This window comes from Pseudophryne corroboree, unplaced genomic scaffold, assembly GCF_028390025.1.
Source record: "Pseudophryne corroboree isolate aPseCor3 unplaced genomic scaffold, aPseCor3.hap2 scaffold_2487, whole genome shotgun sequence".
Taxonomy (NCBI): domain Eukaryota; kingdom Metazoa; phylum Chordata; class Amphibia; order Anura; family Myobatrachidae; genus Pseudophryne; species Pseudophryne corroboree.
This window is the reverse complement of record NW_026969143.1, coordinates 1-53,148: the sequence shown is the minus strand read 5'-3', so window position 1 is coordinate 53,148 and position 53,148 is coordinate 1. Positions and strand designations below refer to the sequence as shown.

Genomic DNA, 53,148 nt, shown 5'->3' with positions numbered 1-53,148 from the left:
TGTTTTTTGGAAGGGCCATCCTGCGTGACACTGCAGTGCCACTCCTAGATGGGCCCGGTGTTTGTGTCGGCCACTAGGGTCGCTAATCTTACTCACACAGCTACCTCATTGCGCCTCTTTTTTTCTTTGCGTCATGTGCTGTTTGGGGAGTGTTTTTTGGAAGGGCCATCCTGCGTGACACTGCAGTGCCACTCCTAGATGGGCCCGGTGTTTGTGTCGGCCACTAGGGTCGCTAATCTTACTCACACAGCTACCTCATTGCGCCTCTTTTTTTCTTTGCGTCATGTGCTGTTTGGGGAGTGTTTTTTGGAAGGGCCATCCTGCGTGACACTGCAGTGCCACTCCTAGATGGGCCCGGTGTTTGTGTCGGCCACTAGGGTCGCTTAGCTTAGTCATCCAGCGACCTCGGTGCAAATTTTAGGACTAAAAATAATATTGTGAGGTGTGAGGTATTCAGAATAGACTGAAAATGAGTGGAAATTATGGTTTTTGAGGTTAATAATACTTTGGGATCAAAATGACCCCCAAATTCTATGATTTAAGCTGTTTTTTAGTGTTTTTTGAAAAAAAAACACCCGAATCCAAAACACACCCGAATCCGACAAAAAAAATTCGGTGAGGTTTTGCCAAAACGCGGTCGAACCCAAAACACGGCCGCGGAACCGAACCCAAAACCAAAACACAAAACCCGAAAAATTTCAAGTGCACATCTCTAGAGATAACAAGTCTTTGGGGACTTCCTCAAATAGACATGATGGCGTCACGCCTCAACAAGAAGCTTTGGAGGTATTGTGCCAGGTCAAGGGACCCTCAGGCAGTAGCAGTAGACGCGCTGGTGACACAATGGGTGTTTCAGTCGTTCTATGTGTTCCTTCCTCTCATCTCAAAAATATTGAGAATCATAAGACAAAAAAAGAGTGCAGACAATACTCATTGTTCCAGATTGGCCGCGAAGTGCCTGGTATTCAGATCTTCATGAGATGCTCACAGAAGATCCATGGGCCTCTTCCTCTCATAGAGGACCTGTTGCAGCAGGGGCCCTGCGTGTTCCAAGACTTACCGCGGTTACGTTTGACGGCATGGCGGTTGAACACCGAATCCTAACTGGCAAAGGTATTCCGGAGGAAGTCATCCCTACTCTGATAAAGGCTAGGAAGGAGGTGAGGCAAAACATTATCACCGTATCTGGAGGAAGTATGTATCTTGGTGTGAAGCCAAGAATGCTCCTACGGAGGATTTCCATCTGGGCCGTTTTCTCCATTTTCTGCAGACAGAAGTGGATATGGGCCTAAATTTCGGCCCTATCTATATTCTTCCAGAAGGAATTGGCTTCTCTCCCAAAAGTGCAGACTTTTGTAAAGGGAGTGCTACACATCCAGCCTCCTTTTGTGCCCCCAGTGGCACCATGGAACCTTAACGTGGTGTTACAGTTCCTAAAATCACACTTGTTTGAACCTCTTGAAACGGTTGAATTAAAATTTCTCACTTGGAAGGTGGTCATGTTGTTGGCCTTTGCAAGGCGGGTGTCCGAATTGGCAGCCTTGTCTCACAAGAGCCCCTATTTGATTTTCCATGTGGATAGAGCAGAGTTGAGGACTCGTCCTCAATTTTTGCCTAAGGTGGTTTCTTAATTTCATATGAACCAACCTATTGTGGTGCCTGTGGCTACGGGTGACTTGGAGGATTCCAAGTCCCTGGATGTAGTCAGGGCCTTAAACATTTATGTAGCCAGGACGGCTCGGGTTAGGAAAACAGAGGCACTGTTTGTCCTGTATGCAGCCAATAAGGTTGGCGCTCCTGCTTCTAAGCAGACTATTGTTCGCTGGATCTGTAACACGATTCAGCAGGCTCATTCTACGTCTGGATTGCCGTAACCAAATTCGGTAAAGGCCCATTCCACTAGGAATGTGTGCTCTTCTTGGGCGGCTGCCCGAGGCGTCTCGGCTTTACAGCTATGCCGAGCGGCTACTTGGTCGGGTTCAAAGATTTTTTCAAAATTCTACAAGTTTGATACCCTGGCTGATGAGGACCTCTTGTTTGCTCAATCGGTGCTGCAGAGTCATCCGCACTCTCCCGCCCGTTTTGGAGCTTTGGTATAATCCCCATGGTCCTTACGGAGTCCCCAGCATCCTCTAGGACGCAAGAGAAAATAAGATCTTAAACCTACCTTTAAATCTTTTTCTCCTAGTCCGTAGAGGATGCTGGTCGCCTGTCCCAGTGCGGACATATTTCTTCATGACTTTTATATAGTTGTTGCTTACATAAGGGTCATGTTACAGTTAAGATCAGTCGTTTGCTGATACTGTTTTGTTCATACTGTTAACTGGTTGCGTAACTGGTTGGTTAACTGTGTCCTTCTGACGACGGATGCCAGTCTGAGAGGTTGGGGCGCGATGTTGGAACAATACTCTCTTCAGGGTCGGTAGACCAAGGAGGAGTCTCTGCTCCCAATCAATATTCTTGAACTGCGGGCAGTGTTAAACGCGTTGACAATGGCCCAGCATCTAATTCAGAACAGACCTGTTCAAGTACAGTCGGACAACGCCACCACGGTGGTGTACATAAATCATCAAGGCGGCACTCGAAGGCGCATGGCAATGAGGCAAGTATCAAGGATTCTTCAGTGGGCAGAACACCATCTGCCTCCCATATCAGCAGTGTTCATTCCGGGCGTTCTGAACTGGGAGGCGGACTATCTCAGTCGTCAGGATGTGCACACCGGAGAATGGAGCCTACATCCAGAGGTGTTTCAAATTCTTGTGGACAAGTGGGGCCTCCCAGATGTGGACCTGATTGCGTCTCGACACAATCACAAGGTTCTGGTCTTTGGAGCAAGGACAAGGGATCCTCAAGCTGCGTTCGTGGATGCTCTGTCAATCCCATGGAACTTTCGGCTGCCGTACGTGTTCCCTCAAGTGTCACTCCTGCCCAGAGTAATACGGAAGTTCAAGCAAGAAGGAGGAAAACTACTTCTGCTAGCTCCAGCGTGGCCCAGACGGCACTGGTTCTCTGATCTGCAGGGCTTCTCGCTAGATTGTCCCCTTCTACTTCCACAACGACCAGACCTCCTCGTTCAGGGCCCTTTTATTTACCAGGACTTGGCCCGTCTGGCTTTGACGGCATGGCTCTTGAAGCTTCCGTCCTTAGGGCCAAGGGTTTTTATGATGTGGTCACTCAAACTATGTTGAAGGCCCGTAAGCCGGCTTCTGCTCGGATTTACCATCGGGTCTGGAATGCTTACTTTACTTGGTTTGCGTCTCACAATCATGACGTATTGGCCGTGCTAAACTGTTTGCCTTCCTACAACAGGGCCTGTACTTAGGCTTTCCTCAAGGTTCACATTTCTGCCTCGTCAGTTTGGTTTCAGAGAAAGATTGCCACCCTTCCTGATGTCCATACATTCACTCAGGGTGTGTTGTGGATTCAGCCTCCTTATGTGCAACCTGTGGCCCCTTGGTACTTGTCGTTGATTTTGGAGGCCTTGCAAGTGTCTCCGTTTGAGCTTCTTGCCTCTGCTGACCTTAAGTGGCTTTCCCTTAAGGTCCTTTTCTTGCTGGCTATTCCTTCAGCTTGAAGGCTTTCGGACTTGGGTGCCTTGTCCTGCAAGTCTCCCTATATGATTTTTCACCGTGACCGGGCTGTTCTTAGAACGCGGCCAGGTTATTTTTCTAAGGTTGTGTCTTTCCACCTTAACCAGTAGATTGTTGTTTCGCCCTTTAATTCTACTGATTTGTCTCCCAAAGAGCGGTCTTTGGATGTGGTACGGGCTCTCCGTATATATGTGAAGAGAACGTGGCTGGCCTGCTTCCAAGCAGACTCTTGCCAGATGGATTAGAATGGTGATTGTACATGCTTATGTACAGGCTGGTCGTCTGGCTCCTGCTACTATCAAAGCCCATTCTACTCGGTCGGTTGGACCTTCCTGGGTGGCACAACGTGTTGCGACCCTTGAACAATTGTTCAAGGAGGCTACGTGGTCCTCAGGGAACACGTTTATTAGGTTCTATGGCTTCGATACCACCGCTTCCCAGGATGCTTCCTTTGGACGCCGAGTTCTTGTGCCCGCTACAGTGTGTCCCCTCCCGTGAGGAACTGCTTTTGGACATCCCCGATATTATTCCCTGTGGAGCCCAGCAGGGTACCTGCAGCAGAAAACGAGATTTATGGTAAGAACTTACACTGGGCTCTACAAGGCGCCCACCCTGACGCACTTAGCTTTTTTGGGTTGGTATTGACATAGCTGCTGACACCCTCTCCTGCGATGAGTGTGTGGTGTATTTGGCTACGATTGGTTGTCGTGTCTGGTACCTGCTACTGCATTGGGCTGGCTAACAAAACTGAGCTCCCTGGCCTGGAGGCGGGGTTATAGAGGAGGCGGCGCTGTGCTCTCACTGTGTTTATGAAGGTCACAGGATGGCCCTACTTCAAACGCAGGGAGTGAGGTTTGTTCCCTAACTGGACAATCTACTGCGGGAATCCCACTCTGCAGAATAGGTTGCTTCTGAATACCCGGAGAATCCAGGATCTTATGATCCGACACGGGTCCCATTTATGCTCCTCGCACTGTTTTTTTGTGTTTAGAGATGGCTCCAAACTCGGTCCGTCAGATGATTTTTACCTTCCTCGGGACCAGTTCCCCTCTCTCTCTCTCTCTCTCTCTCTCTCTCTCTCTCTCTCTCTCTCTTCAGCCAGGTTGCAGCACTGAGAGAGGTCGCCTACATTGAGAGAGGTCGCCTACATTCTCCTCTTGGCGGAGAATTCGGATCGACCTCTTGGTGTTCAGACTTACTCTTCAACCCTTTATTACTGTCGGATGTGAGCTCTGGCGGCAGTAGCCGAGGATGCCCTCACGGCTCCTTGGAGCTTCTCGTTGGTCCTCCCAGTGTCTCCAGTTTGACCGCTCATGACTTGAAAATCCACCCTGCACCTATTGTCAGTAGAGGAGTCTTGGCTCCTACCTCTGCGGGAATGTCTACTTCAACAAGGTCCTTTTCTTTGTTCGGTCTTACACAGGTTTTGTTTAACGGAATGGCTGTTCACGAGACCTTCTCAGAAGGAAGGAGTTCCCTAGTTTGGTTATACCGACTGGGCCCCAATTTTGGACGTCGGTTACCTTGTCTCGCTTTTGCCACTTTAGGAAACTTTAGGTGGCCTGGTGTGGATGACGAGTGTTTTTCGCTTCGTTTTTTAATTTTAGCCGCCGCCTTTGGTTTATCCAGGTGGTTGGCTCGGCTGCGCTTCAACTAGGTTGACCTGAGTTTCAGGTCTCTGCTATTTCAGTTTTCTTCCAAAGGAAATTAGCCTGGCTGCCGGAAGTTCGGGCGCTCTTGTAGGGAGTACTCTACCGGCAACCCACCTTTCGAATACGGTTACGGCTGGGGTTCATACTCAGCTGTCGTTTCTTCCTGGGGTGATGTCCGCTTTTCATATAAATCTGACACTTGTGTTTTCGGCCTTTTTTGGAGGTTGTCAGGGTTCGCCGACTTTACAGCGGTCCTCGGCTATTCGACAACTTTATTTCTACTTGTTCTGTACGATGCTCCCGTCCTAAATGACCGGGGTCAGAGTCGACATTGGGCCATTGGAATACGTCTGACCATCAGACAATCTTATCTGGCGGTTGCTCGGTAGCCTCCGTTTTCCATGACGGCATGCTCTGGGGGACCTTCGGGGGCGGACGCCCACGGGGTTTCCATGAATGCTTTATGTTGCGATGCCGCTTAGTCGGGACGTCATACGTTTGTCAGTTTTACGGATTTACATTTTTGGGGCGTCTGCATCACAGTTTGGCCGAGCGGTGTTGCAGGACTCTAAGCGCTCTCCCTCCCGTTTTGGGAGCTCTGGGACGTCCCCATTGTATCTGCACTCCAGTGGTCCCTAGTGGATGAAGGAGAAATCAGGATTTTGGTACTTACCGATAAATCCCTTTCTCCGATTCCACAGGGGCCACTGGACGCCCACCAAGCGCTGTTTCCTCCTTCTACACTTATCGGGTTGCATGTCACTGTGTGACTGCGCGTTTTGTTCCTATTACCCTATCACTATGTTTCCAGGTTTCCTGGGGATTATCTTGCTTTAGTTAGCTTAGCGAACCTCCTCTATTTTGAGGTTGGTTTTTTCCAGCTCTCGGGCACAGTTTTAACTGGACTGGCTTGGAGGGGGAACATAGTAGGGGAGGAGCTAGTCACATGGTTATAAATTTAAAGTGCCAGCTCCCAGTTACTGCCTACTATTTCCCCATTGTATTTGCACTCCAGTGGCCCCTGTGGAATCTGAGAAAGGGATTTATCGGTAAGTACCAAAATCCTGATTTTTCCACAAGTCGATGAATTCGACTTGTCGAAAAGCACGTGGATCGGTGGAATAGCTGCCGATCCACGTGCTTATGTCGAAAAACGAGGCCAAAACAGACCGGTTTTGGCCCCCTTTTCGACCATCTCAGTCCGACAAAAAAATGTCAGACCGAGATGAGGGATTAGAGCAGGAGAGGGGGGCGAGCCGCAGGGAGACGGGGGACAGACGCGAGCATGTAGAGATCAGCGCTACAGCAGGATGTCACACAGACGTGCTGCTCACGGCAGCTTCCACCCAGCTCCAGCAAGTGAGGTCACGCTTGCTGGAGCCAGGGGGACACTGCCATGAGGTCGGGCAGCTGTGTGACATGCTACTGTAGCGCTGATCTCCGTCTGCCGGCGGATGTCCCCACAGGTCTCCCCTCCTCCTCTGGGTCCCTCATCTCAATTCGACTTGAAAAAGTCGAATTGAGATAAGATTTGAATAGGGGTTGTTGGATCCATTCCGACCATCGACGCTAATTGAATATACCCATATAGATGTTTATTAATAGTCATTGTTTATAAAAAAAAAAACTGTTTTTATGTTTTTGATAAAATGTCACCTTGTCACAATAAATGTTAAACTACCATGTAATTTTAATTCATATGAAACATTTTCATGGTTAGTAAAATTGATTGAAAATAAAATACATTTTCGAGCACTTGTCCTTGTATTTTATCAATTATAATTACTGAAACAAAAAAAAAAACACTTCAGGAATATTTCTCAAATACAAGATGAATATTGCCAATCTGTCAGGTCTGTAATTGTGTCTGTTCACGGAGGGGGCACTAGTGGGTCAGTGGGTGCGGTGGAGGAAACAAGGAGGCTGTAGAAGATTCCTGCGCATGTGCGCAATTATATTTATTTAGCACAGGGATATGAACAGTCAATGAAGCACAATACAATACTGATAGTTTGAGCAAAGAAGATGATGGAGATATAACAGTCAGTGCAGTCAAGAGCTGCATGGGCCTAGGTACTTTTCAAGGGGCGTGGCCTAATCACATGAGGTGTGGTCATGTACCTCTAGAAAAAAATACTTGAAAAAAATTGTATTTTAAGCACCTCCATGGCCATGCTGCAACCCAGTACACAGCAGCATGTGCTGGGCTGAGGAAAAGGGCTGCAGCTACTGTTGCTAGGTAAGAGGGAGAGGGCCTGGGCCCCTACTGGACAATCACTGGGCCACTCCATCTCACCTGGGCCCGGGTAATTTGTACCCCCCCCCCCCCCCTCTCTTGGCACCAATGACGAGATTCACAGGTGATGATATGTAAACCAAAAAACTGATAGTCAAATTGAAGACACTGTTGAAGTACACCAGGATGAGGATATGGGTGTTGCTGGCGCTGGGGAGGAAATTGACCAGGAGGATTCTGATGGTGAGGTGGTTTGTTTAAGTCAGGCACCCGGGGAGACACCTGTTGTCCGTGGGAGGAATATGGCCATTGGTCAAAATACAAAAAAAATCAGCTCTTCGGTGTGGAATTATTTCAACACAAATGCGGACAACAGGTGTCAAGCCGTGTGTTGCCTTTGTCAAGCTGTAATAAGTAGGGGTAAGGACGTTAATCACCTCGGAACATCCTCCCTTATACGTCACCTGCAGCGCATTCATCATAAGTCATTGACAAGTTCAAAAACTTTGGGCGACAGCGGAAGCAGTCCACTGACCAGTAAATCCCTTCCTCTTGTAACCAAGCTCCTGCAAACCACACCACCAACTCCCTCAGTGTCAATTTCCTCCTTACCCAGGAAAGCCAAAAGTCCTGCAGGCCATGTCACTGACGAGTCCTCTCCTGCCTGGGATTCCTCCGATGCATCCAAGAGTGTAACACCTACTGCTGCTGGCGCTGCTGTTGTTGCTGCTGGGAGTCGATGGTCATCCCAGAGGGGAAGTCGTAAGACCACTTTTACTACTTCCACCAAGCAATTGACTGTCCAACAGTCCTTTGCGAGGAAGATGAAATATCACAGCAGTCATCCTGCTGCAAAGCGGATAACTGAGGCCTTGGCAGCCTGGGCGGTGAGAAACGTGGTTCCGGTATCCATCGTTACTTCAGAGCCAACTATAGACTTGATTGAGGTACTGTGTCCCCGGTACCAAATACCATCTAGGTTCCATTTCTCTAGGCAGGCGATACCGAAAATATACACAGACCTCAGAAAAAGACTCGCCAGTGTCTAAAAAATGCAGTTGTACCCAATGTCCACTTAACCACGGACATGTGGAGCAGGGCAGACTCAGGACTATATGACTGTGACAGCCCACTGGGTAGATGTATTGCCTCCCGCTGCAAGAACAGCAGCGGCGGCACCAGTAGCAGCATCTCGCAAACGCCAACTCGTTCCTAGGCAGGCTACGCTTTGTATCACTGCTTTCCAGAATACGCACTCAGCTGAAAACCTCTTACGGCAACTGAGGAAGATCATCGCAGAATGGCTTACCCCAATTGGACTCTCCTGGGGATTTGTGACATCGGACAACGCCAGCAATATTGTGCGTGCATTACATCTGGGCAAATTCCTGCACGTCCCATGTTTTGCACATACCTTAAATTTGGTGGTGCAGAATTATTTATAAAACGACATGGGCATGCAAGAGATGCTGTCGGTGGCCCGAAGAATTGCGGGCCACTTTCGGCGTTCATGCACCGCGTACAGAAGACTGGAGCACCACCAAAAATACCTGAACCTGCCCTGCCATCATCTGAAGCAGGAGGTGGTAACGAGGTGGAATTCAACCCTCTATATGTTTCAGAGGATGGAGGAGCAGCAAAAGGCCATTCAAGCCTATACATCTGGCCACGATATAGGCAAAGGAGGTGGAATGCACCTGTCTCAAGCGCAGTGGAGAATGATTTCAACGTTGTGCAAGGTTCTGCAACCCTTTGAACTTGCCACACGTGAAGTCAGTTCAGACACTGCCAGCCTGAGTCAGGTCATTCCCCTCATCAGGCTTTTGCAGAAGAAGCTGGAGACATTGAAGGAGGAGCTAGAACAGAGCGATTCCGCTAGGCATGTGGGACTTGTGGATGGAGCCCTTAATTCGCTTAACCAGGTTTCACGGGTGGTCTATCTGTTGAAATCAGAGCACTACATTTTGCCCACCGTGCTCGATCCTAGATTTAAAACCTACGTTGTATCTCTCTTTCCGGCAGACACAAGTCTGCAGGGGTTCAAAGACCTGCTGGTGAGAAAATTGTCAAGTCAAGCGGAACGTGACCCGTCAACAGCTCCTCCTTCACATTCTCCGGCAACAGGGGGTGCGAGGAAAAGGCTCAGAATTCCGAGCCCACCTGCTGGCGGTGATGCAGGGCAGTCTGGAGCGAGTGCTGACATCTGGTCCGGACTGAAGGACCTGCCAACGATTACTGACATGTCTACTGTCACTGCATATGATTCTCTCATCATTGAAAGAATGGTGGAGGATTATATGAGTGACCGCATCCAAGTAGGCACATCAGACAGTCCGTACGTAAACTGGCAGGAAAAAGAGGCAATTTGGAGGCCCTTGCAGAAACTGGCTTTATTCTACCTAAGTTGCCCTCCCTCCAGTGTGTACTCCGAAAGAGTGTTTAGTGCCGCCGCTCACCTTGTCAGCAATCGGCGTACAAAGTTACTTCCAGAAAATGTGGAGAAGATGATGTTCATTAAAATTAATTATCAATTCCTCCGTGGAGACATTCACCAGCAGCAATTGCCTCCAGAAAGTGCACGGGGACCTGAGATGGTGGATTTCAGTGGGGATGAATTAATAATCTGTGAGGAGGGGGATGTACACAGTGAAAGAGGTGATGAATCGGACGATGATGATGAGGTGGACATCTTGCCTCTGTAGAGCCAGTTTGTGCAAGGAGAGATTGATTGCTTCTTTTTTGGTGGGGGCCCAAACCAACCCGTCATTTCAGTCACAGTCATGTGGCAGACCCTGTCGCTGAAATGATGGGTTTGTTAAAGTGTGCATGTCCTGTTTATACAACATTAGGGTGGGTGGGAGGGCCCAAGGACAATTCCATCTTGCACCTCTTTTTTATTTCATTTTTCTTTGCATTATGTGCTGTTTGGGGACAATTTTTTTGAAGTGCCATCCTGTCTGACACTGCAGTGCCACTCCTAGATGGGCCAGGTGTTTGTGTCGGCCACTTGGGTCGCTTATCTTAGTCACACAGCTACCTCATTGCGCCTCTTTTTTTATTTGCGTCATGTGCTGTTTGGGGAGTATTTTTTTTAAGTGCCATCCTGCCTGACACTGCAGTGCCACTCCTACATGGGCCAGGTGTTTGTGTCGGCCACTTGTGTCGCTTAGCTTAGCCATCCAGCGACCTCGGTGCTAATTTTAGGACTAAAAATAATATTGTGAGGTGTTCAGAATAGACTGTAAATGAGTGGAAATTGTGGTTATTGAGGGTAATAATACTATGGGATCAAAATGACCCCCAAATTCTATGATTTAAGCTGTTTTTTAGGGTTTTTGGAAAAAAACACCCGAATCCGACAAAAAAATTTTGGTGAGGTTTTGCCAAAACGCGTCCGAATCCAAAACACGGCCGCGGAACCGAACACAAAACCAAAACACAAAACCCGAAAAATTTTCGGTGCACATCACTAATATATACACACCAGTCCACTAAGCCAAGAAAGGCCAAAGCAGGAGACAGTTTGTAATTGCAAGCTGGTTGTTTTAAGTGCCAGATGGAATAGCACAGTGCTGAACGCAGATAAACCACACACAGGTGAGAATGGTAAGTAGCACCTGGAGAGAGTCTCTTACTGCATGCAGAGGTGGAAGGAGTTGTAGCAGAGCAGGATGGCTGGAACCTGTAGTTCCACGGAGACACTTGAGCAAAGAAATCACTGGAGACCGAAGACTGGAGCAAGGAGACGCTGTACACTGGATGTGATGTATTGTTCAAGGCGATGAGACTGAGCCGATGTTCTGGATTTATACCCCATGGCCAGCAGGCATTGGATGCTTGAATCATGTGTGCAGAAAAAGCACAGGATTGGATGTTACAGGTCAGCTGACCGCAAGTGTCATGGTGGCGCACATGCTGCATAGATGGTGGGTACACACTAGATGAACTTCAGGGGTACACAATGACGATGGGCAACGCGCACGCGGACAGAGCATTCACACAGCCTCAAACTGGGGTTGTGACCTCCGGAGGCCAGCACACCAGCGCGCCAGTAAGTTAGATGCCACTGAACGCTGATTCCTGACATAATCAGTGGAGTTGGGAGGGGGGGTAAAAAGTGGTAAACTATAGTCTTTTGTTAACGCAAAGGAATTTTACACATGTGGCATTTAAATGAAGGGTGTATCTATAATTAATACATTCCAAAAATATAAACTATTTCACTAGTAAGTAAAAATAATCATCTCAACATTAAGTATCTTTATTAGGCTGGGCAATTCTGGCACATTTTTTCTGTCCCAGGATTTGGAATTGTGTTACACTTTAATTTACCACATTTGAAATAATATTTTAAAAAAATAATTAAAGGGAGGGAGGGCAAGGGGGCAGTCAGATATTAAGCAGTGCGTGTGTAAGTATTTATTGTTTTGGCTGCGCAGCTGAGCACTAGTGCTCGGTACATCTTCAAACGCTGCCTGGCTCAGCCTCAGGCGCTGTACTTTGCCAGCTGTGTGCAGCGTGATGTCAGCCAGCTCATGCTGCACACAGCTGAATGAGTAGCCAGGGCAGCATCTGAAGCTGAGGAGATCGCTAGCGCTCAGTGGCGTTGCACAGCCAAAACAAAAAATAAACTTACACACGCACCGCTTAATCCAATGAATCTCTGGATTGGAGGCTTCAATCATGAAATTCAAATGTCAACATTTTTGCCATGGAATACTGTGATCCTGATGATCACAATCCCTGGATTGTACACCATGGTTATCCTGTTAAACTAAAAAAGGGACTACTTAAAAAAAGTATTTTTGATTACTTGAAAATTAAATATATATTTTTTAAAACATTAAGCTCCTCTTAAGGCTCTGGTTTTATGCATTATTTTTTTACGCTGCAATTTAGATTTCAGTTCGAACATACCCCACCCAAATTTCTGCACGTTACATCAACTCCACCTGCAGTGCTGCATGATTTTGCACATTAGTGTACTTTTTTGTTTGAATAACTATACTGGATCAGGGCCTATATACAAAAATTGGTCATGCTCTGTGGCTGTGGGAAAAAAACATGGTATGCTCTAGAAAAGTTAAAAAATCATACCAAATTGAGTATCAAAAATAACGTGAGAAATAATGTAGGTTAGATTATTTTTAATGTTCTAAAACCTAATTGTATATGTCCACTAGTGGTTCAAGCTTCTCAAGAGGAAGACTAGTGCCCTACTCATTACCTGAATGCCATTCGAGTTCTTAGGGTTTATGTTTATCTGGCGTAGATGTAATAAGCAGTGATAAGAGTCGAGATGTTGCCCATTGCAACCAATCAGCTGCTCTGTATAATTTTATAATATACAAATTATAACTGTTACATCAATACTGATTGGTGCCAGGTGCAATTTCTACACTTGGTCACTTCTCCACTCTTATTACTGCTTAGTACATCAACCCATCTGGCTCTTTCCTTGTATATGTTGATCACACAAATGGAGTTGGTGAAATTAAAAAAGAAGCTGGCAAGTTGCCTACGTTCTTGTAAGAGGGTGGCGGCGGTGCGTGTAGTGCCTGCTGCCGTGCAGGTGTAGGTTCACCACTTACCAGGCGCCGCACTCTCTCACCTTCAGGTACCGGAACCTTCAACGGACCTGGAACTCTTCAGTCGGACCCGGACACGATGATTCCCTCTCGGAGCTGACGGACGAACGAGCTGAGGAGAAAATAGTCTACCTTAAGGGGGGGTATCAACCCTTCTTCCACCGGAAAAGGGGATACCCCAGGGGTGACGGCGACCTTCACCGGTTGGGTGAAAGGTCATCACTGGAACAAAGCCTCAGCCACCCAGATTTCACACACTCTCGCGCGTAGTGTGATGAAGGGGGTTCTCACGTCCGTGAGCAACCCCTATTCCGGCGCTCGGGGACAGACAAAGGGACAAACGTACACAGATGCTACTCACTGTCAGTTCCGCACTGCGAATGTCTTCTCTTACAGGTACCTAGTGTCACACCCCTATACTAACTACGACGGCAGAGCCCTCAAACTAGCTCGGTGGGTGTGGTGCAACAAAACTAAACACAGACTTAACAAGCTCACACTTTGCCCTGCATGGTAACAACATATGCAATCACAATCCACAGCGCAACCAACTACCATGGTGCTGTCCCTTTAAGTACCTGAATCAGTACACCAGGTAGTAGGGGCCGCACAGCTCACCCACCTCCCGTACTCTTTCCAGGGGCTCAGGACGAGCGGGCCTGCCTGCCTAAACACCTTGGGGTGGGCTAGGCCTAGTGCCCAGTACCACCTTTGTCCACCTTTGGGGAGGGAACCTCTTATTTACTGGGCCTAACGCCCCCTAACCGCACACAGGCCCGAGGCCTGACTTTATCCCTCGGGCCTAGTGCCCGCCTAACTTGCCGCCCGTTGGGTGACCTGGGCCTAGTGCCCAGGGTCACCTTATATCCCTAGCGGGCGCCAAACTAAACTAGGGCCTAATGCCCTCTAATGCCTGAATTGCCCACTGGCATAGTGCCCGCCTAGCGCGATGCCGAGGTGGCTTGGGCCTAACGCCCAAACCACCTAATCGGAATGTTGACCGCACCACCTAACTGGGCCACGGGCCGGGGGGAACCCCGACTGCACGTGGCCTCGGACCCAGAGGGCCCGATTAAATGCACCCACGGGCCGGGAGGGCCCGACTGACTGCCCACAGGCCGGAAGGGCTTGACTGCACCCATGGGCCTAATGCCTGATCACCCGGTGGTCTAGGGAGGAGCGAGTACAGGGGCACCTGAGAAGGGCCTACCTGACCCGCTGGGAGAGGCACCAGGGGGGAGCTTCGTCAGCTCTCTTACTTTCCACCCCTGGTGACCTATCCGGCACTCCTTCTCAATCTTCGGCCGCTGGCCCGTCCTGGCCGTCGCCTCGCCGTGTCCAGCCGCCGCTGGACATATTCTTCCCGCAGCCGGACCTCTTCCGCAACTTCAGGACCCTCCTCCGCGACGTCCTCTTCTTCCTCGCGCCACTGGGATCTTCGCCGCTCTTCGGCGCGGCTTCCTCTCCGTTCGGCTCCCGCCCGGTGTCTGACGTCAGACGCCGGGGGCGAGACCTGTGACGCGGGTGGTCAATAAAACAGGCAAAACCAGTGCTAGTGGCAAACAATCATGATATATGTAAACATATAGAAGCAAATCCTTACATTAACTGAATGGGAATTATTGTTTTTATAGACAGTGAGCTAGATCCACTTCTAATTCCGTACCTGACCTGTAGGTGGCGTATGCTATTTCCCGTGCAGTAGATGTAGCTGTAACATTAACTGAAGTGGAATTATTGTTTTTATACACAATGAGCTAGATCCACTTCTAATTCCATTCCTGACCTGTAGGGGGCGTATGCTATTTCCCGTGCAGTAAATGTAGCTGTAACATTAACTGAAGTGGAATTATTGTTTTTATACACAATGAGCTAGATCCACTTCTAATTCCATTCCTGACCTGTAGGGGGCGTATGCTATTTCCCGTGCAGTAAATGTAGCTGTAACATTATCTGAAGTGGAATTATTGTTTTTATACACAATGAGCTAGATCCACTTCTAATTCCATTCCTGACCTGTAGGGGGCGTATGCTATTTCCCTTGCAGTAAATGTAGCTGTAACATTAACTGAAGTGGAATTATTGTTTTTATAGACAGTGAGCTAGATCCACTTCTAATTCCGTACCTGACCTGTAGGTGGCGTATGCTATTTCCCGTGCAGTAGATGTAGCTGTAACATTAACTGAAGTGGAATTATTGTTTTTATACACAATGAGCTAGATCCACTTCTAATTCCATTCCTGACCTGTAGGGGGCGTATGCTATTTCCCGTGCAGTAAATGTAGCTGTAACATTAACTGAAGTGGAATTATTGTTTTTATACACAATGAGCTAGATCCACTTCTAATTCCATTCCTGACCTGTAGGGGGCGTATGCTATTTCCCGTGCAGTAAATGTAGCTGTAACATTATCTGAAGTGGAATTATTGTTTTTATACACAATGAGCTAGATCCACTTCTAATTCCATTCCTGACCTGTAGGGGGCGTATGCTATTTCCCTTGCAGTAAATGTAGCTGTAACATTAACTGAAGTGGAATTATTGTTTTTATAGACAGTGAGCTAGATCCACTTCTAATTCCGTACCTGACCTGTAGGTGGCGTATGCTATTTCCCGTGCAGTAGATGTAGCTGTAACATTAACTGAAGTGGAATTATTGTTTTTATACACAATGAGCTAGATCCACTTCTAATTCCATTCCTGACCTGTAGGGGGCGTATGCTATTTCCCGTGCAGTAAATGTAGCTGTAACATTAACTGAAGTGGAATTATTGTTTTTATACACAATGAGCTAGATCCACTTCTAATTCCATTCCTGACCTGTAGGGGGCGTATGCTATTTCCCTTGCAGTAAATGTAGCTGTAACATTAACTGAAGTGGAATTATTGTTTTTATAGACAATGAGCTAGATCCACTTCTAATTCCATTCCTGACCTGTAGGGGGCGTATGCTATTTCCCGTGCAGTAAATGTATCTGTAACATTAACTGAAGTGGAATTATTGTTTTTATAGACAGTGAGCTAGATCCACTTCTAATTCCGTACCTGACCTGTAGGTGGCGTATGCTATTTCCCGTGCAGTAGATGTAGCTGTAACATTAACTGAAGTGGAATTATTGTTTTTATACACAATGAGCTAGATCCACTTCTAATTCCATTCCTGACCTGTAGGGGGCGTATGCTATTTCCCGTGCAGTAAATGTAGCTGTAACATTAACTGAAGTGGAATTATTGTTTTTATACACAATGAGCTAGATCCACTTCTAATTCCATTCCTGACCTGTAGGGGGCGTATGCTATTTCCCTTGCAGTAAATGTAGCTGTAACATTAACTGAAGTGGAATTATTGTTTTTATAGACAATGAGCTAGATCCACTTCTAATTCCATTCCTGACCTGTAGGGGGCGTATGCTATTTCCCGTGCAGTAAATGTATCTGTAACATTAACTGAAGTGGAATTATTGTTTTTATAGACAGTGAGCTAGATCCACTTCTAATTCCGTTCCTGACCTGTAGGGGGCGTATGCTATTTCCCGTGCAGTAAATGTAGCTGTAACATTAACTGAAGTGGAATTATTGTTTTTATAGACAGTGAGCTAGATCCACTTCTAATTCCGTTCCTGACCTGTAGGGGGCGTATGCTATTTCTCGTACAGTAAATGTAGCTGTAACATTAGCTGAGGGGGAATTATTGTTTTTATACACAATGAGCTAGATCCACTTCTAATTCTGCATCTGTACAGCAGGGGGCAAAAACATACATAAACAGAAGGGGAAATAGAGGGTTTATAATAAATAATCTAGTTCCTCTTCAGTTACTGAAACTGAGGGGGATCTAGTCTCTTCCCTCCCTACAGGGCTCCTGCTCTATCATCCGCCATCTTCTGCCAGAGCCCGGGGTCAGTTCTGTATGTATATAGAGGAGGGGGTCAGTGCTGTGTGTGTGTATATAGAGGAGGGGGTCAGTGCTGTGTGTGTGTATATAGAGGAGGGGGTCAGTGCTGTGTGTGTGTATATAGAGGAGGGGGTCAGTGCTGTGTGTATGTATATAGAGGAGGGGGTCAGTGCTGTGTGTGTGTATATAGAGGAGGGGGTCAGTGCTGTGTGTGTGTATATAGAGGAGGGGGTCAGTGCTGTGTGTGTGTATATAGAGGAGGGGGTCAGTGCTGTGTGTGTGTATATAGAGGAGGGGGTCAGTGCTGTGTGTATGTATATAGAGGAGGGGGTCAGTGCTGTGTGTGTGTATATAGAGGAGGGGGTCAGTGCTGTGTGTATGTATATAGAGGAGGGGGTCAGTTCTGTATGTATATAGAGGAGGGGGTCAGTGCTGTGTGTGTGTATATAGAGGAGGGGGTCAGTGCTGTGTGTATGTATATAGAGGAGGGGGTCAGTGCTGTGTGTATATAGAGGAGGGGGTCAGTGCTGTGTGTGTGTATATAGAGGAGGGGGTCAGTGCTGTGTGTGTGTGTATATAGAGGAGGGGGTCAGTGCTTTGTGTATGTATACAGAGGAGGGGGTCAGTGCTGTGTGTATGTATATAGAGGAGGGGGTCAGTGCTGTGTGTATATAGTGGAGGGGGTCAGTGCTGTGTGTATATAGTGGAGGGGGTCAGTGCTGTGTGTATATAGTGGAGGGGGTCAGTGCTGTGTGTATATAGTGGAGGGGGTCAGTGCTGTGTGTGTGTATATAGAGGAGGGGGTCAGTGCTGTGTGTATGTATATAGAGGAGGGGGTCAGTGTTGTGTGTATATAGAGGAGGGGGTCAGTGCTGTGTGTGTGTGTATATAGAGGAGGGGGTCAGTGCTGTGTGTGTATATAGAGGAGGGGGTCAGTGCTTTGTGTATGTATACAGAGGAGGGGGTCAGTGCTGTGTGTGTGTATATAGAGAAGGGGGGTCAGTGCTGTGTGTATATAGTGGAGGGGGTCAGTGCTGTGTGTATATAGTGGAGGGGGTCAGTGCTGTGTGTGTGTATATAGAGGAGGGGGTCAGTGCTGTGTGTATGTATATAGAGGAGGGGGTCAGTGCTGTGTGTATATAGAGGAGGGGGTCAGTGCTGTGTGTGTGTATATAGAGGAGGGGGTCAGTGCTGTGTGTGTGTGTGTGTATATAGAGGAGGGGGTCAGTGCTTTGTGTATGTATACAGAGGAGGGGGTCAGTGCTGTGTGTGTGTATATAGAGAAGGGGGGTCAGTGCTGTGTGTATATAGTGGAGGGGGTCAGTGCTGTGTGTATATAGTGGAGGGGGTCAGTGCTGTGTGTGTGTATATAGAGGAGGGGGTCAGTGCTGTGTGTGTGTATATAGAGGAGGGGGTCAGTGCTGTGTGTGTGTATATAGAGGAGGGGGTCAGTGCTGTGTGTGTGTATATAGAGGAGGGGGTCAGTGCTGTGTGTGTGTATATAGAGGAGGGGGTCAGTGCTGTGTGTGTGTATATAGAGGAGGGGGTCAGTGCTGTGTGTGTGTATATAGAGGAGGGGGTCAGTGCTGTGTGTGTGTATATAGAGGAGGGGGTCAGTGCTGTGTGTGTGTATATAGAGGAGGGGGTCAGTGCTGTGTGTGTGTATATAGAGGAGGGGGTCAGTGCTGTGTGTGTGTATATAGAGGAGGGGGTCAGTTCTGTGTGTGTGTGTATATAGAGGAGGGGGACAGTGCTGTGTGTGTATATAGAGGAGGGGGACAGTGCTGTGTGTATGTATATAGAGTAGGGGTCAGTGCTGTGTGTATATAGAGGAGGGGGTCAGTGCTGTGTGTATACAGGGGAGGGGGTCAGTGTCGTGTGTGTGTGTATATAGAGGAGGGGGTCAGTGCTGTGTGTATGTATATATATATATAGAGGAGGGGGTCAGTGCTGTGTGTATACAGGGGAGTGCCGTGTGTGTGTGTATATAGAGGAGGGGGTCAGTGCTGTGTGTGTATATAGAGGAGGTCAGTGCAGGGTGTATATAGAGGAGGGGGTCAGTGCAGGGTGTATATAGAGGGGGGGTCAGTGCTGTGTGTATATAGTGGAGGGGGTCAGTGCTGTGTGTATATAGAGGAGGGGGTCAGCGCTGTGTGTATATAGAGGAGGGGGTCAGCGCTGTGTGTATATAGAGGAGGGGGTCAGCGCTGTGTGTATATAGAGGAGGGGGTCAGTGCTGTGTGTGTGTATATAGAGGAGGGGGTCAGTGCTGTGTGTGTGTATATAGAGGAGGGGGTCAGTGCTGTGTGTGTGTATATAGAGGAGGGGGTCAGTGCTTTGTGTATGTATACAGAGGAGGGGGTCAGTGCTGTGTGTGTGTATATAGAGAAGGGGGGTCAGTGCTGTGTGTGTATATAGTGGAGGGGGTCAGTGCTGTGTGTATATAGTGGAGGGGGTCAGTGCTGTGTGTATATAGTGGAGGGGGTCAGTGCTGTGTGTGTGTATATAGAGGAGGGGGTCAGTGCTGTGTGTGTGTATATAGAGGAGGGGGTCAGTGCTGTGTGTGTGTATATAGAGGAGGGGGTCAGTGCTGTGTGTGTGTATATAGAGGAGGGGGTCAGTTCTGTGTGTGTATGTATATAGAGGAGGGGGACAGTGCTGTGTGTGTATATAGAGGAGGGGGACAGTGCTGTGTGTGTGTATGTAGAGGAGGGGGTCAGTGCTGTGTGTATGTATATAGAGTAGGGGTCAGTGCTGTGTGTAGATAGAGGAGGGGGTCAGTGCTGTGTGTATACAGGGGAGGGGGTCAGTGTCGTGTGTGTGTATATAGAGGAGGGGGTCAGTGCTGTGTGTATGTATATATATAGAGGAGGGGGTCAGTGCTGTGTGTATACAGGGGAGTGCCGTGTGTGTGTGTGTGTGTATATAGAGGAGGGGGTCAGTGCTGTGTGTGTATATAGAGGAGGTCAGTGCAGGGTGTATATAGAGGAGGGGGTCAGTGCTGTGTGTATATAGAGGAGGGGGTCAGTGCTGTGTGTATATAGAGGAGGGGGTCAGCGCTGTGTGTATATAGAGGAGGGGGTCAGCGCTGTGTGTATATAGAGGAGGGGGTCAGCGCTGTGTGTATATAGAGGAGGGGGTCAGCGCTGTGTGTATATAGAGGAGGGGGTCAGTGCTGTGTGTATATAGAGGAGGGGTCAGTGCTGTGTGTATATAGAGGAGGGGGTCAGTGCTGTGTGTATGTATATAGAGGAGGGGGTCAGTGCTGTGTGTGTGTGTGTGTATATAGAGGAGGGGTCAGTGCTGTGTGTATATAGAGGAGGGGGTCAGTTCTGTGTGTATATAGAGGAGGGGTCAGTTCTGTGTGTATATAGAGGAGGGGGTCAGTTCTGTGTGTGTGTATATAGAGGAGGGGGTCAGTGCTGTGTGTGTATATAGAGGAGGGGGTCAGTTCTGGGTGTATATAGAGGAGGGGGTCAGTTCTGGGTGTATATAGAGGAGGGGGTCAGTTCTGGGTGTATATAGAGGAGGGGACAGTGCTGTGTGTATGTAAATAGAGGAGGGGGTCAGTGCTGTGTGTATATAGAGGAGGGGGTCAGTGCTGTGTGTATGTATATAGAGGAGGGGGTCAGTGCTGTATGTATATAGAGGAGGGGGTCAGTGCTGTGTGTATATAGAGGAGGGGGTCAGTGCTGTGTGTGTGTGTGTGTATATAGAGGAGGGGGTCAGTGCTGTGTGTGTGTGTATATAGAGGAGGGGGTCAGTGCTGTGTGTATATAGAGGAGGGGGTCAGTGCTGTGTGTGTGTATATAGAGGAGGGGGTCAGTGCCGTGTGTGTGTGTGTATATAGAGGAGGGGATCAGTGCTGTGTGTATGTATATAGAGGAGGGGATCAGTGCTGTGTGTATGTATATAGAGGAGGGGATCAGTGCTGTGTGTATGTATATAGAGGAGGGGGTCAGTGCTGTGTGTATGTATATAGAGGAGGGGGTCAGTGCTGTGTGTATGTATATAGAGGAGGGGGTCAGTGCCGTGTGTGTATATAGAGGAGGGGATCAGTGCTGTGTGTATGTATATAGAGGAGGGGATCAGTGCTGTGTGTATGTATATAGAGGAGGGGGTCAGTGCTGTGTGTATGTATATAGAGGAGGGGGTCAGTGCTGTGTGTATGTATATAGAGGAGGGGGTCAGTGCCGTGTGTGTGTGTGTATATAGAGGAGGGGATCAGTGCTGTGTGTATGTATATAGAGGAGGGGATCAGTGCTGTGTGTATGTATATAGAGGAGGGGGTCAGTGCTGTGTGTATGTATATAGAGGAGGGGGTCAGTGCTGTGTGTATGTATATAGAGGAGGGGGTCAGTGCTGTGTGTATGTATATAGAGGAGGGGGTCAGTGTTGTGTGTGTATATAGAGGAGGGGGTCAGTGCTGTGTGTGTGTATATAGAGGAGGGGGTCAGTGCTGTGTGTGTTTGTGTGTATATAGAGGAGGGGGTTTACGGCTCCTTCTGGGTGATGGCGCTGTGTGGTGGCTCATCCTGGGTGATGGCGCTGTGTGGTGGCTCCTTCTGGGTGATGGCGCTGTGTGGTGGCTCATCCTGGGTGATGGCGCTGTGTGGTGACTCCTTCTGGGTGATGGTGCTGTGTGTATGACGGTGTGTGGTGGCTCATCCTGGGTGATGGCGCTGTGTGGTGGCTCCTTCTGGGTGATGGTGCTGTGTGGTGGCTCATCCTGGGTGATGGCGCTGTGTGGTGGCTCCTTCTGGGTGATGGTGCTGTGTGTATGACGGTGTGTGGTGGCTCATCCTGGGTGATGGCGCTGTGTGTATGACGCTGTGTGGTGGCTCCTTCTGGGTGATGGCGCTGTGTGTATGACGGTGTGTGGTGGCTCATCCTGGGTGATGGCGCTGTGTGGTGGTTCCTTCTGGGTGATGGCGCTGTGTGTATGACGCTGTGTGGTGGCTCCTTCTGGGTGATGGCGCTGTGTGATGGCTCATCCTGGGTGATGGCGCTGTGTGGTGGTTCCTTCTGGGTGATGGCGCTGTGTGTATGACGCTGTGTGGTGGCTCATCCTGGGTGATGGCGCTGTGTGGTGGCTCCTTCTGGGTGATGGCGCTGTGTGTATGACGCTGTGTGGTGGCTCATCCTGGGTGATGGCGCTGTGTGGTGACTCCTTCTGGGTGATGGTGCTATGTGTATGACGGTGTGTGGTGGCTCATCCTGGGTGATGGCGCTGTGTGGTGGCTCCTTCTGGGTGATGGTGCTGTGTGTATGACGCTGTGTGGTGGCTCATCCTGGGTGATGGCGCTGTGTGGTGGCTCCTTCTGGGTGATGGCGCTGTGTGTATGACGCTGTGTGGTGGCTCATCCTAGGTGATGGCGCTGTGTGGTGACTCCTTCTGGGTGATGGTGCTGTGTGTATGACGGTGTGTGGTGGCTCATCCTGGGTGATGGCGCTGTGTGGTGGCTCCTTCTGGGTGATGGTGCTGTGTGTATGACGCTGTGTGGTGGCTCATCCTGGGTGATGGCGCTGTGTGTATGACGCTGTGTGGTGGCTCCTTCTGGGTGATGGCGCTGTGTGTATGACGGTGTGTGGTGGCTCATCCTGGGTGATGGCGCTGTGTGGTGGTTCCTTCTGGGTGATGGCGCTGTGTGTATGACGCTGTGTGGTGGCTCCTTCTGGGTGATGGCGCTGTGTGATGGCTCATCCTGGGTGATGGCGCTGTGTGGTGGTTCCTTCTGGGTGATGGCGCTGTGTGTATGACGCTGTGTGGTGGCTCATCCTGGGTGATGGCGCTGTGTGGTGGCTCCTTCTGGGTGATGGCGCTGTGTGTATGACGCTGTGTGGTGGCTCATCCTGGGTGATGGCGCTGTGTGGTGACTCCTTCTGGGTGATGGTGCTGTGTGTATGACGCTGTGTGGTGGCTCATCCTGGGTGATGGCGCTGTGTGTATGACGGTGTGTGGTGGCTCATCCTGGGTGATGGCGCTGTGTGTATGACGCTGTGTGGTGGCTCATCCTGGGTGATGGCGCTGTGTGTATGACGCTGTGTGGTGGCTCCTTCTGGGTGATGGCGCTGTGTTTATGACGCTGTGTGGTGGCTCCTTCTGGGTGATGGCGCTGTGTGTATGACGGTGTGTGGTGGCTCATCCTGGGTGATGGCGCTGTGTGGTGGCTCCTTCTGGGTGATGGTGCTGTGTGTATGACGCTGTGTGGTGGCTCATCCTGGGTGATGGCGCTGTGTGTATGACGCTGTGTGGCGGCTCCTCCTGGGTGATGGCGCTGTGTGGTGGCTCCTTCTGGGTGATGGCGCTGTGTGTATGACGCTGTGTGGTGGCTCCTTCTGGGTGATGGCGCTGTGTGGTGGCTCATCCTGGGTGATGGCGCTGTGTGGTGGCTCCTTCTAGGTGATGGCGCTGTGTGTATGATGCTGTGTGGTGGCTCATCCTGGGTGATGGCGCTGTGTGGTGGCTCCTTCTGGGTGATGGAGCTGTGTGTATGACGCTGTGTGGTGGCTCATCCTGGGTGATGGCGCTGTGTGGTGGCTCCTTCTGGGTGATGGTGCTGTGTGTATGACGCTGTGTGGTGGCTCATCCTGGGTGATGGCGGCGCTGTGTGTATGACGGTGTGTGGTGGCTCATCTTGGGTGATGGCGCTGTGTGTATGACGGTGTGTGGTGGCTCATCCTGGGTGATGGTGCTGTTTGTATGACGCTGTGTGGTGGCTCCTTCTGGTGATGGCGCTGTGTTTATGACGCTGTGTGGTGGCTCCTTCTGGGTGATGGCGCTGTGTGTATGACGGTGTGTGGTGGCTCATCCTGGGTGATGGCACTGTGTGGTGGCTCCTTCTGGGTGATGGTGCTGTGTGTATGACGCTGTGTGGTGGCTCATCCTGGGTGATGGCGCTGTGTGTATGACGCTGTGTGGCGGCTCCTCCTGGGTGATGGCGCTGTGTGTATGACGCTGTGTGGTGGCTCATCCTGGGTGATGGCGCTGTGTGTATGACGCTGTGTGGTGGCTCCTTCTGGGTGATGGCGCTGTGTGTATGACGCTGTGTGGTGGCTCCTTCTGGGTGATGGTGCTGTGTGGTGGCTCCTTCTGAGTGATGGCGCTGTGTGGTGGCTCCTTCTTGGTGATGGTGCTGTGTGTATGGCGCTGTGTGGTGGCTCCTTCTGGGTGATGGTGCTGTGTGGTGGCTCCTTCTGGGTGATGGCGCTGTGTGGTGGCTCCTTCTGGGTGATGGCGCTGTGTGTATGACGCTGTGTGGTGGCTCATCCTGGGTGATGGCGCTGTGTGTATGACGCTGTGTGGTGGCTCATCTTGGGTGATGGCGCTGTGTGGTGGCTCCTTCTGGGTGATGGCGCTGTGTGTATGACGCTCTGTGGTGGCTCATCCTGGGTGATGGCGCTGTGTGGTGGCTCCTTCTGGGTGATGGTGCTGTGTGTATGACGCTGTGTGGCGGCTCCTCCTGGGTGATGACGCTGTGTGTATGACGCTGTGTGTCGGCTCCTCCTGGGTGATGACGCTGTGTGTATAACGCTGTGTGTCGGCTCCTCCTGGGTGATGACGCCGTGTGTATGACGCTGTGTGGCGGGTCCTTCTGGGTGATGGCGCCGTGTGGCACAGCATGGCACAGTCTGTAATTAGCTTTGTCTCGCATCTCAGGGACCTGAGGGATGGAACCGGTTACCGGTCGTGTCAGTGCTTCGGCAATGTCCGTACAGCCCCGGGAATATAAGCTGGTAATGCTGGGAGCTGGCGGCGTGGGCAAGAGTGGTGAGTATTGCTGTCTATAGTATTTCTTTCCCCATATTCGGGAATTTGATAGTAACACAACAAGACTGCAGCGTCCAGTGCACCTCAGGCGGCTTATTTTGCCATAACTGTGTACTAGTCACAATGCAGTGTGACTAGGACGCACCAGGAGACTGCGCTGAGTAATGTGATATGACACCTGTATACTGTGTGTGACTGAGGCTGTATACGGAGCACAATGTGACTAGGACGCACCAGGAGACTGCGCTGAGTAATGTGATATGACACCTGTATACTGTGTGTGACTGAGGCTGTCTACGGAGCACAATGTGACTAGGATGCACCAGGAGACTGTGCTGAGTAATGTGATATGACACCTGTATACTGTGTGTGACTGAGGCTGTATACAGAGCACAATGTGACTAGGACGCACCAGGAGACTGCGCTGAGTAATGTGATATGACACCTGTATACTGTGTGTGACTGAGGCTGTATATGGAGCACAATGTGACTAGGACGCACCAGGAGACTGCGCTGAGTAATGTGATATATGACACCTGTATACTGTGTGTGACTGAGGCTGTATACGGAGCACAATGTGACTAGGACGCACCAGGAGACTGCGCTGAGTAATGTGATATGTGACACCTGTATACTGTGTGTGACTGAGGCTGTATACGGAGCACAATGTGACTAGGACGCACCAGGAGACTGCGCTGAGTAGTGTGATATATGACACCTGTATACTGTATGTGACTGAGGCTGTATACGGAGCACAATGTGACTAGGACGCACCAGGAGACTGCGCTGAGTAATGTGATATGACACCTGTATACTGTGTGTGACTGAGGCTGTATACGGAGCACAATGTGACTAGGACGCACCGGGAGACTGGGCTGAGTAATGTGATATATGACACCTGTATACTGTGTGTGACTGAGGCTGTATACAGAGCACAATGTGACTAGGACGCACCAGGAGACTGCGCTGAGTAATGTGATATGACACCTGTATACTGTGTGTGACTGAGGCTGTATACGGAGCACAATGTGACTAGGACACACCAGGAGACTGGGCTGAGTAATGTGATATATGACACCTGTATACTGTGTGTGACTGAGGCTGTATACGGAGCACAATGTGAGTAGGACGCACCAGGAGACTGCGCTGAGTAATGTGATATATGACACCTGTATACTGTGTGTGACTGAGGCTGTATACGGAGCACAATGTGACTAGGACGCACCAGGAGACTGCGCTGAGTAATGTGATATGACACCTGTATACTGTGTGTGACTGAGGCTGTATACGGAGCACAATGTGACTAGGACGCACCAGGAGACTGCGCTGAGTAATGTGATATGTGACACCTGTATACTGTGTGTGACTGAGGCTGTATACAGAGCACAATGTGACTAGGACGCACCAGGAGACTGCGCTGAGTAATGTGATATGTGACACCTGTATACTGTGTGTGACTGAGGCTGTATACGGAGCACAATGTGACTAGGACGCACCAGAAGACTGCGCTGAGTAATGTGATATATGACACCTGTATACTGTGTGTGACTGAGGCTGTATACAGAGCACAATGTGACTAGGACACACCAGGACACTGCACTGAGCAATGTGATATATGACACCTGTATACTGTGTGTGACTAGGACGCACCAGGAGACTGCGCTGAGTAATGTGATATATGACACCTGTATACTGTGTGTGACTGAGGCTGTATACGGAGCACAATGTGACTAGGACGCACCAGGAGACTGAGCTGTGTAATGTGATATATGATAGCTGTATACTGTGTGTGTGACTGAGGCTGTATACGGAGCACAGTGCGACTAGGACGCACCAGGAGACTGCGCTGAGTAATGTGATATGTGACACCTGTATACTGTGTGTGACTGAGGCTGTATACGGAGCACAATGTGACTAGGACGCACCAGGAGACTGCGCTGAGTAATGTGATATATGACACCTGTATACTGTGTGACTGAGGCTGTATACGGAGCACAATGCGACTAGGACGCACCGGGAGACTGCGTTGAGTAATGTGATGTGTGACACCTGTATACTGTGTGTGACTGAGGCTGTATACGGAGCACAATGTGACTAGGACGCACCGGGAGACTGCGCTGAGTAATGTGATGTGACACCTGTATACTGTGTGTGACTGAGCCTGTATACAGAGCACAATGTGACTAGGACGCACCAGGAGACTGAGCTGTGTAATGTGATATGACACCTGTATACTGTGTGTGACTGAGGCTGTATACGGAGCACTATGTGACTAGGACGCACCGGGAGACTGCACTGAGTAATGTGATATATGACACCTGTATACTGTGTGTGACTGAGGCTGTATACGGAGCACAATGTGACTAGGACGCACCGGGAGACTGCACTGAGTAATGTGATATATGACACCTGTATACTGTGTGTGACTGAGGCTGTATACGGAGCACAATGTGACTAGGACGCACCAGGAGACTGAGCTGTGTAATGTGATATATGATAGCTGTATACTGTGTGTGTGACTGAGGCTGTATACGGAGCACAATGTGACTAGGACGCACCAGGAGACTGCGCTGAGTAATGTGATATATGACACCTGTATACTGTGTGACTGAGGCTGTATACGGAGCACAATGCGACTAGGACGCACCGGGAGACTGCGCTGAGTAATGTGATGTGTGTGACTGAGGCTGTATACGGAGCACAATGTGGCTAGGACGCACCGGGAGACTGCGCTGAGTAATGTGATGTGACACCTGTATACTGTGTGTGACTGAGCCTGTATACAGAGCACAATGTGACTAGGACGCACCAGGAGACTGAGCTGTGTAATGTGATATATGACACCTGTATACTGTGTGTGACTGAGGCTGTATACGGAGCACAATGTGACTAGGACGCACCAGGAGACTGAGCTGTGTAATGTGATATATGATAGCTGTATACTGTGTGTGACTGAGGCTGTATACGGAGCACAATGAGACTAGGACGCATCGGGAGACTGCACTGAGTAATGTAATATATGATACCTGTATACTGTGTGTGACTGAGGCTGTATACGGAGCACAATGTGACTAGGACGCACCAGGAGACTGCGCTGAGTAATGTGATATATGACACCTGTATACTGTGTGTGACTGAGGCTGTATACAGAGCACAATGTGACTAGGATGCACCAGGAGACTGCGCTGAGTAATGTGATATGACACCTGTATACTGTGTGTGACTGAGGCTGTATACGGAGCACAATGTGACTAGGACGCACCAGGAGACTGAGCTGTGTAATGTGATATATGACACCTGTATACTGTGTGTGTGACTGAGGCTGTATACGGAGCACAGTGCGACTAGGACGCACCAGGAGACTGCGCTGAGTAATGTGATATGTGACACCTGTATACTGTGTGTGACTGAGGCTGTATACGGAGCACAATGTGACTAGGACGCACCAGGAGACTGCGCTGAGTAATGTGATATATGACACCTGTATACTGTGTGTGACTGAGGCTGTATACGGAGCACAATGTGACTAGGACGCACCGGGAGACTGCACTGAGTAATGTGATATGACACCTGTATACTGTGTGTGACTGAGGCTGTATACGGAGCACAATGTGACTAGGACGCACCAGGAGACTGTGCTGAGTAATGTGATGTGTGACACCTGTATACTGTGTGTGACTGAGCCTGTATACAGAGCACAATGTGACTAGGACGCACCAGGAGACTGAGCTGTGTAATGTGATATGACACCTGTATACTGTGTGTGACTGAGGCTGTATACGGAGCACAATGTGACTAGGACGCACCAGGAGACTGCGCTGAGTAATGTGATATATGACACCTGTATACTGTGTGTGTGACTGAGGCTGTATACGGAGCACAATGTGACCAGAACGCACCAGGAGACTGCGCTGAGTAATGTGATATGTGACACCTGTATACTGTGTGTGACTGAGGCTGTATACGGAGCACAATGTGACTAGGACGCACCGGGAGACTGCGCTGAGTAATGTGATGTGACACCTGTATACTGTGTGTGACTGAGCCTGTATACAGAGCACAATGTGACTAGGACGCACCAGGAGACTGAGCTGTGTAATGTGATATATGACACCTGTATACTGTGTGTGACTGAGGCTGTATACAGAGCACAATGTGACTAGGACGCACCAGGAGACTGAGCTGTGTAATGTGATATATGACACCTGTATACTGTGTGTGACTGAGGCTGTATACAGAGCACAATGTGACTAGGACGCACCAGGAGACTGAGCTGTGTAATGTGATATATGATAGCTGTATACTGTGTGTGACTGAGGCTGTATACGGAGCACAATGTGACTAGGACGCATCGGGAGACTGCACTGAGTAATGTGATATGACACCTGTATACTGTGTGTGACTGAGGCTGTATACGGAGCACAATGTGACTAGGACGCACCAGGAGACTGAGCTGTGTAATGTGATATATGACACCTGTATACTGTGTGTGACTGAGGCTGTATACGGAGCACAATGTGACTAGGACGCACCAGGAGACTGCGCTGAGTAATGTGATATATGACACCTGTATACTGTGTGTGACTGAGGCTGTATACGGAGCACAATGTGACTAGGACGCACCAGGAGACTGCGCTGAGTAATGTGATATGACACCTGTATACTGTGTGTGTGACTGAGGCTGTATACAGAGCACAATGTGACTAGGACGCACCAGGAGACTGAGCTGTGTAATGTGATATATGATAGCTGTATACTGTGTGTGTGACTGAGGCTGTATACGGAGCACAGTGCGACTAGGACGCACCAGGAGACTGCGCTGAGTAATGTGATATGTGACACCTGTATACTGTGTGTGACTGAGGCTGTATACGGAGCACAATGTGACTAGGACGCACCAGGAGACTGCGCCGAGTAATGTGATATGACACCTGTATACTGTGTGTGTGACTGAGGCTGTATACGGAGCACAATGCGACTAGGACGCACCAGGAGACTGAGCTGTGTAATGTGATATATGACACCTGTATACTGTGTGTGACTGAGGCTGTATACGGAGCACAATGTGACTAGGACGCACCGGGAGACTGTGCTGAGTAATGTGATATATGACACCTGTATACTGTGTGTGACTGAGGCTGTATACGGAGCACAATGTGACTAGGACGCACCAGGAGACTGTGCTGAGTAATGTGATATATGACACCTGTATACTGTGTGTGACTGAGGCTGTATACGGAGCACAATGTGACTAGGACGCACCAGGAGACTGCGCTGAGTAATGTGATATGACACCTGTATACTGTGTGTGACTGAGGCTGTATACGGAGCACAATGTGACTAGGACGCACCAGGAGACTGCGCTGAGTAATGTGATGTGACACCTGTATACTGTGTGTGACTGAGCCTGTATACAGAGCACAATGTGACTAGGACGCACCAGGAGACTGCGCTGAGTAATGTGATATATGATACCTGTATACTGTGTGTGACTGAGTCTGTATACAGAGCACAATGTGAGTAGGACGCACCAGGAGACTGCGCTGAGTAATGTGATATAGGACACCTGTATACTGTGTGTGACTGAGGCTGTATACGGAGCACAATGCGACTAGGACGCACCAGGAGACTGCGCTGAGTAATGTGATATGTGACACCTGTATACTGTGTGTGACTGAGGCTGTATACGGAGCACAATGTGACTAGGACGCACCAGAAGACTGCGCTGAGTAATGTGATATATGACACCTGTATACTGTGTGTGACTGAGGCTGTATACAGAGCACAATGTGACTAGGACACACCAGGACACTGCACTGAGCAATGTGATATATGACACCTGTATACTGTGTGTGACTAGGACGCACCAGGAGACTGCGCTGAGTAATGTGATATATGATACCTGTATACTGTGTGTGACTGAGGCTGTATACAGAGCACAATGTGAGTAGGACGCACCAGGAGACTGCGCTGAGTAATGTGATATAGGACACCTGTATACTGTGTGTGACTGAGGCTGTATACGGAGCACAATGCGACTAGGACGCACCAGGAGACTGCGCTGAGTAATGTGATATGTGACACCTGTATACTGTGTGTGACTGAGGCTGTATACGGAGCACAATGTGACTAGGACGCACCAGGAGACTGCGCTGAGTAATGTGATATATGACACCTGTATACTGTGTGACTGAGGCTGTATACGGAGCACAATGCGACTAGGACGCACCGGGAGACTGCGCTGAGTAATGTGATGTGACACCTGTATACTGTGTGTGACTGAGGCTGTATACGGAGCACAATGTGACTAGGACGCACCAGGAGACTGCGCTGAGTAATGTGATATGTGACACCTGTATACTGTGTGTGACTGAGGCTGTATACGGAGCACAATGTGACTAGGACGCACCAGGAGACTGCGCTGAGTAATGGGATATGTGACACCTGTATACTGTGTGTGACTGAGGCTGTATACAGAGCACAATGTGACTAGGACGCACCAGGAGACTGCGCTGAGTAATGTGATATATGACACCTGTATACTGTGTGTGACTGAGGCTGTATACGGAGCACAATGTGACTAGGACGCACCAGGAGACTGCACTGAGTAATGTGATATATGACTCCTGTATACTGTGTGTGACTGAGGCTGTATACGGAGCACAGTGTGACTAGGACGCACCAGGAGACTGCGCTGAGTGATGTGATATATGACACCTGTATACTGTGTGTGACTGAGGCTGTATACGGAGCACAATGTGACTAGGACGCCCCAGGAGACTGCGCTGAGTAATGTGATGTGTGACACCTGTATACTGTGTGTGACTGAGGCTGTATACAGAGCACAATGTGACTAGGACGCACCAGGAGACTGCGCTGAGTAATGTGATGTGTGACACCTGTATATTGTGTGTGACTGAGGCTGTATACAGAGCACAATGTGACTAGGACGCACCAGGAGACTGCGCTGAGTAATGTGATATGTGACACCTGTATACTGTGTGTGACTGAGGCTGTATACAGAGCACAATGTGACTAGGACGCACCAGGAGACTGCGCTGAGTAATGTGATATGTGACACCTGTATACTGTGTGTGACTGAGGCTGTATACGGAGCACAATGTGACTAGGATGCACCAGGAGACTGCGCTGATTTATGTGATATGTGACACCTGTATACTGTGTGTGTGACTGAGGCTGTATACAGAGCACAATGTGACTAGGATGCACCAGGAGACTGCGCTGAGTAATGTGATATATGACACCTGTTTACTGTGTGTGACTGAGGCTGTATACAGAGCACAATGTGAGTAGGACGCACCAGGAGACTGCGCTGAGTAATGTGATATATGACACCTGTATACTGTGTGTGACTGAGGCTGTATACAGAGCACAATGTGACTAGGACGCACCAGGAGACTGCGCTGAGTAATGTGATATATGATACCTGTATACTGTGTGTGACTGAGGCTGTATACAGAACACAATGTGACTAGGACGCACCAGGAGACTGCGCTGAGTAATGTGATATATGACACCTGTATACTGTGTGTGACTGAGGCTGTATACGGAGCACAATGTGACTAGGACGCACCAGGAGACTGCGCTGAGTAATGTGATATGACACCTGTATACTGTGTGTGACTGAGGCTGTATACAGAGCACAATGTGAATAGGACGCACCAGGAGACTGCGCTGAGTAATGTGATGTGTGACACCTGTATACTGTGTGTGACTGAGGCTGTATACGGAGCACAGTGCGACTAGGACGCACCAGGAGACTGCGCTGAGTAATGTGATATGACACCTGTATACTGTGTGTGACTGAGGCTGTATACGGAGCACAATGTGACTAGGACGCACCAGGAGACTGCGCTGAGTAATGTGATATAGGACACCTGTATACTGTGTGTAACTGAGGCTGTATATGGAACACAATGTGACTAGGACGCACCAGGAGACTGCGCTGAGTAATGTGATATATGATACCTGTATACTGTGTGTGACTGAGGCTGTATACAGAACACAATGTGACTAGGACGCACCAGGAGACTGCGCTGAGTAATGTGATGTGTGACACCTGTATACTGTGTGTGACTGAGGCTGTATATGGAGCACAATGTGACTAGGACGCACCAGGAGACTGCGCTGAGTAATGTAATATGATACCTGTATACTGTGTGTGTGACTGAGGCTGTATACGGAGCACAGTGCGACTAGGACGCACCAGGAGACTGCGCTGAGTAATGTGATATATGACACCTGTATACTGTGTGTGACTGAGGCTGTATACGGAGCACAATTTGACTAGGACGCACCAGGAGACTGCGCTGAGTAATGTGATATATGACACCTGTATACTGTGTGTGACTGAGGCTGTATACAGAGCACAATGTGACTAGGACGCACCAGGAGACTGCGCTGAGTAATGTGATATATGACACCTGTTTACTGTGTGTGACTGAGGCTGTATACAGAACACAATGTGACTAGGACGCACCAGGAGACTGCGCTGAGTAATGTGATATATGACACCTGTATACTGTGTGTGACTGAGGCTGTATACAGAGCACAATGTGAGTAGGACGCACCAGGAGACTGCGCTGAGTAATGTGATGTGTGACACCTGTATACTGTGTGTGACTGAGGCTGTATACGGAGCACAGTGCGACTAGGACGCACCAGGAGACTGTGCTGAGTAATGTGATGTGTGACACCTGTATACTGTGTGTGACCGAGGCTGTATACAGAGCACAATGTGAGTAGGACGCACCAGGAGACTGCGCTGAGTAATGTGATATAGGACACCTGTATACTGTGTGTGACTGAGGCTGTATACGGAGCACAATGTGACTAGGACGCACCAGGAGACTGCGCTGAGTAATGTGATATATGATACCTGTATACTGTGTGTGACTGAGGCTGTATACAGAACACAATGTGACTAGGACGCACCAGGAGACTGCGCTGAGTAATGTGATATATGACACCTGTATACTGTGTGTGACTGAGGCTGTATACGGAGCACAATGTGACTAGGACGCACCAGGAGACTGCGCTGAGTAATGTGATATGACACCTGTATACTGTGTGTGACTGAGGCTGTATACGGAGCACAATGTGACTAGGACGCACCAGGAGACTGCGCTGAGTAATGTGATATGACACCTGTATACTGTGTGTGACTGAGGCTGTATACGGAGCACAATGTGACTAGGACGCACCAGGAGACTGCGCTGAGTAATGTGATATATGACACCTGTATACTGTGTGTGACTGAGGCTGTATACAGAGCACAATGTGAGTAGGACGCACCAGGAGACTGCGCTGAGTAATGTGATGTGTGACACCTGTATACTGTGTGTGACTGAGGCTGTATACGGAGCACAGTGCGACTAGGACGCACCAGGAGACTGCGCTGAGTAATGTGATATGACACCTGTATACTGTGTGTGACTGAGGCTGTATACGGAGCACAATGTGACTAGGACGCACCAGGAGACTGCGCTGAGTAATGTGATATAGGACACCTGTATACTGTGTGTAACTGAGGCTGTATATGGAACACAATGTGACTAGGACGCACCAGGAGACTGCGCTGAGTAATGTGATATATGATACCTGTATACTGTGTGTGACTGAGGCTGTATACAGAACACAATGTGACTAGGACGCACCAGGAGACTGCGCTGAGTAATGTGATGTGTGACACCTGTATACTGTGTGTGACTGAGGCTGTATACAGAGCACAATGTGACTAGGACGCACCAGGAGACTGCGCTGAGTAATGTGATATATGACACCTGTATACTGTGTGTGACTGAGGCTGTATATGGAGCACAATGTGACTAGGACGCACCAGGAGACTGCGCTGAGTAATGTGATATATGACACCTGTATACTGTGTGTGTTACTGAGGCTGTATACGGAGCACAATGTGACTAGGACGCACCAGGAGACTGCGCTGAGTAATGTAATATGATACCTGTATACTGTGTGTGTGACTGAGGCTGTATACGGAGCACAGTGCGACTAGGACGCACCAAGAGACTGCGCTGAGTAATGTGATATATGACACCTGTATACTGTGTGTGACTGAGGCTGTATACGGAGCACAATTTGACTAGGACGCACCAGGAGACTGCGCTGAGTAATGTGATATATGACACCTGTATACTGTGTGTGACTGCGGCTGTATCTGCATACAGAATGCTACGTTACAGTGTCAGTAATAGGATATGCTGCATACCTATATTCTGTGTATGACTGTGGCTGTATCTGCATACGTAATGCTACGTTACAGTGTCAGTAATAGGATATGTGGCATGCCTGTATTCTGTGTGTGACTGCGGCTGTATCTGCATACGTAATGCTACGTTACAGTGTCAGTAATAGGATATGTAGCATGCCTATATTCTGTGTGACTGCGGCTGTATCTGCATACGTAATGCTACGTTACAGTGTCAGTAATAGGATATGTAGCATGCCTATATTCTGTGTGACTGCGGCTGTATCTGCATACGGAATGCTGCGTTACAGTGTCAGTAATAGGATATGTGGCATGCCTATATTCTGTGTGGCTGTATCTGCATACGGAATGCTGCGTTACAGTGTCAGTAATAGGATATGTGGCATGCCTGTATTCTGTGTGTGACTGCGGCTGTATCTGCATACGGAATGCTGCGTTACAGTGTCAGTAATAGGATATGTGGCATGCCTATATTCTGTGTGACTGCGGCTGTATCTGCATACGGAATGCTGCGTTACAGTGTCAGTAATAGGATATGTGGCATGCCTATATTCTGTGTGTGACTGTGGCTGTATCTGCATACAGAATGCTACGTTACAGTGTCAGTAATAGAATATGTGGCATGCCTATATTCTGTGTGTGACTGCGGCTGTATCTGCATACAGAATGCTACATTACAGTGTCAGTAATAGGATATGTGGCATGCCTATATTCTGTGTGTGACTGCGGCTGTATCTGCATATGGAATGCTACATTACAGTGTCAGTAATAGGATATGCGGCATGCCTATATTCTGTGTGTGACTGTGGCTGTATCTGCATACAGAATGCTACATTACAGTGTCAGTAATAGGATATGTGGCATGCCTATATTCTGTGTGTGACTGCGGCTGTATCTGCATACGGAATGCTACGTTACAGTGTCAGTAATAGAATATGTGGCATGCCTATATTCTGTGTATGACTGCGGCTGTATCTGCATACAGAATGCTATGTTACAGTGTCAGTAATAGGATATGTGGCATGCCTATATTCTGTGTGTGACTGCGGCTGTATCTGCATATGGAATGCTACATTACAGTGTCAGTAATAGGATATGTGGCATGCCTATATTCTGTGTGTGACTGCGGCTGTATCTGCATATGGAATGCTACATTACAGTGTCAGTAATAGGATATGCGGCATGCCTATATTCTGTGTGTGACTGTGGCTGTATCTGCATACAGAATGCTACGTTACAGTGTCAGTAATAGGATATGTGGCATGCCTGTATTCTGTGTGTGACTGCGGCTGTATCTGCATATGGAATGCTATGTTACAGTGTCAGTAATAGGTTATGTGGCATGCCTATATTCTGTGTGTGACTGCGGCTGTATCTGCATACAGAATGCTACGTTACAGTGTCAGTAATAGGATATGCGGCATGCCTATATTCTGTGTGTGACTGTGGCTGTATCTGCATACAGAATGCTACATTACAGTGTCAGTAATAGGATATGTGGCATGCCTATATTCTGTGTGACTGCGGCTGTATCTGCATACAGAATGCTATGTTACAGTGTCAGTAATAGGATATATGACATGCCTATATTCTGTGTGACTGCGGCTGTATCTGCATACAGAATGTTATGTTACAGTGTCAGTAATAGGATATGTGGCATGCCTATATTCTGTGTGTGACTGTGGCTGTATCTGCATATGGAATGCTACGTTACAGTGTCAGTAATAGGATATGTGGCATGTCTATATTCTGTGTGTGACTGCGGCTGTATCTGCATACAGAATGCTACATTACAGTGTCAGTAATAGGATATGTGGCATGCCTATATTCTGTGTGACTGCGGCTGTATCTGCATACAGAATGTTATGTTACAGTGTCAGTAATAGGATATGTGGCATGCCTATATTCTGTGTGTGACTGTGGCTGTATCTGCATACAGAATGCTACGTTACAGTGTCAGTAATAGGATATGCGGCATGCCTATATTCTGTGTGACTGCGGCTGTATCTGCATACAGAATGTTATGTTACAGTGTCAGTAATAGGATATGCGGCATGCCTATATTCTGTGTGACTGCGGCTGTATCTGCATACGGAATGCTGCGTTACAGTGTCAGTAATAGGATATGCGGCATGCCTATATTCTGTGTGTGACTACGGCTGTATCTGCATACGGAATGCTACGTTACAGTGTCAGTAATAGGATATGTGGCATGCGGGTGTAGTATGGTATGCCTGGCTCCCGGCGACCAGGCCACGCTATTTATTCTCACTCCAGGGGGGTCGTGGACCCCCACGAGGGAGAATATCTGTCGGTATGCCGGTGTCGGGATTCCGGCGCCGGTATACTGTGCGCCGGGATCCCGACATTCTGCAACCTGAAGACCACCCGTGGCATGCCTATATCCTGTGTGTGACTGTGGCTGTATCTGCATACGAATTACTAAGTTACAGTGTCTGTAATAGGATATGCAGCATGCCTATATTCTGTGTGTGGCTGTATCTGCATACGGAATGCTACGTTACAGTGTCAGTAATTCTATGTTACAGTGTTTTCTATGAAGCAGCATTACATATGCAGTTACAGCCGAAGTCGCACAGAGAATATAGGCATGCTGCAGATCATTATAATCGGCATAAGCTGCTTGTGCATCCTAGTCAGATGGTGACACCATGGCGTGGCGTGACTAGATGGGCTGTTGAACATGCAGGGAGGCTGGATGTAGGTGGGCACATCTATATAAGGAACGTGACCTGACTCCTGCAGTCAGTAATGAATGTGGTTACTCCTAGTAACGCTGGTACCTGTGTCTTTGTAGCGATGACCATGCAGTTTATAAGTCACCGCTTCCCAGAGGATCACGACCCAACTATTGGTGAGTAGGTATATCCCAGGGTATAAACTGTCACCCACCCGACACCGGGCACCTGCCCTCATTGTCCCCCCCCCCCTCCCCGGGCACCTGCCCTCATTGTCGTCCCCCTCCTGCCCTCATTGTCACCCCCCTCCCCGGGCTCCTGCCCTCATTGTGTCCCCCCCATTGTGTGTCGTCGTCCCCCCTCCTGTGCTCCTGCCCCCATTGTCTCCCGCCCCCCTTCCCGGGTGCCTGCCCTCAGTGTCCCCCCTCCTCTTTTGCAGAGGATGCATATAAGATACGTATACGGATTGATGATGAACCGGCCAACTTGGACATTCTGGACACAGCAGGACAGGTGGGTTACTTGGGTGAGGTAGGGCGCCTGGACACCGCGTGCGCAGCGATGGACGGCGGTCGTCTGGGGCCGCGTGCGTAGAGAGGAACGGAGGACGTCTGGGGCCGCGTGCGTAGAGAGGAACGGAGGGCGTCTGGGGCCGCGTGTGTAGAGAGGAACGGAGGGCGTCTGGGGCCGCGTGTGTAGAGAGGAACGGAGGGCGTCTGGGGCCGCGTGTGTAGAGAGGAACGGAGGGCGTCTGGGGCCGCGTGCGTAGAGAGGAACGGAGGGCGTCTGGGGCCGTGTGCGTAGAGAGTAACGGAAGGCGTCTGGGGCCGCGTGCGTAGAGAGGAACGGAAGGCGTCTGGGGCCGCGTGCGTAGAGAGGAAAGGAGGGCGTCTGGGGCCGCGTGTGTAGAGAGGAACGGAAGGCGTCTGGGGCCGCGTGCGTAGAGAGGAACGGAAGGCGTCTGGGGCCGCGTGCGTAGAGAGTAACGGAAGGCGTCTGGGGCCGCGTGCGTAGAGAGGAACGGAAGGCGTCTGGGGCCGCGTGCGTAGAGAGGAAAGGAGGGCGTCTGGGGCCGCGTGTGTAGAGAGGAACGGAAGGCGTCTGGGGCCGCGTGCGTAGAGAGGAACGGAAGGCGTCTGGGGCCGCGTGCGTAGAGAGGAACGGAGGGCGTCTGGGGCCGCGTGCGTTGAGAGGAACGGAGGGAGTCTGGGGCCGCGTGCGTAGAGAGTAACGGAGGGCGTCTGGGGCTGCGTGCGTAGAGAGTAACGGAAGGCGTCTGGAGCTGCGTGCGTAGAGAGTAAGGCGTCTGGGGCCGCGTGCGTAGAGAGGTAAGGAAGACGTCTGGGGGAGTGTACGATGTTGTGGGTAGACTTTCTGACATCAGAAGCATACATGCCACCTTCTTCGTGTTGTCACCGGGCCCGTGTCCCCTGTGTTGTCACCTGGCCCTTGTCTCCCTGCAGGCGGAGTTCACTGCGATGCGGGATCAGTATATGCGGGCCGGGGAAGGCTTCATCATCTGCTACTCTATCACTGACCGCCGCAGTTTCCATGAAGCTCGCGAGTTCAAGCAGCTGATCTATCGCGTGCGGCGGACAGACGACACCCCTGTTGTGCTGGTCGGGAATAAGTCCGACCTCTCACGCCTGCGCCAGGTATGTACCTCTCATATTGCCCTAATGCCCCTACAGGTAAGTGACGGATTCTCCATGCTGTGTTGGGGGCGTGCCCCGCCCTCTCTCTGCGTTGGGGGCGTGCCCCGCCCTCTCTCTGCATTGGCGGCCCGCCCTCTCTCTGCGTTGGGGGCGTGCGGCCTGCCCTCTGCGTTGGCGGGCTGCCCGCTCCCCACGTTGGAGGTTCGCCGGCCACCCGCTCTCCACGTTGGGGGGCGCGTGGACCGCCCGCTCTCTGCATTGGGGGCCGCACGGTCTGCCCTTTCACCGCATTAGGGATGTGCGGCCCGCCCGCTCTCCTTACGGAGGCATGTCACCCGTTTGTTCTGTGTGCCCGTGCTGCTGCAACTAATAATGCTCCTCGTTTTCTCAGGTCTCCAAGGAAGAGGGCAGCTCCTTAGCCAGAGAGTTCAGCTGCCCCTTTTTTGAAACCTCCGCTGCCTTCCGTTACTACATCGATGACGTCTTTCACGCCTTGGTCCGTGAGATCCGCAGGAAGGAGCGGGAAGCGGCCCTGGCCAACGAGCGCAAATTCAAGCCCAAGTCATCCCTCTGGAAGCGACTTAAGTCTCCGTTCAGGAAGAAGACTTCTGTGACCTGAGCGTGGTCGGAGCTGCAGTTCCAGTCTGTACCATGGACCAAGGGGGGGGGCAGTAGTACTGGTTTCTCAGCAGCCTGAGACCTGCTGTATGTGTAATGTGAGGCTGCACCGGACACCCCTTCCCTGATCCCGCCAGTGGAGGATCACTTACTAACTGCACATAGGATGATATATATACCAGAGTGTGAGGCACGTGCTGTCTATTACTAACATGTCAGTAGGGAGTGACCGTCCCATCACATTAGGCCTGGCCGCAGCAGCTGGCACTGTAGCCCTGTATATATGTAGTTACACCACAGGGAGGCGGCAGATCCTCTCCCCCTCCCAGGTCTTTGCTGTTACCAGTAGCCAGAGGCGCTATTGTAGTTACAGCATCCCCTGAGGATCCTGGAGCTGAGCTGGATCGTGGGGTAACTATAGGAGCAGCACCTCTGGAAGTTTTATATTGTGATCTTTGTGGAATTTTTGCACACGATTTGTATATTTTTGTATGTGACAATAACACTGTTTTCAGCAAATCCTGTTGTACTTGGTGATGGTGGGAGAAGTTGGATAGGAACACGTGAGTGGGGTGGGTAACAGCCATGACGCCATTGCAGGACCTCCGATGTGGCGCAGGTATAATAGGAATGGTCGCTGGATTTAGGAGTGTTTGACATCCCGTCCAGGAGCTGGGTTCTCTCTTGTCGTACTGACACCTAGATCTCGGAGACCGCTCTACCTGTGACCTCCAGGCTCGGGTACAGCCAAGTACCCCCCAGTGGTGGGCCGTTACTGCCGTATTATCCAGGTCACTGTGACCTCCTAACACAAGGGACATAGAAGAGGTCAGCCTAGAACCACTCGCTCTCAGGGGGGTAGTTCAGTGAGGTAAAAAGAAATGTGTGATGTGGTTATATAAGGAGATAATGTATTTCCTCTATGCTGCAACAAGAGGTAACGCTGAGCTGGGAGCGCGCCCATGTATGGCGTCACTATAGACACACTGTATGTGCTGGTTACATAGCCGGGCCCCGTGACATGAATCTGTGCGGAAGCTAGACTGAGCTGTAGGTGTCGGTGGGACCGCATCACCCTCCTACAATACGTCCCCGGTATCTATGAAATACTGTATAACATTGCTGGAAATAATGGGATTACAGGGCCCGTAGTGTCTAATGATGTAGGATTGCTGCATGGTAACATGGGTAAAGGGGGCAGGAGGAAGGGAAGGGGCGGAGAGAGATAAGATGTGAGGATAGGCGTGGCCTGCCTGGTATCACATCACAGCAATGATAGGCAGGAGGAAGGGAAGGTATGGAGAGCGATAAGATGTGAGGATAGGCGTGGGCTGCCTGGTATTACATCACAGCAATGATAGGCAGGAGGAAGGGAAGGTATGGAGAGAGATAAGATGTGAGGATAGGCGTGGCCTGTCTGGTATCACATCACAGCAATGATAGGCAGGAGGAAGGGAAGATGCGGAGAGAGATAAGATGTGAGGAGAAGCGTGGGCTGCCTGATACCACATCACAGCAATGATAGGCAGGAGGAAGGGAAGGTGCGGAGAGAGATAAGATGTGAGGATAGGCGTGGGCTGCCTGGTATCACATCGCAGCAATGATGGGCAGGAGGAAGGGAAGGTGCGGAGAGAGATAAGATGTGAGGAGAGGCGTGGGCTGCCTGATATCACATCACAGCAATGATGGGCAGGAGGAAGGGAAGGTGCGGAGAGAGATAAGATGTGAGGATAGGCGTGGGCTGCCTGGTATCACATCACATCACAGCAATGATAGGCAGGAGGAAGGGAAGGGGCGGAGAGAGATAAGATGTGAGGATAGGCGTGGGCTGCCTGGTATCGCATCACAGCAATGATAGGCAGGAGGAAGGGAAGGTGCGGAGAGAGATAAGATGTGAGGATAGGCGTGGCCTGCCTGGTATCACATCACAGCAATGATAGGCAGGAGGAAGGGAAGGTACGGAGAGAGATAAGATGTTAGGAGAAGCGTGGGCTGCCTGGTATTACATCACAGCAATGATAGGCAGGAGGTAGGGAAGGTGCGGAGAGAGAGAAGATGTGAGGAGAGGCGTGGGCTGCCTGGTATCACATCACAGCAATGATAGGCCGGGGGCAGGAGGAAGGGAAGGTGCGGAGAGAGATAAGATGTGAGGAGAGGTGTGGGCTGCCTGATATCACATCGCAGCAATGATGGGCAGGAGGAAGGGAAGGGGCGGAGAGAGATAAGATGTGAGGATAGGCGTGGGCTGCCTGGTATCGCATCACAGCAATGATAGGCAGGAGGAAGGGAAGGTGCGGAGAGAGATAAGATGTGAGGATAGGCGTGGTCTGCCTGGTATCACATCACAGCAATGATAGGCAGGAGGAAGGGAAGGTGCGGAGAGAGATGAGATGTGAGGATAGGCGTGGCCTGCCTGGTATCACATCACAGCAATGATAGGCAGGAGGAAGGGAAGGTGCGGAGAGAGATAAGATGTGAGGATAGGCGTGGGCTGCCTGGTATCACATCACAGCAATGATAGGCAGGAGGAAGGGAAGGTGCGGAGAGAGATAAGATGTGAGGAGAAGCGTGGGCTGCCTGGTATCACATCACAGCAATGATAGGCAGGAGGAAGGGAAGGTGCGGAGAGAGATAAGATGTGAGGATAGGCGTGGCCTGCCTGTTATCACATCACAGCAATGATAGGCAGGAGGAAGGGAAGATGCGGAGAGAGATAAGATGTGAGGATAGGCGTGGGCTGCCTGGTATCACATTGCAGCAATGATGGGCAGGAGGAAGGGAAGGTGCGGAGAGAGATAAGATGTGAGGAGAGGCGTGGGCTGCCTGATATCACATCACAGCAATGATGGGCAGGAGGAAGGGAAGGTACGGAGAGAGATAAGATGTGAGGATAGGCGTGGGCTGCCTGGTATCACATCGCAGCAATGATGGGCCGGGGGCAGGAGGAAGGGAAGGTGCGGAGAGAGAAAAGATGTGAGGAGAGGTGTGGGCTGCCTGGTATCACATCACAGCAATGATAGGCAGGAGGAAGGGAAGGGGCGGAGAGAGATAAGATGTGAGGATAGGCGTGGGCTGCCTGGTATCGCATCACAGCAATGATAGGCAGGAGGAAGGGAAGGTACGGAGAGAGATAAGATGTGAGGATAGGCGTGGCCTGCCTGGTATCACATCACAGCAATGATAGGCAGGAGGAAGGGAAGATGCGGAGAGAGATAAGATGTGAAGAGAAGCGTGGGCTGCCTGATATCACATCACAGCAATGATAGGCAGGAGGAAGGGAAGGTGCGGAGAGAGATAAGATGTGAGGATAGGCGTGGGCTGCCTGGTATCACGTCGCAGCAATGATGGGCAGGAGGAAGGGAAGGTGCGGAGAGAGATAAGATGTGAGGAGAGGCGTGGGCTGCCTGATATCACATCACATCACAGCAATGATGGGCAGGAGGAAGGGAAGGTGCGGAGAGAGATAAGATGTGAGGATAGGCGTGGGCTGCCTGGTATCACATCACAGCAATGATAGGCAGGAGGAAGGGAAGGTATGAAGAGAGATAAGATGTGAGAAGCGTGGGCTGCCTGGTATCACATCACAGCAATGATAGGCAGGAGGAAGGGAAGGGGCGGAGAGAGATAAGATGTGAGGATAGGCGTGGGCTGCCTGGTATCGCATCACAGCAATGATAGGCAGGAGGAAGGGAAGGTACGGAGAGAGATAAGATGTGAGGATAGGCGTGGGCTGCCTGGTATCACATCGCAGCAATGATGGGCAGGAGGAAGGGAAGGTGCGGAGAGAGAAAAGATGTGAGGAGAGGTGTGGGCTGCCTGGTATCACATCACAGCAATGATAGGCAGGAGGAAGGGAAGGGGCGGAGAGAGATAAGATGTGAGGATAGGCGTGGGCTGCCTGGTATCGCATCACAGCAATGATAGGCAGGAGGAAGGGAAGGTACGGAGAGAGATAAGATGTGAGGATAGGCGTGGGCTGCCTAGTATTACATCACAGCAATGATAGGCAGGAGGAAGGGAAGGTGCGGAGAGAGAGAAGATGTGAGGAGAGGCATGGGCTGCCTGGTATCACATCACAGCAATGATAGGCAGGAGGAAGGGAAGGTGCGGAAAGAGATAAGATGTGAGGATAGGCATTGGCTGCCTGGTATCATATCACAGCAATGATGGGCAGGAGGAAGGGAAGGTGTGGAGAGAGATAAGATGTGAGGATAGGCGTGGGCTGCCTGGTATTACATCACAGCAATGATAGGCAGGAGGAAGGGAAGGTGCGGAGAGAGAGAAGATGTGAGGATAGGCGTGGGCTGCCTGATATCACATCACAGCAATGATGGGCCGGGGGCAGGAGGAAGGGAAGGGGTGGAGAGAGATAAGATGTGAGGAGAAGCGTGGCCTGCCTGGTATCACATCACAGCACTGATGGGCAGGAGGAAGGGAAGATGCGGAGAGAGATAAGATGTGAGGATAGGCGTGGCCTGCCTGGTATCACATCACAGCAATGATAGGCAGGAGGAAGGGAAGGTACGGAGAGAGATAAGATGTGAGGATAGGCGTGGCCTGCCTGGTATCACATCACAGCAATAATAGGCAGGAGGAAGGGAAGATGCGGAGAGAGATAAGATGTGAGGATAGGCGTGGCCTGCCTGGTATCACATCACAGCAATGATAGGCAGGAGGAAGGGAAGGTGCGGAGAGAGATAAGATGTGAGGATAGGCGTGGGCTGCCTGGTATCACATCGCAGCAATGATGGGTCGGGGGCAGGAGGAAGGGAAGGTACGGAGAGAGATGAGATGTGAGGATAGGCGTGGCCTGCCTGGTATCACATCACAGCAATGATAGGCAGGAGGAAGGGAAGGTGCGGAGAGAGATAAGATGTGAGGATAGGCGTGGCCTGCCTGGTATCACATCACAGCAATGATAGGCAGGAGGAGGGGAAGATGCGGAGAGAGATAAGATGTGAGGATAGGCGTGGGCTGCCTGGTATCACATCACATCACAGCAATGATAGGCAGGAGGAAGGGAAAGTGCGGAGAGAGATAAGATGTGAGGAGAGGCGTGGGCTGCCTGATATCACATCACAGCAATGATGGGCAGGAGAAAGGGAAGGGGCGGAGAGAGATAAGATGTGAGGATAGGCGTGGGCTGCCTGGTATCACATCGCAGCAATGATGGGCCGGGGGCAGGAGGAAGGGAAGGTGCGGAGAGAGATAAGATGTGAGGATAGGCGTGGGCTGCCTGGTATCACATCACAGCAATGATGGACAGGAGGAAGGGAAGGGGCGGAGAGAGATAAGATGTGAGGATAGGCGTGGGCTGCCTGGTATCACATCGCAGCAATGATGGGCCGGGGGCAGGAGGAAGGGAAGGTGCGGAGAGAGATAAGATGTGAGGAGAGGTGTGGGCTGCCTGATATCACATCGCAGCAATGATGGGCAGGAGGAAGGGAAGGTATGGAGAGCGATAAGATGTGAGGATAGGCGTGGGCTGCCTGGTATTACATCACAGCAATGATAGGCAGGAGGAAGGGAAGGTACGGAGAGAGATAAGATGTGAGGATAGGCGTGGGCTGCCTGGTATCACATCACAGCAATGATAGGCAGGAGGAAGGGAAGGTGCGGAGAGAGAAAAGATGTGAGGAGAGGTGTGGGCTGCCTGGTATTACATCACAGCAATGATAGGCAGGAGGAAGGGAAGGTACGGAGAGAGATAAGATGTGAGGAGAAGCGTGGCCTGCCTGGTATCACATCACAGCAATGATGGGCAGGAGGAAGGGAAGGTGCGGAGAGAGATAAGATGTGAGGATAGGCGTGGGCTGCCTGGTATCACATCACAGCAATGATAGGCAGGAGGAAGGGAAGGTGCGGAGAGAGATAAGATGTGAGGAGAAGCGTGGGCTGCCTGGTATCACATCACAGCAATGATGGGCAGGAGGAAGGGAAGGGGCGGAGAGAGATAAGATGTGAGGATAGGCGTGGGCTGCCTGGTATCATATCACAGCAATGATGGGCAGGAGGAAGGGAAGGTGTGGAGAGAGATAAGATGTGAGGATAGGCGTGGGCTGCCTGATATCATATCACAGCAATGATGGGCCGGGGGCAGGAGGAAGGGAAGGGGCGGAGAGAGATAAGATGTGAGGAGAAGCGTGGCCTGCCTGGTATCACATCACAGCAATGATGGGCAGGAGGAAGGGAAGGTGCGGAGAGAGATAAGATGTGAGGAGAAGCGTGGCCTGCCTGGTATCACATCACAGCAATGATGGGCAGGAGGAAGGGAAGGTGCGGAGAGAGATAAGATGTGAGGATAGGCGGGGGCTGCCTGGTATCACATCACAGCAATGATAGGCAGGAGGAAGGGAAGGTGCGGAGAGAGATAAGATGTGAGGAGAAGCGTGGGCTGCCTGGTATCACATCACAGCAATGATGGGCAGGAGGAAGGGAAGGGGCGGAGAGAGATAAGATGTGAGGATAGGCGTGGCCTGCCTGGTATCACATCACAGCAATGATAGGCAGGAGGAAGGGAAGGTGCGGAGAGAGATAAGATGTGAGGATAGGCGTGGGCTGCCTGGTATCACATCGCAGCAATGATGGGCCGGGGGCAGGAGGAAGGGAAGGTACGGAGAGAGATGAGATGTGAGGATAGGCGTGGCCTGCCTGGTATCACATCACAGCAATGATAGGCAGGAGGAAGGGAAGATGCGGAGAGAGATAAGATGTGAGGATAGGCGTGGGCTGCCTGGTATCACATCACAGCAATGATAGGCAGGAGGAAGGGAAGGTGCGGAGAGAGATAAGATGTGAGGAGAGGCGTGGGCTGCCTGATATCACATCACAGCAATGATGGGCAGGAGAAAGGGAAGGTGCGGAGAGAGATAAGATGTGAGGATAGGCGTGGGCTGCCTGGTATCACATCACAGCAATGATAGGCAGGAGGAAGGGAAGGTGTGGAGAGAGATAAGATGTGAGGATAGGCGTGGGCTGCCTGGTATCACATCACAGCAATGATGGACAGGAGAAGGGAAGGGGCGGAGAGAGATAAGATGTGAGGATAGGCGTGGGCTGCCTGGTATCACATCGCAGCAATGATTGCCGGGGGCAGGAGGAAGGGAAGGTGCGGAGAGAGATAAGATGTGAGGAGAGGTGTGGGCTGCCTGATATCACATCGCAGCAATGATGGGCAGGAGGAAGGGAAGGTATGGAGAGAGATAAGATGTGAGGATAGGCGTGGGCTGCCTGGTATTACATCACAGCAATGATAGGCAGGAGGAAGGGAAGGTACGGAGAGAGATAAGATGTGAGGATAGGCGTGGGCTGCCTGGTATTACATCACAGCAATGATAGGCAGGAGGAAGGAAGGTGCGGAGAGAGAAAAGATGTGAGGAGAGGTGTGGTCTGCCTGGTATTACATCACAGCAATGATAGGCAAGAGGAAGGGAAGGTATGGAGAGTGATAAGATGTGAGGATAGGCGTGGGCTGCCTGGTATTACATCACAGCAATGATAGGCAGGAGGAAGGGAAGGTACGGAGAGAGATAAGATGTGAGGAGAAGCGTGCCTGCCTGGTATCACATCACAGCAATGATAGGCAGGAGGAAGGGAAGGTGCGGAGAGAGATAAGATGTGAGGAGAAGCGTGGGCTGCCTGGTATCACATCACAGCAATGATGGGCAGGAGGAAGGGAAGGGGCGGAGAGAGATAAGATGTGAGGATAGGCGTGGGCTGCCTGGTATCATATCACAGCAATGATGGGCAGGAGGAAGGGAAGGTGTGGAGAGAGATAAGATGTGAGGATAGGCGTGGGGTGCCTGGTATTACATCACAGCAATGATAGGCAGGAGGAAGGGAAGGTACGGAGAGAGATAAGATGTGAGGATAGGCGTGGGCTGCCTGATATCACATCACAGCAATGATGGGCCGGGGGCAGGAGGAAGGGAAGGGGCGGAGAGAGATGAGATGTGAGGAGAAGCGTGGCCTGCCTGGTATCACATCACAGCAATGATGGGCAGAAGGAAGGGAGGTGCGGAGAGAGATAAGATGTGAGGAGAAGCGTGGCCTGCCTGGTATCACATCACAGCAATGATGGCAGGAGGAAGGGAAGGTGCGGAGAGAGATAAGATGTGAGGATAGGCGGGGGCTGCCTGGTATCACATCACAGCAATGATAGGCAGGAGGAAGGGAAGGTGCGGAGAGAGATAAGATGTGAGGAGAAGCGTGGGCTGCCTGGTATCACATCACAGCAATGATGGGCAGGAGGAAGGGAAGGGGCGGAGAGAGATAAGATGTGAGGATAGGCGTGGCTGCCTGGTATCATATCACAGCAATGATGGGCAGGAGGAAGGGAAGGTGTGGAGAGAGATAAGATGTGAGGATAGGCGTGGGCTGCCTGGTATCACATCACAGCAATGATAGGCAGGAGGAAGGGAAGGTACGGGAGAGAGAGAAGATGTGAGGAGAGGCGTGGGCTGCCTGGTATTACATCACAGCAATGATAGGCAGGAGGTAGGGAAGGTGCGGAGAGAGAGAAGATGTGAGGAGAGGCGTGGGCTGCCTGGTATCACATCACAGCAATGATAGGCCGGGGGCAGGAGGAAGGGAAGGTGCGGAGAGAGATAAGATGTGAGGAGAGGGGTGGGCTGCCTGGTATCACATCACAGCAAATGATAGGCAGGAGGAAGGGAAGGGGCGGAGAGAGATAAGATGTGAGGATAGGCGTGGGCTGCCTGGTATCACATCATAGCAATGATAGGCCGGGGGCAGGAGGAAGGGAAGGTGCGGAGAGAGATAAGATGTGAGGATAGGCGTGGGCTGCCTGGTATCACATCACAGCAATGATAGGCAGGAGGAAGGGAAGGTGCGGAGAGAGATAAGATGTGAGGATAGGCGTGGGCTGCCTGGTATTACATCACAGCAATGATAGGCCGGGGGCAGGAGGAAGGGAAGGTGCGGAGAGAGATAAGATGTGAGGAGAGGCGTGGGCTGCCTGGTATCACATCACAGCAATGATAGGCCGGGGGCAGAAGGAAGGGAATGTATGGAGAGAGATAAGATGTGAGGATAGGCGTGGGCTGCCTGGTATCACATCACAGCAATGATAGGCAGGAGGAAGGGAAGGTGCGGAAAGAGATAAGATGTGAGGATAGGCGTGGGCTGCCTGGTATCACATCATAGCAATTATAGGCCGGGGGCAGGAGGAAGGGAAGGTACGGAGAGAGATAAGATGTGAGGATAGGCGTGGGCTGCCTGGTATTACATCACAGCAATGATAGGCAGGAGGAAGGGAAGGTACGGAGAGAGATAAGATGTGAGGATAGGCGTGGCTGCCTGGTATTACATCACAGCAATGATAGGCAGGAGGAAGGGAAGGTACGGAGAGAGATAAGATGTGAGGATAGGCGTGGGCTGCCTGGTATTACATCACAGCAATGATAGGCAGGAGGAAGGGAAGGTACGGAGAGAGATAAGATGTGAGGATAGGCGTGGGCTGCCTGGTATCACATCGCAGCAATGATGGGCCGGGGGCAGGAGGAAGGGAAGGTGCGGAGAGAGATAAGATGTGAGGAGAAGCGTGGGCTGCCTGATATCACATCACAGTAATGATAGGCAGGAGGAAGGGAAGGTGTGGAGAGAGAGAAGATGTGAGGATAGGCGTGGGCTGCCTGGTATCACATCACAGCAATGATAGGCAGGAGGAAGGGAAGGTGCGGAGAGAGATAAGATGTGAGGATAGGCGTGGGCTGCCTGGTATCACATCGCAGCAATGATGGGCCGGGGGCAGGAGGAAGGGAAGGTGCGGAGAGAGATAAGATGTGAGGAGAGGCGTGGGCTGCCTGATATCACATCACAGCAATGATGGGCAGGAGGAAGGGAAGGTGCGGAGAGAGATAAGATGTGAGGATAGGCGTGGGCTGCCTGGTATCACATCACAGCAATGATGGGCAGGAGGAAGGGAAGGTACGGAGAGAGATAAGATGTGAGGAGAAGCGTGGGCTGCCTGTATCACATCACAGCAATGATAGGCAGGAGGAAGGGAAGATGCGGAGAGAGATAAGATGTGAGGATAGGCGTGGGCTGCCTGGTATCACATCATAGCAATGATAGGCCCGGGGCAGGAGGAAGGGAAGGTACGGAGAGAGATAAGATGTGAGGAGAGGTGTGGGCTGCCTGGTATCACATCACAGCAATGATATGCAGGAGGAAGGGAAGATGCAGAGAGAGATAAGATGCGAGGATAGGCGTGGGCTGCCTGGTATTACATCACAGCAATGATAGGCAGGAGGAAGGGAAGGTACGGAGAGAGATAAGATGTGAGGATAGGCGTGGGCTGCCTGGTATCACATCGCAGCAATGGTGGGCAGGAGGAAGGGAAGGTGCGGAGAGAGATAAGATGTGAGGAGAAGCGTCGGCTGCCTGATATCACATCACAGCAATGATAGGCAGGAGGAAGGGAAGGTGTGGAGAGAGAGAAGATGTGAGGATAGGCGTGGGCTGCCTGGTATCACATCACAGCAATGATAGGCAGGAGGAAGGGAAGGTGCGGAGAGAGATAAGATGTGAGGATAGGCGTGGGCTGCCTGGTATCACATCGCAGCAATGATGGGGCCGGGGCAGGAGGAAGGGAAGGTGCGGAGAGAGATAAGATGTGAGGAGAAGCGTGGCCTGCCTGGTATCACATCACAGCAATGATGGGCAGGAGGAAGGGAAGGTGCGGAGAGAGATAAGATGGGAGGATAGGCGGGGCTGCCTGGTATCACATCACAGCAATGATAGGCAGGAGGAAGGGAAGGTGCGGAGAGAGATAAGATGTGAGGAGAAGCGTGGGCTGCCTGGTATCACATCACAGCAATGATGGGCAGGAGAAGGGAAGGGCGGAGAGAGATAAGATGTGAGGATAGGCGTGGGCTGCCTGGTATCACATCACAGCAATGATATGCAGGAGGAAGGGAAGATGCAGAGAGAGATAAGATGTGAGGATAGGCGTGGGCTGCCTGGTATTACATCACAGCAATGATAGGCAGGAGGAAGGGAAGGTACGGAGAGAGATAAGATGTGAGGATAGGCGTGGGCTGCCTGGTATTACATCACAGCAATGATAGGCAGGAGGAAGGGAAGGTATGGAGAGAGATAAGATGTGAGGATAGGCGTGGGCTGCCTGGTATCACATCACAGCAATGATAGGCAGGAGGAAGGGAAGGTACGGAGAGAGATAAGATGTGAGGATAGGCGTGGGCTGCCTGGTATTACATCACAGCAATGATAGGCAGGAGGAAGGGAAGGTACGGAGAGAGATAAGATGTGAGGATAGGCGTGGGCTGCCTGGTATTACATCGCAGCAATGATAGGCAGGAGGAAGGGAAGGTACGGAGAGAGATAAGATGTGAGGATAGGCGTGGGCTGCCTGGTATTACATCACAGCAATGATAGGCAGGAGGAAGGGAAGGTGCGGAGAGAGATGTGAGGATAGGCGTGGGCTGCCTGGTATTACATCACAGCAATGATGGGCAGGAGGAAGGGAAGGTGCGGAGAGAGATAAGATGTGAGGAGAAGCGTGGGCTGCCTGATATCACATCACAGCAATGATAGGCCGGGGGCAGGAGGAAGGGAAGGTACGGAGAGAGATAAGATGTGAGATAGGCGTGGGCTGCCTGGTATTACATCGCAGCAATGATAGGCAGGAGGAAGGGAAGGTACGGAGAGATATAAGATGTGAGGATAGGCGTGGGCTGCCTGGTATTACATCACAGCAATGATAGGCAGGAGGAAGGGAAGGTGCGGAGAGAGATAAGATGTGAGGATAGGCGTGGGCTGCCTGGTATTACATCACAGCAATGATGGGCAGGAGGAAGGGAAGGTGCGGAGAGAGATAAGATGTGAGGAGAAGCGTGGGCTGCCTGATATCACATCACAGCAATGATAGGCCGGGGCAGGAGGAAGGAAGGTGCGGAGAGAGATAAGATGTGAGGAGAGGCGTGGGCTGCCTGGTATCACATCACAGCAATGATAGGCCGGGGGCAGGAGGAAGGGAAGGTGCGGAGAGAGATAAGATGTGAGGATAGGCGTGGGCTGCCTGTATTACATCACAGCAATGATAGGCAGGAGGAAGGGAAGGTGCGGAGAGAGATAAGATGTGAGGATAGGCGTGGGCTGCCTGGTATTACATCACAGCAATGATAGGCAGGAGGAAGGGAAGGTACGGAGAGAGATAAGATGTGAGGATAGGCGTGGGCTGCCTGGTATTACATCACAGCAATGATAGGCAGGAGGAAGGGAAGGTATGGAGAGAGATAAGATGTGAGGAGAGGTGTGGGCTGCCTGGTATCACATCACAGCAATGATAGGCCGGGGGCAGGAGGAAGGGAAGGTGCGGAGAGAGATAAGATGTGAGGATAGGCGTGGGCTGCCTGGTATCACATCACAGCAATGATAGGCCCTGGGCAGGAGGAAGGGAAGGTGCGGGAGAGAGATAAGATGTGAGGAGAGGCGTGGGCTGCCTGGTATCACATCGCAGCAATGATAGGCCGGGGCAGGAGGAAGGGTAGGTACGGAGAGAGATAAAATGGAGGATAGGCGTGGGCTGTACAGCGGGGATATAATATATATTACTATATAGGAAAGCTTCTGGAAAGGTTTTTCCCGTTCTAGTGCGCTATTCCCCCCCCCCCCCCCCCCCCCCCCCCCCTGTAAGAATAAGCCCCAGCCGGTTAGGAGTGTGCCACGCTACCGTACAGCGCGCCATCAACCATTGGAGTCCTAGGGCACAGGTCACAGTGCCTCAGCTAGAAGGATTGGCGGGCCCCTAGTGCCGGCGGGCCCCTAGGCTAATGGTTATAGAGCTGTGCGGCCCGCACTCCCCCCCTAGTGACACCCCTTGATTCTGATGGCCAGATTTATCAAGCCTTGGAGAGAGATAAATTGCACAGCGATAAAGTGCCGGACAATCAGCTCCTGACTGTCATTTTTCACCGAGCCTGTCACATGACAGGAGCTGATTGGTCGGTACTTTATCACTGTGCAATTTATCTCCAAGGCTTGATAAATCTGGGCCAAAGAGTGAGATAAAGTAGCAGACAATCAGTCACAGGCTGTGTGACAAGTGACAGCTAGCAGCTGATTGTATGGTAGTATATCTCCCTGTATGTGTAACACCCGCACAGGGTGACGCCCCCGGGAGGGAGGAGCCGCGGCTGCAGGAGGATGATG

The 53,148-nt window shown here is 50.7% G+C and overlaps 1 protein-coding gene across 2 annotated transcripts; it reads left to right on the top strand.

The window, feature by feature from the left end:
• Positions 1-16,863: 16,863 nt before the first annotated feature.
• On the top strand, positions 16,864-40,473 carry LOC135011558 (GTP-binding protein Rit1). Of its 2 annotated transcripts, none has more exons than XM_063952471.1 (6): positions 16,864-16,966; positions 24,623-24,733; positions 37,801-37,857; positions 38,121-38,194; positions 39,145-39,336; positions 39,728-40,473. In XM_063952471.1, the coding sequence occupies exons 2-6, from the start codon at positions 24,634-24,636 to the stop codon at positions 39,953-39,955; spliced, it is 651 nt and encodes a 216-aa protein (XP_063808541.1). In that variant the 5' UTR covers positions 16,864-16,966; positions 24,623-24,633; the 3' UTR covers positions 39,956-40,473. The 2 variants fall into 2 exon arrangements, with proteins under 2 accessions (XP_063808541.1, XP_063808542.1); XM_063952472.1 differs by having other exon boundaries at positions 16,942-16,975.
• The last annotated feature ends 12,675 nt before the right edge of the window (positions 40,474-53,148 follow it).

Excerpts from the sequence above, each read along its gene's own strand:
- LOC135011558 (XM_063952471.1), top strand. The coding sequence starts at position 24,634 with ATGGAACCGGTTACCGGTCGTGTCAGTGCTTCGGCAATGTCCGTACAG. Across the intron at positions 24,734-37,800 it reads TGGCGGCGTGGGCAAGAGTG|CGATGACCATGCAGTTTATA; the intron begins GTGAGTATTGCT and ends GTGTCTTTGTAG. Across the intron at positions 38,195-39,144 it reads TTCTGGACACAGCAGGACAG|GCGGAGTTCACTGCGATGCG; the intron begins GTGGGTTACTTG and ends GTCTCCCTGCAG.